This window comes from Agelaius phoeniceus, chromosome 3, assembly GCF_051311805.1.
Source record: "Agelaius phoeniceus isolate bAgePho1 chromosome 3, bAgePho1.hap1, whole genome shotgun sequence".
NCBI classification, from domain to species: domain Eukaryota; kingdom Metazoa; phylum Chordata; class Aves; order Passeriformes; family Icteridae; genus Agelaius; species Agelaius phoeniceus.
Window position 1 is genome coordinate 24695465 of NC_135267.1, and position 72089 is coordinate 24767553.

Consider the following 72089-nt stretch of genomic DNA (forward strand, 5'->3'; position numbering starts at 1 on the left):
GGCACCAGCAAATGTCAGCGTGCCTTGAGTGCAACAGCCAGCAGCCCTGCTGAAGCTAGCACATAGCTGTGATGGCAGCAGAAGCTGGCACATAGCTGTGGTGGCAGGAAGTCTGTGTCATAATCTTCTTCTGAACAGCTTCTATTTTATTATTATGTTTTTAGATGGTAAGTGGAAGAGTGAACTCCAAAGAGTTATGGAGGATTCAGCTACTGATAAATGCTGAAGTAAAAAGAGTTAGTGTCTGAAAATGCAAGGACCTCACATCAGAAAAGCTTTATGGCATTTCCTATTGCCCTCAGATATATTTGCTTTCAATGTTTTGCCTTTCAAGACAAGAATTTTCCAAAATATTCCCAATTTCCTTATCATCATGATATCTTTACAAAGATGCAAGGAGATAAGATATCTAAAAGAAATTGCAGGGGTTTATTCTAATCAGGTATTTAGAACCATATATAAATCGCTATTGTCCCCCATTTGGTCTTGCAATGCAAAATTTGTTATCATGGTAAATCTATTACATATTATTCTCTGATGCTGTTAGGTGGCAAAACAGAGACCTTCCGGGAGCCAAAGTAGGTTCTTAGGCTACTCACATTGGCATCTTGCTAAATGCATCCTTTCACACAAGACGTTGTCCTTTCTCTGCTAGATTAGGAACTGACTAAAAGCATCAACAGCTGGAATGTAAGGAAGAACCCAAGAACACGATGCTGCTGGAATAAGAAGAAGCCCTCAAGGAGAACAAGCTTAGATTTGTTACAAATCCCATCTCATCACCTTGATTCTCTTACAGAAATCCTGCCTTCTTCAGGAAGGAGGATCAGAGCTCCCATTTCCTATGACTTCAGGAAGTTCTTCATTTCAGCTTGATTAAGCTGATGTCTGGGTGTGCAGAGAAGGCTGCCTTTGTGGTGTCCGAGCAAGAGATCAGGTGCTATCAGGGTGAGCTGGTCTCCAAAATGGAAAAGAATTTCCACCAACCCGGAATTCCTTATTTGCAGTGAGAGTACTCGAACTGCCACCAAAGGCTTTTGAAAGTGTGGACTTCAGATTGCTGTTCACACAGCCTGAGACCCCTGAGCATGTGCTCAAAATGATCCCTCCCCAAAAAGCCCATGGAATAGCTGATTCTGCTAGACTGGCTGCCAATCCTCAGTCACAGGTGGGATGCACTTTAGTGGGGCCTACCTTTACCTATAAAGGGGACACATTGCTCTTGAGGCCCTCAGTAATACAGGACTTTCCTGATTGAACTCTTACTTGCAAGTCAAAAGCTGGCATTGAATCAGATGTGTTCTATATAAATACCCAGCCTTCAATTAAAATTTCCCGGAAGAAAACCTTTATCACCTCGGTTATTTCAATTGCCAATTAGGTTTCTGTCTTCCAGATTGGTTTTTTTTGAGTCATTGAAGGATATTGCATATTTATATCTCTTACCAGAGTTATATTCCCTATAAGTTGTAATTAGGGGCCCTGTAAATTCTTTCTGACAAGCTAGAGAGACAGAGTTGTAGGGAAGTCCGAGTTGGCACATTTTCTGGATCTTAAATAATTATTGTTAGAACTAAGGAGGAAGTAATTACGGGTGGTAAAGTCTTTATTTTCTTTCTCTCTGTCTCTCTTATAATGAAAAATACTGAAATCTTCAAATTACTTTCTCTACTTAGGACAGAAGGAAAAATCAAATTAACTTATTTTTCTCCAAGCAACAACTCAAAGAAAATGGCATTGGATTATTTTTTGCTACAACAAAAGACATTTGCATCTGAAAAACAAACAAAAAAAATACAAACGTCTCACATTGATTAAAGTGAAATTAATAAGTGGTCGAGAAAAGTTTCATAAACCATGATTTCCTAAAAACTTTTGAATTTTTCTGTGATTGACAGCACATTCAGAAATGTTGGACAGAGATTTTGCTGCAACAGGCAACTTTGACCAGGGCGAGTTCAAGTACAGGCGTCACAGTGGCACAAGGCTGTGCTGCTTTTTAAAATTTCCACTCCTGATGCTGATTTCTGCCACAAGTTCTGTCTTTCACTCCTGTTTTGCATCACACTCTTCCTTTGCAGGCACTTTGGCCAACAGGCATCCCCTGACTCAAAGAAGTTCTGCAGGGATGTGTTCTGTCTGCCTGCCAGCTGAGGACTCCTTATCATCGCAGCCTGTCAAAGATTCCCTTGTGTTTAGCAGCAGTTGCTCTTGCTGCTCCTCTTTCTGGTTGGTAGCATTGTTATCTCCTCTGCAAGAACAGTATTCATGTCTGTCATTTCAACAACTCTGAATTTCTTATTTTTGTTGGGATGGATGGCAGTGCTGCTATTCCTGTTTGTTGTACACCCTCCAGGACTGACATAATGACTCATTCTGGTGTGCTCTGTGATTGCCAGGTCAAGTTCTTTTCATGCAGGGGAGAGGCTTGTAGAAAGATTGGATAAGGAATATTGCCCAACTAATGCCCTAATAATTTAGCTTTCCATGATGTGACTGAACAATATATCTCAAAAGTTTGACATATAAGATGATTTTATTTGAGTAAAAAAATGAGCAAATGGAAAGAAACAGAAGTTTTTACAGTGGCTTATGGAAGTATTCCTGTGGCTTTTCCAACAGCAGCATTGGAAACACTGTGGTGATTTGATGCAGAAGAGAAATACGAAGGTGAGTTTGTTGAGCATGGAAGGAAGGATTCACACCAGTCACCCTCGGTTTTCCATGTAAAATTCAAATGGCCAAGGAAACATTTGTGACCATCAAACTATTTTCTGATAGGAAATCGTTATTCAGCTGAAGTTATACAAGAATTGACCAAAAAAACTTGGGGTTTTTTTGGCTTGGGGAGGCGGGGAACATTTTTATTTTTCCTAATTAAAGGTTCATTTTTCCACCAAAGTGTAAACAAGCTAACACAGATCTTGAGTCATAAATACAGGAATCTAAGTGTAGTTTGGGTAGTCCATACCAGAGATCCATCCAGATGAGTGTCCTGTCTCCAAGAGTGTCTGTAGCAGATGTCTAGGGAAGGCAGCAAGAACTGCACGTCTGCAATAATATTTCCTCAAAACACAACCTCAGTCTCACAGTAGTTGTAGCTTAGGGAGTGTTCTAGTCTGGAACTGCTTTTTTGTCTACTGTTTTCTGCTAACCACCAGTTAGCATCCAAATCATTTAGCCACAAGGTGTTCCACAGCTTACCACTGACTTATGGAAGAAATAGACCCGTTTTTTCTCTTACACCCATTAGTTCCATAGAAGGTCTCATTGTTCTGTTTTGACTGCTTTTGTGTTGCAAGAGACAGTGGATATCTATTTCCTATTTGTCTTCTACAGCAGAAGCATGATTTTAGAGAACAGTACTGTATCTCTTGTCAGATGCGTCTTATGCTCTCCTCAGTTACTCCTTACAAAAGCTGTGCCCTGCTTTGACAGCTCTTTGCCAGCTTTTTCCCAGCTCTGTTACACTCTTGTGAATGCAGAGGCCAGAACTGTATGCACTGCTCCAGACAGCACTACCACAGGCTCTTTGGCAGTGTAATCATAAGTGGCTGCCCTCTGTTTGCAGCCAGTGCCTAACAAATATTTATTTTTTCACGGTTTCTGCAAATTGAGATGGTGTCTCCATGGAAGTGTGTACTGTAACACAAAGATCTCGTTTGTGCAAGGCTGTGGCAACAGACCTTGAGACCCACCATGAACAGGTAAAACTAGAATTGCTTTTTCTTTAATGCATTATTTTACATTTACCTACATCAAAGATCTTCTGTTTACTCAGTTACTTTATCTTGTCAGGTCCTTCTTCAACCATGAAGAGGCCCTTGTCCTTACCACCCTAAATAACTGACTATCATCAGTGTACCTTGTCACCTCATTATTCACTCCTTTTTCCGTATCACTTATGAACATGTTGAACAGCACAGGCCAGTACACAGATCCTGCAGGATTTCACTCTTGACTTCTCTCCACCTTTCATTCCTAACCTTTTCTTTCCTGTCTTTTAATCAGATGAGACATGTCAGAGTTTTGGTTCTCATCCCATGGCAGCTTAGTGTTTGTAGCAGGCATTGGTGAGGAAACCTTGCTGAAAGCTTTCTGGATTTTCAGGAAGGAAAATACAGCTTCACCTTCCCTGATCTGTGTGCTTCAAAGAACTAATATGAAAGCTTGTAACTGTAAGCACTGAATAAGTGGAACAAAACCTTAGACATTTTTTTAAAATTGAGATCACTCTACACATACTTCTCCTTGCAGCAATCAGCTCTGCCATGTCTGCCATGTCTACTTAGCTGACAGAAGACAGTGATGCTTATTCAGCCTCAGCAATATCCTTTCTGCTAATCCATACAGCATTACAAGACTGAGTGTTGTTTTAAGCTGTGACATTTTTTGCTCCACAGTATAAGGCAATTGATTGTACAATTGACCAAAGGCCAAGAAGTGTGTGGTTTGGTTGTTTGAATGATACCTCCTGGAAAATAATCATCTTTTCTGCTCATTATTTTGGACCTAAAACACACCCTGGATAAAAATCCTCACTGAAGTCTGCTTTGAAAACACACATACCACATTACGAGCATGTACTAGGCAAAAATATTTTTGACATGTATATACACTCAGAAGGTTATTAAAAAATATTCAGCTTGATATTATTTGAAATGAGGGAAACACTGAGGCATGGATATCAGGAGTTTTAATCAAAATTCCATTGGGACTTCAATTTGGGATTGAAGCTATACAAAATATTTGCATCTGAAGCAAAATCCACCAATATTTGGATTTTCATCAGTTCTGCTTGGATGAAAAACTGTCAGGCTCTGCAGTTTTGGCAGTCAAAAATTGCTTTTCCTAAATGTTAACTGTGTTTCCCACCCACTGGAAAAATTGCAGAAGACCCAGGGGGGCTTCTAGCTTGTATAAAGCCAAGTGCCAAAGAAAAGAACTTCCTCAGGGGTTCCTTGTTTCTCCTCAGGGGTAGTCTGTCACCTCCAAACCTATGCTTCATTTCCATGGAGGAATAATCCCTTATGGCAATTTTCCATGATTCTGCCTTGGAACAGGGCAAGTCCCAGCAGCCACGGATGCTGCAGTTTTACAACTTTGTTTAAACATCTGCTTAGATTAAGAAAATATTAGCACAATACTGGGCACAATGGTCTTTCCATAAAAGGGCTGTAAAATGTCTCTGCTCACAACGTATTGTTTTCCCCAGTGTGCAAGGGAGGGAACCAATGGCAGGTGTAAAATTTCAGTGTGTGTGTGTATTTTCCCAAAATCCTTTGAGGAAAATGTCACAGCTTGTGTCATAACTTCAGAGATGCAAGAATCTAATTCCTGATGATTAGTGTTCTGAAACCTTATTGCATGACAGAAATACTGTCTCATTCTCCTTTCTCAGCTTAGAATTCTCACATATAAATCTACCAACAAAGTTGTCAACTTTTATGTTGTTTTATTAGCTCAAAATATTTTTTTTTTATAAAAATAAATTCTTTAGAGAAGAGTGTTAAGCAATTAACAGGGGAAAATCCAGCCACTTTTTCTCTTTCTGATTTTCATCTTTCTAAGACCAACTTTGTTAATACACACTTTATGTTTCTAGATATTTAGAGAGTACATCCCAATTATAAGTAAAGTTTAGAAATTAATTTTTAATTCATCACTGATCCCTTCACCAAATGTAAATGAACTATGTTGTGAAACTTGCTCATGCTGGCCATGTGCTGTGGCTACTATTGCAAGATCTGTTTTCATTGAAACCTTGGGGTCTGTGACTGACTAAAATAGGAAGCATTGCTGCCTCCTGCCTGAGGAGATGACTCCTGAAAGTGCAGAGCTGTTTCCAAGATAACTGTTCAGGAACTTGGGGCAGTTATGTGTGCATTAGCACCCCTCCTTCTCACGGACACACTCACATGGGAAAGGAGGGAGGGCACAGAAGGAAACCATGCCAACTTCTGTATCTAAAGAGAGGCTTCTGCTAGTGCATAGATGAGTTATTGCACACCAATCTCTGCCCTGCAATTTCAATAGAAGGATAAAGTAGTGGTGCTGTGCAGTGGATGAAAACACATAAAGAAAAAACCATATACATCCTTCCCATATACACAGATGAAGGCAAAACCAAAGTTGTTGCACTGAATTGAGCAAGATTTAATTTTTGCCAATATACAGACCTCATTCCTTTTTTTATTTTTTTTTTTTCTTTTAGGGACTACTCAGCCATGGGAAGTTTTTGTGTGGAAATTCAAACCTTATTCTCCCCTGTATTTTAACTATAAGACTGTCCTGCCTGCTAAAAATAAGTTGACTCCAGCCTGAGCAAAGTATTGGACTGAGCTTTGTGTTAGTAATGAAATCTTATAGCCCATAAAGTTTTAAGTTTCATTGTGAACCTTTCACTCTGTTCTAACTTCATAATTCCTTGAGAGCCTTATGCTGAAATATTTTTCCTTATCAGTTTATGTGTCTGTGTATGTACGTGTACATACTCATAAGTACTCATATAAAATAACAAGTTATATATGTAAACTTTATATATATAGAATTTGAAGGCAAGATTGTGTGGCTATTGTGTGGTATGAAATAGAAACAACAACATTACTCATGACTGATAAAACCATGAATGTTTTTCTCAAATGAGTGCAAGTACAAGGTTTCAGCCAAGCAAAGCTGGTACAAGATTAAGATTAAGATTAAGAACATTATATAAATGGAGCTGTAACTGGAAGTTTGACTTCAGTCTTAACTGTAACGGTCAAAACAGCAGCAATGTAATTATTTCAGCACAGATAAGTAAATATACAGGGCTACTTTACTGCTAATGAGTTACACTGAGTAAAGTAACAACTATCCACTCTATGGACACTACCATTATTTACAAAACTACAGAACTTTTTATTGATACAGTTCAATTTTTGCTAAAAAAGCAGGAAATAGAGGGACAATCACACCCAATTCTTAGTTATAGTAAGCCTCTTTGAGGTCTTTGACAAAGGAAAGGGATTTTAACTTTGTGAAATTACAGATCTCTGCTCTCAGGATTCTGTAAAAGGCACAGTGTAGAAGCTCTAGTCAAGCCTGGTTTAAGAAGAGGCAGCTGAGTTGTGTTGCCAATGCTCTTTTACAGTGCTGGAGGAATTAGGCCACACCTGATGTTCAAAACACTAAGGTTTTGGGTTTCTGAACAGACAGTTGTGCATGTCCAGCACCAAGTGCAAAATGTTCCCAAGTGCCACGTCAGGAGGAGAAATAGAAGTAGCTCATGTTCAGCCCAGCAAAGTTTAGAGGGTGTTGCTCCAGGCACAGGTATAAATGTCACTCTGTCTAATGGATAGCACCTTGCAAAGCATTGATAGAAAAGCACTTCCTTTTCCAAAGAAACCACAGGACTGGAACGAGCAAATCTTAGACAAATGACAAGCAGTTGCTGTGTGCAAGGCCTGGGCTGCTGTGTGTTATATATTATGCCTGTGTGTATGCAAGGAGATCCTTGCATAAAGAAAAGATAAAGTTCATCCCACCTGATTACAGACATCTTGTTACATCTGAGCTGGGTTTGTGTAACTGTCTTTTATAATTCTGTGAGAGTTAGCAGTGCTTGTAGAAAGTTTATCTGACCTGCTTTATATATCTTCTTTGGGGGAAAAGGAGGAATGGAAACCTAGAAGTTTCAACTTTCTGCTGTGGGCTATAAAGTAGTGACTAGACAACCATCCATGTGTTGTAGCTATGTATGAAAAACACATATAAAACCTGTATACATGAACAGACCCCCATCTTTTCAAATGGTGGCTGTTCAGTTTGTGTTTCCCCAGCTGCTGGTAAAGCTTCCATGATACAAAATTACATGACCCTGGCATGGCATATTCATGCACACATGATATATTCACATTTCACTCTATTTCAATATTGTTCTATTCTTATTCCAGCCTTGCCCCTCCCCACACCCCGAATTCTGCCCCTGGACATATCCTAAATGATGCAGGAAAGATAATGGCAGTGGTGAGCTGATCCTTAACCTTGCTTGTTCAGAGAATCACTTTCGTGTGTCACTTTGATCTGCAGCTTAGGCATCCTGTTAACTAAAAGGGGCAGGAGCAGCAGCAGCAAAGGTGGTTTCTGCTCAAGGATTTTACTTAAGAAAAATGTTCCCTTCCACTCTAACTACTTCTCCTTTCACACTTGCCTCTTTTTTGATTCTTAGTTAAACACAGATAAATGTTTCTGTATTTTAAATCTGAACTTTTGCAAGCATCATGATAGACAATCATATCCTTACGAAAAACACAGCATGGTTCTAATTAATTTTTTCAAACATCAGTATCTCAAGGCTTCAAAATATTTTTCTTTAGAAATGCTAATCATCAATATATAAAAAAAATCTCTGAGTTCACTGAAGTCTAATTGTTTGCAAAGATTGTAAATCACCACCAGTTAGAAATCTGTTTTTTTTAAATGTCCTTTGTTTCCTTTTTTCTACTTTTTATTTGTGGGGGAAGGTATATGGAAGTAATGAACAGTATGTTAGAGAAAAAAAAGCAACAAGGCTGACAGTTTTTTGGGCAAGTTTCAGCTCGATGTGATTTTAAGTCGTGAAGACTTAGAAACCCTCCCAAGTCATAGCTGACAGGGAGAGACAAAGCAGTATCTGCTGAAATGCATTCGCTTTCCCAAAACTTAGATGCTTCACATTTCAAAAGATTGCAGAGTGCAGTGTTATGCAAAAACTTGCCATTTTACCTTTTGGGATAAGACAGCAGTGCTGGCAGCTAATAATGTACCACATCAAATATACTTTTTTTAATAGGAAACCCTTATAACATAGCTTGGTCTTAACACCTGGTGTATAGAAATAGCCAACCCAAGAACAACAAGATCTTAAGAACATGTGGACAAAATCTGCTCATGTGCTGGCATTTTAATTATGCTTGCCCTGACCCTTTTCCCATGTTCTATAAAACAGACCAACAGAATGGGGGATGGAAGAACCCACCTCAGTAGCACCACCTCAGCTAAAACAGATGAGCACCATGTTTAGAATACTATTAGCAAATAGAGTTCAGAGTACTATTAGCAAATAGAAACAAAACAAAAAATATATTGGAAATTAACAAGGAGCTGATACTCAAAATAATTGTGTAAAGAGCTGTCACATAGTTCCTCTTAATAGCTTCAAGGACACCTTCCTCTGGCTTTTAAGCAGGGTAACAGGCAGTGTTTCATGATTTTATGGAGTCAGACTGTTTCTCTTCCCATCCTCCATGCAAAAGGCGAGCAGGGTGAAATGGATTACAGGGATTACAGATGCTTGTGATCGAACACACCGCTGAATCAGGGGAAGCGCCCTCCGAGGCGATGAATTCCAGCCCCCAGATTCAAACCCGAAAACAGCCTGGGTGGAATTATTCCATTTGGAGTGTGAATGGAAGAGCCAAAGTTCAACACAGCCAGGACCCTGCTGACTGCCAGGGCACCTCCCCAGGCATGAGCACTATGCGAGGAACCCCACTGGCGCAAGCCAAGGACAGCTTGGCGTCACTTTTCCAATGGGGAAATTGTACTGCATGCAAAATGCTATCACATTGCAAATTCTCCAGCTGAAGGTGCCAAAGTGAGTGTTTTTTCTTAGAGTTCAAGCACTCCAATAGTCAAAGCTTAATCTTACCACTAATAGCGCTGCTTTGTCTTGTTGGCAGTATTTTCCGAAAACTAATTAAAACAAACTGATAGCGAGTCCACCTGGGACATGTTTTTGCCTCAGCGTCTTGTCATTTAACAGCTGAATGAGGTTATACAGATTGCATCTAGGAGCATAAAAATAACCAAAGAAACAGCACAGGGCTTATTTCCTCCAATAGTAACACTTGAGCTAGTAGTGATGATGGACTGAGCAGAGCGTGGATTCCCTGCCCTGAGCCTCCAAACTGAAAGAAAAGAAGCAGGTTAGCCAGTGATCCAAGCCACAGCTGTCCATAAAACCTTGTGCAGAGCAGTAAAGAAGGGGTAAATGCCTGAGCAGTGCTGAGAGGTGGTTGGGGTACCCATAGGCTCCTCAGGGATGATCTGAGGCTCTTTCACAGGACAGGCTATTGCAATGACAATATACTTCAAGAGAAGTGCCACTGCAATACACATCCTGTCTCTGCCCCCACCTCGTGTCAGCAGGAGCAAGGCAGCACCTACAGCCCTGATCCTCAGGGAAAGCAGTTACCTGCCCTTACCACTCTGCTGCACCTCACTTGGAGTGTGAATTCCCAGCTGCTCCAGTATTAACATAAAGCCTCTAAGTCTGAGCAGAGGAAGGAAGCTGAAGTGGCAGGGACTATGACAGATGTTGCGAAATGTCGACTTATTCATAACAGAAAGTCAGGCAATCTTCTGAAAGCTTTTTTTCTTTTCCCTCCCCCCCCGATTTTTTTTAATGTGCAGACTTCAAAGCAATGAATTGTGGCATCTGTAACAGCTACCAAACCGTGCCAGTTGAAGCCAGTGGAGCACAGTCTACAGTGATAGAATGCAAGTCATGCAATTATTCGAGTTTGCAGTCCTGGTTTTTGAAAAAACATATGGTCTGCAGCAAGGAAGCCAGGATATTTTAAAAGAGCTCCTACAGGGTTTCAAACTTTGATTTTACAGAGGTGTGGGAAAAGAAGCAGACTCTGATATTTAAATACATGTGTTGTCGTTTTGCTTATTGAAGAGAGCTGTGCTGTGCTTTTACATATGCAGGGTGTATCCTGAATTTCTAAGACACAGGCAGCAACATATACGTATTTCACACATTTCCTCCTTTTTGTTGACATTCAGGGAAGCAGGGTGCAGTATTAGACCCTTAGTGGACAGCAAGTGACGTGAACAGCTTTTTAGAAAGTCTAATATCTCAATGTGAGAAAAATCTTCCTAGATATCCAAATGAAACTGTCCATCCAAGTATTCTTAGTCACCGACTATATTCTGAAGTACTGTTGTCAATGCAAAGTGAGGATCCATGAGATCCCATCAGGACTTACAGGCATAAAACCTGGTGACAAAATAGTGTCAAATGCTCTGGTTGAAATAACTGTCAGGTCAAAAGGGATGATGAGTATCTGTGCTGTGTCCTTGCCTGTTCACACTGAGGGCTGCCAGAGCTGAAAAGCGAGCCTAGCCAAGCTGCAATACCAGGAACTCCAGTCTGCATGTATTGATGATTTATATGTGCAAATGTCCCTTCAATCTCCTCATTCCCTCTCAACCATGAAGTCTTCTTAGTCTAAACTCCACCTTTTAAAAGACCTGAACCTCCAAACCAGGCTTCTGTGTCAGCATCTGTCTCTGTCTCCAAGACACTTTCTTTTAGGTTTGGTACCTATATTTGCTAAAACAGAAAGAAAGCTATTAGCTTCTCTATGGCTTTATCTTTTAGCTAGCTACCTACAGTCCTTCAAAAGCCCTTATCACTATTGGATGTTGAAAAGCTAATCCTGGACATAAAGCAAGCCTTATATAAAGCATAAAAAAATCAACACTAAGCACCACCACAACCATGGTATAGGATATTTCTGTTTATTACATGAGTTATAACTCTGTTTCCAATGCCACTTTTTTATTGTCTGCCTTTTAAATATATTTTAAGTATCTATTGCCCGAGGCTAAGCTCCCAGGAAGTGTGGGACACCTTCTCTAGCTTTCAACACCAGAAAGTATCCCTGTCACATCTGGTTTAAACCTACACCTGACACAAATCAGAGCCCTGACTAGTAACTCCTGCAACAGGTCCAGATTATTTGACTGAGCTGCAGCTGCAGCAAAGCCCTTTGACCTCAAATACAAGGAAAGATATTAAACCTGTTCTGAAAAGTTGACTGGGTTGGCTTCAGAGTGTGAGATCTTAAGTACATATTTTTCATGAGGAGGAAAGAAACAACAGTTAGCTCAGAAAACTGGATTTGTTTCTTATCAGCAACCAGGTGCTGGTGCTTTATGGGACTACCCAAACTCTTTACCATATGGTTGTTTAAGCTTTCACCAATACTCTCTATCTCCAGAGTCAGGATCTTCCTACACACATCATACTGGTCACTCAATTCTCTCTGGTTTTGCAGCAGTCATCCTCTATGAAGCTTCTGCAACCTTCTACTCCATGTCCATGGTCTGAGAAATTCAGAAAAGAGTCATGCAGGACAGGAGACCCAGCAAAGCAGTTTTCTTTTGAGAGGCTGAGGGCCCAACCACTCTGCTTTCTGTTACACCCTTGCTCAGAGATTCTGAGCAAACTGCCTCAAATTTTCTTCTGGTCTCCCTGGAATGTTTTCACAAAGGAATGTTGAAAGAGTTAAATGCATATTGCTTGGCTACAGGATCACTGAAGAAAGTTATGATAGATAATGCCTGCTAATATATGAAGTACATTAAAAATCTATGCAAGAGTAATGCTAGTTAGACTCACGCTGAGTGCGTAACTATCAACAATGGGATGGTGATTATTGAAGCACACAATGCAGGAGCATTTCCTAGCAGAAAGAGCTATGGCTCATGAAATCATCTCTAAAAGAAAGTTATCAGCAGCCAGGTCTCTGTCAACTGTAAAGCAAACAGAGTATGTTATTACTGACACAGAAATTACTTCTATCTGATTTTGCCTTGGCCCCCAGGAGCTTCCAGTATTCACATGGTTTGTACAGAACTGACAGATATTTGGAAAGTCACTCCCCTATTCATAGTGAATCACTAGTTTTAAATTGTGCTCCCACTCTAAACAACTTTCTTCCTATTTCTGAACCATCAGAGCCTTAACTCATACTCCCGTGCAAAGGGTCCTCTTGCCTAATGGAGTGTATTGGCATGTAGTTGGTAAGTCTCATCCTCTGCAAATTGCTGCAGAAAAGGAATGGAAAAGGATGCACTCAGAAGTGGTTAAAGTTTCAAACCATTGTCACAGGTTTGGATTCTTGAATCTGCTCTTAGAGATTGGTGCCTGCTTATAGAATAGAAGCTGAAGTTTTCCATTTTGCAGCCTTGGAAAAGACCTGCAAAAGGAATAATTTATATTTGATTTGGTTTATGCATCCTACAGTGGTAAGTTAGGAACCTTCTTCACCAGCCATTATGTGCTTAGAAGAGATTTTTGCCTCTCTGGAGAATGAAGCCACTCAGATGAGGTAGCTTAATGAATCCTTTTTGCATTACATGCATTTCGCATGTGTGTAGACAATCTGCATGTACCGGATCTTGTGATTATACAAACTCTCAAGCAGCAAAAGCCCAACAAGTACAGCAACAAAAACAACTAAAACACAGTCTTTCCAGCTGCAAATTTGGTGTGCAGAAGCACACATGTAGGAGTGCAAATCAACCCCTCATGGCTGCTTTCAACTTCCTTTGAAGTCAGTAGCAAAATTCCCATTGAGTTCAATAAGAACAAGAGGCAGCCCTTGAACTTGTAAAAAGTCCTCATGAGGTTTTATAAGCTCTTTCTACAAAACTTTATTCTAGCTGTATATGAAATACATTTTGACCCCATATCCACTCACAAGCTTGTGTGGCTGGTTGAGAATAAGGTGACACCTCCACTCTGCCCAGGCTGTGACTGTCACTCAAGCCCTGGCTGTGCAGATGTCTGAGGGATTTCAGGTTACCTAAGCAAGTTTTGCTTTTCAGAGAAGAGCCACTAAAGAGAGGATGACAGCTCAAATAGCTCATGTCCAGCTATTCAGGAGCAGGTTAGGTCAAGGCTACTTTGATGGTCAAGGCCAAAAGTGGCCACTGATCCAGCCTCCCTCATGACACCAGACACATGACAAATGTACCAGCTAATTCTGCTTAGTTTTGTGGTAGTCTTGGACACAAATCATCACAGAGTATTAATACCAAGACTAGAAAACCTGGCACAGGGAAAGAATTGCATTAGAGCTGTTCCCTTTCACTCTTTTCTGATCCTGTCCAGAGAGTGGTGATGGGCAGCTATTCCTCTGCTTGAGGGTGCTCAGCTGTGAATTCTCTAAGGGATCACTCATGTTGCTTCAGCTGTTCTACATTTATATGAAGTCTCTGCAAATTTGTGAGACAATTTGGGAAAATTATTATACTTGGTACTTTGTCTGGTCTCCAGCTGACTCAGAAAGCATGGTCACTGTGCTTAACCAGTACTGACAGAAGTAATGTTTTAGCCAAAAGCCAGCTGGCAGAAAGACTACCCCAAAAATATGGAAAAGATGGTGATGGGCAAATATAAACACTGTTGGCCCTGGCAGCAGTAGAAGCTTCAAGGCAGTGATTTATACCTCTGTCATCTCTCAGTCTGGTGGCACCCAGATTAGGAGATCCCTGTAGACCAATCAGGAGAAACTCTGGGGGTCCCAGGCAGCTCCATAAAACTGCTGCTCAGAGACTCCATAGTGGCTCTAGAGAAAAGAAACCACTTCTGCCCAAATGCTGGGATCATGAAGATGAAATGCACGAGCAAGTCAACTCAGTCCAGACTACGTAGCCCTGTACTTTGGCCCTAAAAAAAATAAATTATCAGACTGATTCACAATTCATATTCTCATCTTGAAAACTGCCTTATGGGAATTTCTCTACAAAATATGCAGCAGGACAGAGACCAGAAAGAAATGGCTGCTTTATGGTTGATTCATCTACAAAAAGAAGAATCTTCTGTTATTTAAAATATTTACACAAAAAGAAATTTTCTTGGATTTTTGAAATCTCCCTGATTAATTTGTACCCAAATACTGAAAGAACTACTTCAGGAAGACAGACACTATCATGTCCAGGTATTTAAGTCCTTTGATTATCTGGAACAAAGGCAAACGTTTTGTGGAAAAGTACACATTAGTAGGCTGAATTCATTAAATGCTAGTAATTTTAGCCCAGGTTAAAGCATCTGAGCCCTCAATGGGTTCAAGGGCACAGTATTAATCAACAAAGAAAGTTTCTAATCGAATTTGGCCTTGGGAAATTTTCTTATATATTCTTTCTGGGTGATGTTATTGTTTTTGGGGAGCTTATCTACTATCTTGCTGGGAACAACGATCCACTTTAATAAAGTGCCTAAAATAATGTAATAAACACACAGCTTATATCAATAGCATCATATTTCCCCACACAGTATTTGTGTGTGGTTTAATTAGATGGAAGGATTACAGGAAAAGTTTGTGTCATAATGATTCTTTAAAGCGAAACCATAGATCAAAGTTCATAGCTGCCAAATATACAACTTTCAAAACAAGCTCAAGTGCTGCTATTAATCATGGCTGCTGGGGGATTTGATGACAAAGATTAAACTGCTGTAAAGGATACTGCTGTGCATCAGATTCTTGCAACTGTCATCAAATAGTCTGCCAGCTATTAACAGGTCAGAAGAGTTGTCCAGCATTTACCATGGGTGGCTCTGTCACTGCAGTTGGTGAGGCTGTCTATGCCATGGTGACAACCAGTGACACCCTCCCAGGCAGACTTTTGTGGGTTGTTATTTTTTATAGTGTGGCTGAAGCCTTAAGGTCTGCCTGTAGAGCAAACAAGAGGGAAGCTGCACAACCTCAGCCTCAAAGCCCTGTATCCTCACAGGAGCATCCCTTGTGTGGAATATTTTCTCTCTTACTTTTCACATGGAGCACCTTCTCCTAACTGCATGTTAAGAGTGCCCACCTGTGGAGCTGAAGTGTTGTAAATTCACTCCTAGTTTATTTCTCAACAACCACTCTGCATAGTTAAGCCCTCAGAGAGGACCTCAAGAAGCAGCTTTTGTCCTATTTACAATTACACCTACCTTCTCTCCTTCCACACTGGATCATGTAGTACCCCTGTGGGAAGCTACAGCTCTCACTTACACCGAAACATAATATGAAGGAAGTACACAAAGCATTCTTTGCAGGGTGGGAGCCAGCAAGCTGTGGGCCACCAGCTAGAGCTCTGTGGTGGGTCATCGATGGCCATTAGATGGAACATAGAGAGCTGCTAACCTACAGACCTACAAAGTGCTGCTGTCCTGCCCATATGTAACAGTGAGCTTGAGAAGGGGCCTTTCTGAGCTTCAGCTCTGCCAAGGCTGAAACTGGTATCACTGTCTTGCACCGAGCTGGTGGTGGAACAGATGTGAATGACAGTCGCAACAGCAACTGGAGATTCAAATCCAAAACCACAGATCTGACTGCAGTCTTCAAAGTTGAGGGGAGCTACAGATCTGAATCCAAACTGCACAGCTGCGGCCAGCTATAAAACAAACTTCTCTATATAATGGGTTTAATTCTAATTACATCTAAATATCTGTCATCTCTGGGAAAGTTTGAAGACACATCTGGCTGGAAATTTATAAGCATCATCTCACCTTTGCTAATAGCATCTTTAAAAAAAACCCAAAAAACAAAAAACAAACCAAACAAGAATGCAAGAATGTTAAGACTTAAAATGGATGACATTCAAACTTAGAAGTAGTTCAGCTTACCAAAAGCTTTCACTCTACCTAACACTTCACAGATCACTCCTTAATCTAACTGTTCTGTTCTCTGCTGAATGCAAGGATGTGACACCAGACAGACCATTTTTAGATATTCATGATGGTATATTTTGATGGCTAAACAGTCCTTACTTATAAACCAGTCTTCATTTTCCTTTTTTTTTTTTCCCAAGGCTCCTCTCTTTCCACAAAAAATTTAGTGTGGGACTGGAACCTTCAGTGCTATAGCACATAGATATTTAGTCCACTTCTCACCTTCCCCAAAATGTTCAGGAAATTAATACACCCAATAATAGCAAAGTGAAATAAATGTCTGCTTAGATAATTGCTTTTATAGTCACTGTAAGATGCTCTTTAGTTACCACCACAAGGGTAACTGGATTGCATGGTCTTGGCCTGTAAAGAATTCTCCCCAAAACCTGGTCTCTTAACACAGATTTGAGGTCTGTTTAACACTTGTGAGACTCCACTTCTGCACAGGATTACTAGAACCACATAAATGGCATTTGCTTACACGTCCTTGTGTGATACTGACAACACCCTGCCTGAGTATGTTGCAGGGAATCCCTGGTGCTCACTACATCCATCAGTGAGGCCTTATCACACACCAACAGCAAACGTCTGGGGGATGTATCAAAGGCCTTTGCAGATGTCTCTGGAAGCATTAGTGTCCATATTGCACTTCAAAGAATACAAAGACTATCTGGGAACACTTCCCTGAATTGGGACCCATTTTTCTGCTTTTCTGGTTTCAGCCATCTTACATTTAAATATGGCATCTGGTTTTCTTCTTACTGAGAGCCATATACCAAGTATAGCAACCAGGAAAGGGTGGGGAGGTGTTTTCCTTTGGGTTACTGAAAAACATTGCCTGAGGAATGGAAACACTGCTTTGATTGTGATACAACCTCTATTTTTATTACTTTTCTCTGTAAAATACAATAAAAACATTGTGGGGAAGTATATAGTCAATTATCTGCAGTGGAAAGGATACACCATCCATTGGCAGGGCTTCTGGGGGATGGAGCAGCAAGTTGCAACCTTGTCTTGTCTTTCAGTCTATGCCTCAAAAACTACAGAATCACAAATTAAAAAACAAAATACGAGAATGTGAAATGCAAAAAGCCAGTTATCCATCTGAAAAACATCACAAACGGACAGAAAAATGGCCAAGACCATTATGACTACAGCTGCTGTGTGGGTAAAGCACTCTGGAACAGAAAGGGGGATGTCTTAGGGTCTGGAAATGTGGTATCCATAAAGCTCAAGTCAGTGGCAACATTACCACTGGCCACAGTGGGTCCAGGTTTCCTTCAATGTGCTCTAAATTTATTCTTGGCTCTCTATTATAGCATCTAAATAAAACCAGTGGTGTGCAAATGAATATAAGGGTGTGGATTAGTCAAAGTGGCAGCGGCATTGACAAAGGCCAAGTCTGTCTGGGTTATGCTTAACTTTCACTGCCATGGCCCAGCTTTCTGGTAGAGCAAGGATTTTCACATCACACTTCAGCCTTCCTGGCTAGCCTTTGATGTCAGTTCTCAGTTTAGGCTACAGCCTCCTGTGAGAGGTGCACTGACATGTGCTTGGATAGAACTGTACATTGTGGGTGCCACCACAGCACCTGTGACATTCCAAAAGTGTGTGGTGGCACTGCAGGCTCCATTTGTGTGATCTCCATGCCTCCTGCCACTCTCTGCTGCAAAAATGGAGCCCAGATGCTTGTCTTGAAACCTGGGTGCTACCTCCAACATTTAGAAAGGCCTCAAAGCAAAAAATTTGAATTTTATCCATCTCATGGAAGCTTCATGTTCATTCTGCAGTAGTGGAAGATATGAGATATTAACTATTTAAGTGCCAATAAACCTTTGAAGGTGACACACAAATGAAATTCAGGTGAGTGTTTCTATATGCCCACAGTATTTGAGCAGATTTACTGATGCTTCTTAAAAACATTTACTTTATGGACTTCAAATTCTAAAATTGAGGTAGAAGATTAAAATTCTCATTTTGTTGTAATTGCTCTCTTTGGGGACCAGATAACTTTTATGGTCAACTCAGCACTGCTTTTCAAGAGTAAGTGGTGAATACATAGGATTTCAAGAATAAGTGATGACTGCAAAGGACTTCTTTTTTTGGATAGCAAACATCTTTTCAGAGGTTGAACACAACAGCAGTGAGAAAAGGCATTTAAAGCAACTTGAATTTCCAGAAATGTTATTTCCTAATGATGCCAGTCATCACATATTAGAAGTGTGTGTCACCTTGTCAAGTCAATGTTTGGAATCAACCATGTAACTGAGGAATATGATGGAATATAAGGCAAAAATGAATTTTCCTGTAGTATTTGCATGTATCAAATTGGCATATCTACAACTTTGTGTTAGATACAAGGCAAAATATTGAATCTTGAGGATCAGAATAATGAAGAGCTCAACTGACAAATTAACAGGTTTTGTCATCTGAAGCCCAGAGTCAGCCCCAAAAAAGAACTAACTCATTATGATGAATTGCAACTTTTTTAAGCATATTTCTATACAGATTATTTAGATATATTATCTTTACAAGAAAAATATACCCATATAACTTGTGAGCTACTTCTGAGGATTATTTGTATTTTTTTCTGTTGAACTGCTTAAGGTACAGGCTTACTAGCAATAATGACAACAATGTCCATGACTTTCAAGTTGCTGCAGTTGTCTCTCTGCTGAAGCAGAAATGAGCCCTCTTAGAGTCTGATGGTGCTAGAGAAAAAAATAAAATAAAATCATAATAAAAAAAGGACTGTTGTCTTATTAAAAACAGAAGCTTTCATTCTCCCTGGAGGCCTGATATTTATGATCAAGCATTTCATGTCTACTTCTCTTGCCCTAATTCTGGTCATTTGCAACAATGCTGGTGTTAAGTGACTACGAAACCCTAGGCTCTGAAGTAATCAGATTTTCATGCCCTGTGCGCTACGTCACATGGAATCGTTTATTGCAGTACAATAGGAAATAAGGCCACTGTGCCTAACAGTATCCCTGGAGGGAGAAATGCTGCTCATTGCTGAGTAACAGTATACCCACATGATTATTGGTTGTAAATTCTGCCTTCAAAATCAATGGCTTTTTGCATTTAGAACTAGCAGAAGCAAAGGGCAATTACCAATGAAATACAGAGAGAGAAAAAGCTCAGAGTACCAAGCTCCTGCTCAAGAAACTGGTCATGTGGTAGTGCTAACTTCTCAGATCCAGTTGATACAGGGCAGCTGAACTGGTCTTGGCATCTGGGATAACATGGGCTGTGAGAAGTACCAAAGTTCCATCACTGGCTAAAGATCCTGGCAAGCAGCTCAGTCCCTTTTCCCCACAAAAAACCTCACAGCTCTGCTTTCAGCCCACTATCTCCTTATACACAGCATTTGTTGGGACGATTCTTTTGCATAGAAATAACAAGAGAGGTTCAACTGCAGGTGGTTAAAGAATTGTGGACTTGTTGGGCTTGCTGTATTAAGTCTCTGAAATTCAGAACTTACCTTTGAGTCACTGCCTTTGGTTTGAAGCTGTAGTGAAAAAAATAGGCCCAAGCCTCTCAGTTTTCCAAATGTAGTAAAAAGTGTTTGAATACACACTTTAATATATTTTCTGTGGCACTTTTGTAAAATACAGATATATAATTATAGATATAATGCATATATAGCATTTACTGTATTGATAAAAAGCTAGTCTTTTCACAATGACAAACCAGTATTTACAATATGATTCAAATTTTAAGGAACAAATAAAACAATATTGTGTGGTTATATGATAAGAATAATTTGAGGAAAAATAAGAGACCAGTTCTAAAAAATTCCCAGACAATAAAGTACATAGGCTTGACAGGAGCACCACTATGGAACATCCATGCACAACCCTTTTTTTTTCTCTCCTTATAGGAACATGCATGATTTAGCTCTTCCACATTTCTACCTAGTCACAGCTCTTAAGTTGATATGGCTATTTATTTTTTTTCAAGTATGGATTAGTTGTACCATCTTTCCATTCAAGTGCTTTTCCAACTGCAAAATTTGGAAGTTTTTCCTAGATCAGGAATAACTATACACAAGTCACTTCTTAATTTAAACCAATAGAGCTATGACAATTTGCATAGCTGAAAATTTTCTTATCATCTTCTACACATCTTAGAACCATTTCACAAACCTATAGCATGAGTTTGAACAGCATTTTTAGCATTGCAGGTCTTTTCTAGGAAGTTTGCATCAAAGGACACTGCACTGCCAAGACCAGCAACAGAGCTGAAGTACATGAATTTACTTTTTTATCCTCATATATGAACACCATCCAGCCATTCATCTGTAACATACTGTCCACAGCACAGCAAATGTAAAGATGATCTTCATCTTCAATGTACTGTCACCCCTTCCTCAGAGGAAGAGAAGTGCTATCATCACATTTTTCAGAAGAAAAAAATCTGATAGAGACTGAGTGAACTTAGGTTTACTCAGAAAGGTCACTTAGAAAGTTTAAGACAGCAAAGAAGCAGGCCCACATCACCTGAATTGCATCATCTTCTCTTTCTAACTTTGAAAAAGAACTTTATATGTATCTTTAACAGAAACAAATACATAACCAATAGAAATAAAGCATTCTTCAGGCACAGGCTTAAAGATTGCTGTTCTATTCCCAGATAAGAGGAGGTAGCAAGAGAGCTGTTTCTGCATATATTATTTCCATCCCACTGAAGAAATATTAGCTGAAATGAGTCTTTTTTGAAGTGAGAGTGGGTAAGCCCACTATTTGCCTGAAAAGATATAAGAACGCGTGAGACACATAAAAATTCACCTTCACCAAAAAATCCAACAAACATAAACCTGAACGACCTTAATCTCCTTTAATGCTGACTGGGGAAGCGTTTTCAAGCACATCTGTACCCACCTTAGAATGCCTTTACATCACCTGCACAGTATAAATTAGGATTGGCATACTGTTGGAGATGACCTGTTCTGTCAAGCACTAAAATTTGTTTTCCAACCCCTGTGGCTCAGCTCTGACAGATGGGCAGCTGAGAGGCAGCTGTTGCAGAAGGACTGATACACACCTGGGCTGTGCAGGTGCAGATGAGGGCAGAAATTTCACCATGATGTCTCCCTGTGTCCTTGGGACTTTGGAGAAGTCTGGTCAGGAGCAGATGGTGATCTACATTCTTACAAGTGCCATTTAGAAACCAGGGGTGGGAATGAAAGAAACTTCTCCTATTCCAAGACAAAAGCAGAGCAACAGGAAGGCAGCTATGACAACATTCTGCTTCCAGAAACACTTTTGGGCAAACTGGCTCATCTACCTACTTGATACAGGTGATGCATTTTTGAAATACTGAGGATGCAGGACCTATTGCCCTTATTAAAAAAAAAAAAAAAAAAAAACAAAAAACAAAAACAACCAAGCAAACACAAAAGAAAAAAACCAAACCCAAAACATGTCACACAAACAAAACAGGTAAAACCAATAACGGAATTTTTCATCCTGCTCACTTCTTTTTTTTTTTCCTAAATCAAACTGAATTTTCCTTTAAAAAAGTAAAAATACAAAAACAAAGATACATTAGAATATTCTACTGTCCAGTAAATGTCTTATAGGCAATATTTATGGAGGAAAAATATGCATCAAGCCCTACCTTTGACAAAAATTAAGCACCCCAACATTAATTTCATACAAAGGAATGCTGCTTCTAGTGCTGTTGACTTGAATTATTCCTATCACCACAATTTGAATATTCATTATTTGTCCTCAAATATATAACCATAAATCTAGACTAATGCTGAAAAAAACAAATTCTAGTGAGAATGATGTGCCATTGATAAGCTAAAACCAGCATATCATGAGAAGGCAAACTAATCTTTCCATTTACTTTGTAGGCTGGATACTTGATGCTTAGCACTAAGAAGTCCAAATAACCTTTGTATCCCTTATAACAGAAGAAACTTGTAAAATGCCTTTGGTGCATCAGCTTATTGTATGAATGTTTTAAAGAAACTCGCTAGTACTATAGAAAATATAAGTGGGCTTTTTTGTGTTGTTTAATACTCCAAGTGTCACTTCATTCTTTAAAGGGGTTAGAACAGAGGAGGGGGAAAGGGGAGGAAGTCTTACTTAATTTGTTGCATATGTCCCAACGTGTTATACAACTAAGTGTATTATACCAGAAAACTAAAGCAGTCTGCACCGTAGCAAACTCTGTGTAACTCAAAATAGAAGAATAATCTGGCCAGAAGCAAGTCAAAATTTCAGTGAAACTTCCTCTCATATTATATATACACACACTTTACAAGCTACATCGAGTGTCCTTTCATATTCCAAAAGAAATACATTGCAGACACCAAACATACTGTACTTTTACTTAAAGGCTTCATCAAACCATATGTGCAGACACTTGAGAAGACGAGAGTGTCAAGCTTCCTAGGGTCCTAGAGTCAAAGAAATTCTGCTGCCCCCCACTGCTAAGTAAGTGCACTCCTTCCACGGGGGGCAACATCTGCCGATCCGTCATGGTTCCACTTGGCGAGGACCCCAAGAAACTTCCTTGGGAAGAAACGATTTTCTCAGGACTGGCAGCCAGTTTAGGGGATGTGGAAAAGTTATATCCATAGAGCGCACAGGGACTGTGCAGTCTAAACGTGTTGTAGGAGCCTTGGTGGGTCTGGTTAGTGGTAAAGGCATTGCTGGATGGGGAAGGCATGATGTACTGGAGCTGTGGAGACATCCCTGAAATCTGCATGGATAAGCCAGTCTGCGGGCAGCTGAAGGCATCCCCGTCACTGCCACTCATGGACATATTCACAGTTGTGCTACTGGACACGCCGACGTAGGAGGGAGTCCTTGGGGCAGCGAAGGTCTCGCCGCCCTGGTTGGTGAGCCGGTTGTAGGTCTCAGCCAGGGAAGTGCTGTATCTGTTCAGCGCCAGGCCCGAGCGCGCACAAGCGGTGTAGTCAGCTGGAGCAAGGGTGCACAGCTGGCTAGTGTTGGGGCTGAGGTGGAAGGCTGGAGAGGAGCAAGGGGAGCCCGGTAAAAGGTGAGGGTGGGTAGATGGCACTCCACTGCCAGATCCCTGGAGTAAAGTAGAGGAACCTGCATTTCCTGGAAGAGAATATTACAGTGTGAGAAGCACATTGGGAAAGGTCCACTTCCTAGGTGAAAGATCAAGACCTTTGTCTTTTATAATAACCCTTGAGATGAAATCCAACTCATATTAATTAAAAACTTTTACAGACATGTGCAGGAAAATGTGTGAGTGAATCACATGCATGTTTCTAAAGAAACAACTTGACCAAGAAAGAGAATTTAAGTTATGTTTTTACAACCATCGCTCAGTAATTAGGGCTCCTGTCCAAAAGGTTAACTGCTTCTTATATGACATGGAAGAAAATTTCATGGCAGTTAAGACTTAGCCAAGTGAGTACCCTATCACAGGAAGCCTTCTTAAAAATTATGATTTTTGGGTTGTCTATGCTCTTGCTACAGTGCAGAATGTGTTTCAGTGCCTGTCACTGTCAGAGCACCAGCTGAGGAACAAGCTCCTTTGCTCGGAGACTCTCACAGATAACAGCTTTGGGAAAATTCCCAACTTCAGAACAAAAAAACTTCTGACTTCAAACCAAAAAAATTCTGAGAACAACCAAAAAATTCAGAACAACTTCAGGAAAAGTGTGAGCTGAACACTGCCCATAGCTGCTTCATCTCTTGAATGGGTAGGTTTGCAGCAAACTGTTTGCAAATTGTTCATTTACTGATATCAGAACTTTATATTATGAATACCAGCGCTGAATGCTCCTGAAAGCACACTGCTTGCCACAGGTGAAGTCTTTTCTCAGGACTAAAAGTTTCTCAGCTGCAAGGAAGATTTCCTTTTCTTAAAAGATTGCATCTTCCCGAAAACTGAGCATGGAAAAATTAACTGGGGCCTTTTACAGTCTCCCATGCAGAAGACACTAACAAGGAAGACCTCCTGTTTATGAATCACATTAACAATCTGACAGATTGTTGCTGCAAAGAGAGAAGTTCTGTCAGTAAGTTAACAGATTATCATAATAGGTGAGCTAGTAAAAAGAAATATACATTATTAAAGAACACTGCCTGCTGCTGCTTCTCTGTGAACAGGACACCACAATCACAAGGCATCATTAGGCACTACCACATTACAGAAATGATAAGACACATTTTTCTTTTAATCTCTTTTAATTCTTTTAAGTGCCCATCCCCTACCTGAAGACGGGCACTTTCAGTGTTAACAACCAGGACAAATTTCTAATGGGGTCTTTCACAAAGTCTCTATGTCCAAGGTATAGATGACTAAAGATTTTGCAAGTTTCCATTCCCAGAATATCAAGGACTTCAACAATCTTCTTAACCTCGGACACCAGCAGAAAAGGAAGCAAGAATCTCACGGTGGCAGCAGTTCCCCTGCTCCCAAACAATGCTCCTACACACAAACAGCCAATAAAGCTGCTCTGTCTCCTAAATGGATTAACTGCATCATCAGTTGCCTTTCAGTCTTACACAGTCTGACAAGGTATTTCAGGTCTCATTCTGTCTTCTCATTAAAGGCCTTTTTGATGAGACCATCCCTCACCCCCATGCTATGCCCAAAACTCTGACAACAACCATCCAATGTGTCTATGATTTGGCACAAACCTTCCTTTTAGTTCCCCACATCAAGGACTGATACACAAGATTTCTCAAAGGAGTGAACCAAAACGCTGACAAAAGTGATTTCTCTGAATTTCTCTAAGTTCTGGGTTTTTGCTCTGAAGATGTTTAACAACTTTTCAATCAATACATTATCAAGAAACCAGACTGGATGTTTGTCAATTTGGTAGCAGAAAATGCAAAGAATTGGGAGCAATACATCTGATTTAGCTGGGAAAAGGCCAAGAGGTTTTCTATGTGCATTGGAGTATACTCAGGAAATAAAAAAAGTCAGAAAAGAGTACAGAGATTCCGCTCTCTGTCCAAATGGGCCATTTAAATATTTTTCTCATTCAAGACACTACCTGCACAACAGGGAAAGTGGAAAGAAAGAGGTTTCCAACAAAGAGCGAGGAGCAGAAAAAAGCAAAACTGAGAGGCGATCCATTTCTTTAAGCTCTAGGATGCCGATAAAGTTTGTTGGCCCATTTACTAAACAATTTTCAGGTCTTTAAGAATCCAGAAGGGGTTCTAAGAAGAAAACAAATTAAGCTTCTTCCTATTTACTCATTATTTAAGAGAACATTTCTTCTCTTTTTTTTTCCTTGAAAGCACAAGTAATTCCTACACTGCAGTTTGCATGTGTACGACAGAAGTCATCTGTAAGTGATCTCTACGTTTTGTGTCCAGCCAGAGCATAACACTAAGGAGTAGGCTACTCAATCCTTTAATAACTAGCATTCTCCTCCACATGTGATCTGATTTTTCTTTGCAATCTAACATTTTTATTCCCATGGTGGTTGAGTTAGCATTAGTTTTTTAACTTAGAATAACTGATGAGAGGGGATGGCTGTACTGTGGTTAGTTGGTTGTTTTTGCCTTGTGAGTGACACACTTACCTAAACTTTCATAAGGTATGATGGGCAAAGTTTCATCTTTCATTTTTGTTTTGAAAGAACACAAAGACACTCGTTACCTTGTTTGGGTATCCCAGGTATGTCTTCAAATGTAAGTGTCCTCAGAGAAGGTCTCCAGAAGGCATAAGACTCTACCAAAGCTTCCAGTCCCATTCTATTCAGAACAAAAGAACCATGGTGTCATGAAAACAAGATGTATTTTGCCACACGTCTCTGAATACTCCACCTCAGAAACATATAAACATTTCAGGATTATTTTCAAGTTGAATTTACTTTTTAGAAAAGAGCCTTACAGCCCATCCATGAGACCACAGGGACCTGCAACCACTGGGCTGCACAAAGTGTTTTCCAATTCCACAGGCCTGGCTCTCTATTTCAATATTTTTGGCCTTTTGGGAGGGCTGTTCGAGTGAGAAGATTTAGCTAAAATTATTTTAAGTGTTTTGCTAGTATATTTCTTAAAGAGATCATCCCTCTGGCAGTTAAAGTTTTAAGTGCCAGAGGGATGATCTTCTATTTCTTCCTGGAATAAAGGTGATCCACTGGCAACTTCTATTAAAACAGGATTCCCAGTCACTACTGATGAGCTGGAAAAATCGCACTTAGAACTAAGCAAGGCAAGGATGTACAGCTATTTTGCTACCAAAATCATGTGTAAAAAAAATGTTGTTTTGCTAAGCAAAATACCTTTAGAAACTAAAAGTTTTCATTCATTTTCTTGCAACAGTGTCCTGAGAAATCAGAACTGTGTAGACAATGGTGTCAGACACTGTTCAGAAAACTCTCTGCTTCCTGAAGATAAAGGCCCATTTGTTTTCTGACAATTATTTATGAATAATACACCTCAGAGGTACACAAACTTAGAGGTACAATTTTGGTGTTATTTTTGGCTGCTGGGCCCCAGAGGCCTGTTGAGTGTCAGCATCAGACACACACCAAATACAAGTGCTTGCCTTTGAGCAGCAGTATTTGTAAACTTGAATTATGCAACCCAGTCTGAAGCAACCGACATGTTCTGATACTACTCCTTCCAGCAGGAACACAAATGCCTGTCAGGAAACACTTATAAAACGTTTATTAGCTGAACCTGGCCTAAAAAGATAGCCTTCATTTTCTGCAGTAATGGTGAATTTTCATTTCTAGTTAAAGTGGAGATAAAAGCCACCTCCTGGAGGAATGTAGCCAAGGCGATAATTTATACAAGATGCCTTTGAAAAATTTCCACATTTTATCAGCACCCTAATTTGTGCTATCAAATGCCCAAGTTTATTTAACAAAACAGTTATGTTTTTCCCCAAAGTATTTAAAGGGAGAAATTCTGGTCCTTTCCTGAGTAGAAGTTTTTATAGGGTCAAACTTAAGGCCCAACTGAAGAATGAAACTATTCTCAGCACCTGAATTCTGTCACACTTTGCAAATGCACTGAGAATGTTTTTAAAAGGTGAAGCTACTGATTTCTGTAAAATGACCTGTGGGACTGAACAGGAATGACCTAGAAGGGCATATTTTTAATTAAACTGAATTACTGCATGCAGCAGTGCAGAGTGAGACAGCTGCATAAAAACAATATTGAAAAGTTTGGTATAACTTAACCACAATATTTTTTTAAACTTGTTGCAGACTAAAATGCCTCAATGATAAACACACCAGCTAGAACAATGAGGATAACAGAACCTTAACATTTAATTTCAGTATTTAGTAGCAGAGCAAAATAATAATCCACTGAGTATACCAATAGAAATTTTCCCTGACAATTAAAATACTGAGCTGAATTGCCAAACATGCTTATCCAGAAATGCAGACTACAAAAGAAAACAGTGATAGCGACTTCAGTAAAACAATGTCAATTCGCAACAAACAAGAGTTTGCAGAGTCAATTCTGTAACGAGTGTGTTTGTAGATTAAAAGCACTCAGACCTCATCTAAAGGCTGCTCCAAAACATTTTAGAGATGCTGACTCTTCCTTCAGAACTTGCCTTCCTAATCCATTTCCATAAAAAATAACTTTCAATCAAAATACCTTGCTTTTTTTTCCAATGCCTGAACCAGACTATTCCTAGCAGCCAAACAAAAAACCCCTCTCTGGAGACACCCAGTCCCATAACTGTATTTGTGTGGTTGCAGATGCAGCACTATTACATCATCCTCAGGTAATTCCAGAGCTGTCCCACCACATTACAACCTGTTCAAAACTAATTTCTGAACAATTCTTTCCTTGCTGTCTAAAAGGATATCTTCTCTTGTTTCTTATGGAAGAAATTCTAAGTCCACCTAAATTTGCACTTTTCAGAGGATCAGGGTTTCGCACTTCTTAGGAGATTCCATTGTACTTATTTTATAGTTCTGCAAACAGCAAGCACAGCAGAGACACAGCCTAGGAGAGAGAGAGCTTTCAAACACAGCACGTATGGCAACCCTTCTTCTTCCTAAAGTACACACAGCATGTTTTGCTTCTCCAGTCACTGCATTTACCTGGAAGCTACTGTTCACTTCATTTCTAACCAGAAACCTAGAAAAGAGGGCAAAGCTCTATTTGTGTGAGTGGCCAGAACATGGATACTTATTTCTTGCTAGAAGACAAAATCTCAGACATACTAAAAAGAATAGAATTCATGTAAGTCTTTGCAACTACGTCATCCCTTCTATAAGTAGTCATTTTCCAAAAACTACTGTCATTTACTGTCCAGCTTCAGGTTTTATGTAACTTGGGTTTTATGTAAAACAGGCTTTAATGCTGTAACTTCTGCTAACAGAGAAGCTCAATAAAACAACTATCAAAAAGAAACTCTCTGATCATTCCTACCAGCACAGTTTGCTCCCTTCTCTGCAAGGCCTGGTCATAAATATAGCAGCTGCAGACACCAAACACAATGTGGTAGCTGGAACTGATGTATACTATACACCACAATGAAATACTGCTTGGTTTTTTTTTAGCTGAAATGGTTTAACATACAATTCAAAACAGGCTTAAGTAGCTTGCAATAAACAGTCATTGGATAAAATACCTCATTGGCACTGGCAGCCTGGACCAGACCTAAGTCTCCACTTTGCACTACACAGATTTCCCACTGCTATTTTGAAAGATTCATGGATCAAGAGAGAATAAGCAATTAATCAGTCCATCCACCACAGAAGAGGTGGAAACCAGGCTCAGTTCAAGGTCTTCTATAGCCTGCTAGAAAAGGTATTCACCTAGGAAGAAGATTTAAAACTCCTTAGACTAAACAGACACTTGAATACAGGTCTCCCACCTCCTAGGCAAGTGTACTAAACATAAGGTTACTGCACAAACCAGTTTCTCTCCCTTAATGAGGAAACAAGCCATTAACCCATCCTATGAGCCCCTTACTTGCAAGAGAACCTGAGCATGTAGTTTGACAATGGTATCTGCAACTTGTCTCCAGCCAGGAGAAAGAGGAGATTTCAAGCATAGCCTGAAATCACGGACCTGAATATGCATTAAGTCCATTTGCAGCCTCCATGATGTGTCACTGCTTCCACTGAAAGGAAACTTGAGCACATGAGTCAAGCCAAGTGCCAGTCTGTTCCTGACCTAGATGGTCAGAGGTGTAGCAATGGCAATTCACCACAGAGAACATTGCTGGGAAGTCTCAGTGGTCCCTCAAGGAGTCTGAGTTCTCAAATTAGTTTTTCTGTAAGTGCAGGTGTTGGCTTTGAACAGCCTTCACAAGCTGATTCTGTCAGCAGGAAGAAGCCCAGCTCCTCCCCAACACCTACCTGTTACGGCCCGAATCTCTAAAGCCTTTGGCGAATGGGTTCCTATCAATCTTCAGACGAGTGATCTGTGAATATTAATAAGAAAAATTATTGCCTGTAAACTCAGATAAGTAGCACAGAAAACAGCTCTCCTGACAGAAAAAAAGCTGACAGAGGAAATATCTTCATATTTGAATGGTTTAAGATTGCTGTCCTGAAACATAGCAAAATAAGGACCAATCTTCTGATCATTATTTTTGCACATCCCTGGAGATGCTAATAGGTATTTAAAGCTGTCAAATGGCATTAGGAATTACTGAGAAAAAACTTCAGGCAAATGTCATTCTTCATTTAAGAGAGTTCACTGTCTAACTGCAATAAAATTTAAATTAAATTTTATTTCTGTACTGGTCAAGAGGGGAATGTGAAAAGAGAGATTATCTCTAGGTTATTATCCTCCATGGAAAAAAAAACCCAAACCAAACCAATCTACCAAAAACCCAGCAAAACACACCACATCCCAAATAACTGTAAATTATTTTAATAAATGGGAAAATCACCAAAAACTTATATTTCAGTATTTACATAGCTCTCCTGTTCCTCTCTCTGTGAAGTTATCAATGAGTATTTCAAAATTTAAAAAAACACAGCTGCAATAATTTATATGGAAGTAATAAAATGTCACAATAATAACTATGTATGCTGAAACTTAAACGAGAGGTAGAAAGAGCTGAGTGATACAACCTGCAGTTCACTTTTGACTTTGAATCCATGTGGACCCAGATAAATTGTCCTTAATAATATAGGCTGAATGCAGTTAATAAAAACAACTACAACTTTCTTCAGAACTCAGCTTCTCTGTTAAGGTCCTGGGAGTATTAAAAGCACTGGAGTCAGGAACAGAAGTGCTTTAAAAAGTCTAAAAAGTCTTTAAAAAGTCTAACATATCCACATTTAAAGGTACAGAAACACCTTTAAAAACTAGACTGCTCTTTGCCTTGTTCTTCAATACTGTGTTTATAATCAAGACACCATTAAGCATGCTAATTGGACTGTGTGATCTTCATAATAATAAGAAAGATTTTTTTTTACATGCAGCGTCTCTGAAGGCTCAGCTATGGCCTCCAGGCACTACAGCAATACTAACAGTGAAAACTACTTGTAGTAAAAAATTGATAGCTCTATTTTCACAAGTGATATAATGACAGTCTACTTTTCTCCTATCTCTTACATCTCTGGTCTGCTCTGAAAAGCCCGAAAAGTGCTAACCAGAAAGCCTGAATTACCTGTTGATTTTGGTATGCTGTGACAGTAGTGAAGACTGTCTCAGGGAAGGAGAAGGCTTTCACCCCCTCTCCCGAGGGGATGGGCTTGACAGGGGACAGATCATCGCCGCAGTCTTTTCGGATGACGTGGACACGAGGCTGATATTTATGCATAGAGTGAAGGATAATCTATGCAGTCATGCAAGGAAAAAGATAACATTTGTTAGAAAGGACACCCTGCTGTTTCAGGACTAATAGCTTTTTGGAACAGGTTATGGTATGTGTTTACCATGCCACTTACTGGAAATCAAATGTTTTCCTTAACCTCTGAAGGTTCTTGTTACAGTAGTCTAATCCCTGTGCATTTATGTTATTACCAACCCTAAGCTTTTAAAAATTATGACTCAGGAGCTCCAAATTCAGAGATTGGCTTATTGGAAACTGGCTCAAAAAAAGGAAAAAAAAAAGAAACCCAAAAAACAAAAAGAGAATTCAGGAATGAAGTCTAGGTCCCACAAGAATTATGAAAGTTTTGTCACTTTTTTCCACTGAAGTCTGGATTTGACCTAACAGGATTAACAGCAGCAGAATTTTGCCTTTTGTTTTTGGAATCTTCAGGATGTACTACTAGAGCAATTTTTTTTCCTTATAGCCCAAAGGCTGGAAACAAATCTTGGTTGGAACACAAGCTGAGACTCTCACACTCTGAAGAAGCATAAAATTAAGAGTAAAATGATAACAAAATCCAAAACTCTAAAGTGTTAATAGCAATCGATCCATAAAACAGACAGTGAATTTCAATTAAAAAACCCTCCCAGCATACAAAAAAACTGAATCAAAAATAAATCATAAAAGAGGAGTGGATGCATACTGCATAAATTAAACACACAGACACCTCTTGGTACTTTACCTCTATTTTAAAGGAGATTTAAAATACAGAATTTTTCCTCTATTTTACTCCACTTCAGCTAACACTGATTACACTATTAAAATAAAAAATTTCAAGAAAAAAAAATTGAAGTTCAGCTATTATTGTTGGAAGACCTAAGAAATTAGTACCTTGATAAATAAATAGTCCTATGGCTATTGGCCTGTGGAACCACTAATCAACATTCTGGGGAAGCTTTTTAATTTCCTGCTCTGTGAGTAGGCTCAGAATGTGCGTGTGCTCAAGCACTCAACAGAGCCCCTATGTCAGACACCATGGAAGCTCATTCACCCAAATTATATAGGGGACGTTACATTTGTTTGGATAAACTAGAGTTTGGCTAGTTTAATACACTTGGTCCTGGCCAGATTACATGACCCTGTTTTGGTAAGGCCAGTTTCTGGATAATCAGGGGTTTTATTAGCCCTTAAGTAAGGTTTTGACAATGACATCACAGGCTCCAATTAATTTGCTCAGGGAGTGCCCTATGGATGTTCTCATAGGAAGTCTTTTTCAAGTTTCTGAACAGACCAAGATTTTTTATTGTGCAGAAGTGTTTTCTCTTTTACAACACTCCTTTCAGTTCTCCAATGGCAAAGATCTACAAAATGAAAATGCAGAGAGGACAGCACATTCCTCACCCTGTTTCCCTCTGAACACCCAGTGGTACCAGGGGAGATGCTGGTGCAACAGAAAAAGAAATTATCAAGAAAAGATATTGCACAGTTCAAATCCACTGCAATTCTGTGCCTTGCCATTTGTCTGGGTGCCACTGAGCATGCCATGTTCTCTCCCACATGGATTACTTCACCCCAGCAGCTCTGTGGTGCAAACCACTGCTGGCCCACACATCAGTGATAACCCTGGCAGCTACAGAGAGATCTGCTCACACATCAGAACAAATGATATCAAAGCAGCACATGGATGAACACCTCCCACTGCTTATCTGGGTGGCTATTACAGCTAAACTGATCCATGTCATCTCCTCGGAACAACCTGTCTGGCCTCTGTCCTGTACTGAAATTTCCTGTGCTGACATGCTGTTTTGGCAGTTAGCAACTCCATAGCAATATCTTTTTTTTCTTGATTTTGTACCATGTCTTCTAACAATGGGATCTTTGTTCATGATCTGAGGGACTCCAAACTCTAAATAATGCATAACTGCAAAGCTCTTGTGAATTAAAATGCAACATATGAAGAAAGGACATAAAAGGAGAGAGAGAGATGCAACATCTCCACTCCAAAAACAATCTAGCTCTATTATTCAAAGCATCACCTAAAGCTACTGTGAAGAAAAAGCTAAGGGAAAGGAGATTTTGGCATTTCGTTTCACGGGGCTTTCACATTTAAAAGCACCAATGGGATGTAACAGTTTATCTGCAGTAACAGCAACTTTCCCTTCATGCCCTTAAAATCCAACACCAAAAAACCCCAATCGGAAATCTTGCTGTGTTCCCAAATATGAACTGGCATTACATTCAACTCACAGCTGAAGAGCCTGCCTCTCTTCACAAAGTCCTCACAGAACAAGATGAAAACACTTCATGCGGGAATAAACCTCTCACAAAAAGTAAAATTAAACTTTGGCCACAGCAGCTGTCAAGAAATCATGATCAGACAGACGAAACTGCAGCAGGGAGCCCACAGGTAGAAGGCAGAGCAAAGGCCACGAGAACACCTGCAGCCACACAAAGCTGGGATTACCTTTGCAATGGCTTTTGAGAGCTGCTGCCACGATGAGGCCTCAGAGCTGACCCTGAGCACGAGCACCACCATGGCACAACCATCTCAGCCAGAACAAACCAGAGCCAGAAACTCCTTCACAGGGGAGACACCACCAATCCTCCAGCCACTTGGCTGTGCCAAGACTACACGGTCACCTCCCCACTACCAACACAGTCTTTGCTGCTGTTTTTGCCAAAAATCCTTTATCCTCCCTCCAAAGCACAGGCACTCAGGCTGTGTGCAGTTAGGGAAGTGTGTGGGGCTGAGGAGTACAGATTCCCTCTGTACTAAGACGAAAACTGCAAGTGCAAATACTAATGTTTCACAGCTTTTCATTGTGACAAGAACATATAAGTGCCCATTGACTGTAAGCAGAGCTCGCTACTTGGAGCCAAGTCTGGGCAGAGTTACAGTCCGCCTCTGCTTCCAGCCTCGCCCCACTTTCAAATGGGGAAAAAAACCCACCCCAACCACCAAGGAACAATTAACACACTAACAGCCTCATTTTCACTAAAAGTTAAAAGATGTTCCGCTGCATCAAAAAATACTCAGTTGAAAAGCATGGAAAATAGCATAAAAAATGTTGAGTTTTCCCCTCCACTGAAATTCAGTTTAAAAACTGCATTGAAATAGAAAAATTAGCCAGCTCTAACCAGCCGGAGGGAGAGACTGCTTTTACAATGAAGCACTCATTCCACAGATGAGAGAGGGATGAGAGGCATTAACAAACAGCATCCAGACCATGCACTTTTCAGTGACAACTGCAGAATCCAGGTTTACTTTTCCTTAGTATCACAACTTAGATGAAACACATAAAAACCATAGTGTGTGTCTTAATGACTCTATGGTATTTCCAAGGCAGGAAATTCACTCTGGAACTTCTTTTGAGATCAGAAACACACAAGGAAAACATGTCTGTACAAATTTTGCTTCATCTCCACAGACTACAAGTGGAACCCATGTATCAGAGAGTGTCCTGTGTGCAGATACGTATTTCAAAAACCTCTGAGCTCAGCAGCACTATAAAACTGCACAGTCACAAAGTCCCACTTGAAATGCTGATGAAAACAGCAGCAGGCAGCATGGAATCTGGAAAGTGCTTGAGCAGTGAGTCTCTTAGAGATGGCTGATCTCCTTTCACAGAATGTTAATCTCAGGGCAACACGAGGCAAGGGGAATGAACTGCTGCCACCAGCTACTGCCACAACATAAAGACTGCATACAAATTCTACCTTAGTGCCTGTTTGCAAATACTCTCTCTATTCCCACTGACATGAACACTTCCCTCAGAGATCCTGAGAGTTAATACTCTAGAATAGGTAAAAAGGCTCTAGACTGACATAATGCAAGCTCCCTACCTCGAAGCCTTCAAGATCAAAACCGACCCCCAGGACTTGAACACAGTAACTCTGCAAAAGCCTACACCTCCAACAAGCACAGGAAGCATAAAGGAACAGGTTCAACAAGGATTAAATTGCCAGAAGCAGAAAGCAGGGAAAGCGTTCCCAAAGAACAGCAGCTAAAGGCCAATGCTGCTTGGTGGAAACCCCACTGAGGTTTCTCTGAACCCCTCTGCCTATGCATGAGAGGAAAAAACTACTTTCTAATAATATAAAATATACCCCATGTCCCATACAGGGGTGGGAGAGTCAGAACTTCTGATATAAGAGTAAATATTGGAGAGACTTTACAGCCTTGACTCCTAGCTCTTCTAATTCGCCATCCGTCCCCTGGTACCCTCCTGAGAAAAACGGTTTCTTCCTGCTTATGAGAAACAATTGTTTTTTTTATATTCATCACAAAATATGATTATTCGTTTTCCATTATTGCTAGAGGCATTCAGAGGCTACATAGCTTTTTCAATACAGCATTCCACACTACCATAACTTTAAAAGAAAAAATGTACCCATTGGAAGAGACACTTTTCTGCTTTCTGCTTTTGCCTTTTCTGGTAATTATGAATGACATGTTTGCAATTTTCCAGATTTGAGAAATATGAAATTATTTTACAGTCATCCTTCTTTTGTCCTTTTATTTTAATACTTAAATTTCCATTTTGGGGAGGAGGGGCACTGCCATAGCTCTGAATCAGTTCAATGTGTCTCAAATCACTGTACTTGAGGTTTGCTTCACTCGTTTCCAAGCCAAAATACTTAACTAAAGACCAGAAAATTTATATCCCCCCGTATTACAAATAATGGTGTGCTGTGTATACTACACAGGTTTCAGTTCAGAATAAACACAAAGCTAAAATCTGGGATGGAAAAATAGAATAACATAATTCTCTGCATAGCTGAGATTTTATCACAGGGCAGTTTGCAACTGCAAGTGCACGGATGGACCACACAGTACCCGCAGATCGTCCCTCTGCACCCACTGAGTACAAAAGCCAGCTCACTGCTGGAAAAGCAACATTTTATCCATCTGCATCTGCTTCACTTTCAAATCCCTTACAACAGACTCAGGATTCAGGGAAAACAAGTCCCACTTGAGAGGAATCACAAATACACAAATGCTGGGGAAACTAAGAGAACTTCATGTGCTAACCTTAACTCAAATGGACACGGCCAAATAAGACTCCATAACCGTAATTCTAGAAAGAAGCAATATAAAACCTCTTTTGTACTATCCTAAGAAAAGCACTGCTAGCTTAAGGAAGAACAAAATAAAATAATAAAAATTATTGCACAAATGGAAGTCTTTTTATCCTTGTTATCACATTTGTTAGGTCAGCCATGCGCCTGTATTCCTGCCTCTGATCATTGCATTTCCAAACACAAATTAGGGGGAAAAATCTCAGACTATGTATTAGCAAAATACCTGGCTCAATGTCACAGAGCTACAACCATACTGAAAGATGAGTGTGGTATCTTTGTGCTCTGTGCCAGGTATATTTTCTTTCACTCCTTTCCTTGAAGGAGAAAGTATCCTGGTCAATAAATTGGGTTATGCTAAGGACAATGGAATCCACATCCTGTCTCAAAACTTTCCTCTAACATCTTAAAACTCTACAACTTGGAACTCGATGCTTCTTCTGAAAGGATGCCAACATTTGTCATTTATTACAGGGGTTTGTAAAATCAAAGACTTCACCCCGACTAAAAACAATCCTCATTTTTTAATTATTTCTTAAGGTGTCAAGTAAAACTATTTCAGGGATTGCTGGAATGATACTGGCTTACATCTGTCATGTTTCAACAGTTTTCAAGAGAAAAGGAAATATTAACATAACACATTTTGTCACATTAGATAATGTCATAACTAAACAATTTAGAACTTGCAAACAGAACACTCATACTGCACACGTCTTCGCCAGCTTTTCCAGAAGTAATGAGCCTCAGCTGTGAAAGGGTCTTGCTTCATAAGGTATGCAATAAATCATCATCGGAGCAAACCCAGCTCCCATGTTATTCGTTTTGGACTGCAATTATTAACACCTCACGGGATTTCACACAAACATTTAGGTTAAGAAAATACTTAAGTGTATTTTTATTCACGTGAAGGTATTACACACTATTAATGTTTCTCCTAGCCACTTGTGAATTTAAGAGTCCTTTTCGATCGGAGGAGAAATTGCAAGTAACACGCTCGGTGGGAAATACTGAGAGCAATTCTGCCCCTCTGTATTAGGCAATTTAGCCTTGTAAAGTCTTACTTTGCAGAAGGAGTTCTCTATTTGAGGGGGGAGTAAAACAGCAGGCTCTAATAAGCAGTTAATTATCGGAGCAGAAAGTTAGAAGCTTTTAGATGTGGACAGTGAAGTTCCAAAACAACTCTGAAAAGTCAAGCCTATTTCTGGCACCCCACAGCTGTACGTCAGAGCCTCTCAGGGCTGAGCAACGTGCCTACACATAATGCCACCGAAGAAAGAGCAAGTACTCACATGCCCTTGATCATCCAGCTCATTATTAGTAAGCTTCAGTTTGTCAAAGCTGATCACTTGTCTCATCCACGTCTCCCCCGAGGCAGGTGAATCAGGGTGAATATAAACACGAGGCGGCACCGGGGAGTCAGCATTGCCAGCCACCATCCACTTGGAGCTATGATAAACATACCTGTAAAAAGAAAACAAATACCTCTAACCACTAGCACCATAACAATCTATTAGACCCATTCAGCATGAATAAATTAGGGCCCATGCTTATAGCAAAAACCCATCAATTAACAAAACATGAAAAAGCACAATTTCGCATAAATAAAAAGAAATTTTGTTTGTTTGTTTGTTTCAAAACATAGTCCTAGCACCTGCAAAAATAAGGTTAAAATCCATGCTCTGACCTGACCTTGCTCTTCCTAAAATCAGTCACAGTCTCAACACTAGGTTTAAAAATGAGCTTTAAGCTGGTGTCGGTTCATTGACTCTTACAGCTCTGCTCTGAAAAGGCAACAGCAAATAGGGAAGAATCTGGTCCTTCTTTTATCAAATTGAGTAGTAATTCCATATCTGGAAGATTTATCATGTTGAGTCTAATATAAGACTCTATAAATAAAGCTATTGAAGGGAAAGAACATTATGATAGAGAAAAGCAATGAAATTATGAGAAACTATGCTCTTGATATTTCGGTAGACCATATTAATAGGCTTAGATGGTATTGCAAAAAGGTTAAAAAAATGAAAACATGGAGTCTGTATTTCATTTGATAGGCCAGTGCTGACAAGATGATTTTATAACGAAAATTGTGTCTGCTTTGGTTAAAAACCTATTTCGAAGGCAGGCACTTCACAAAGCAGTTTAAAAAGCATTAATTGAAAGTTATCTTTTTCAAGTACAGTAAAAACCCAGTAATTCAGCTGTATTTTTAAATGAAAACAAGAAAGACTTCATCAAATCATATATTTGCACAATTCAGTTCCTTATTAGAAAAAGACAAGCAACACAGTCAGAACAGAAAACAAAATGATCCAATGCAGGTATCGCTCCATACAATTCAGATCAAGCTGCATAGCTAAGATCTAGAATGGTGGAGAAATTCTCTCCTGCAGACAAATTCTCCACCCCAGATCACTCTTGTAACATTTTTCATTTATTTTATATTTCTTGATTTATACTAAATATATGCTTTTCCTAGAAAAGTAAATAAACTTATAAATGCACATACATAAAAATTCAGTGATAAATACACATTTTGAGCTACAGCATAAGCTTCCAAATATTTATAAGGTCAAATTCTGCTGGAAGTCCAGACCTATATGTAATTTTCTTCATTTCCATTAGTTTTGCTATTTGCTCTGTCAGCAGTCTAAAGACTAGGCTCCATGTGACTGCTGTCATTTCTATGAAATTTACAGATCTGCAAGACAGTGTGTGAAGCTGCACAAACAGCCAGAGTTGAAATAACAGGCAGCAAAAAAAATCACAGAATAGAATGAGAAGAGGCACCAAGTAAAATATGTAAAACATTAACATTTAGTGGAAAGCTTAAAGGCATGAATACATGATAAAAACTAATACATACTAATACATGAATAAAAAAAAATTCTAATTTGCCAACTGAGAAAATACCGCCCTTCCTACTACTCTCATTAAGTTACTTCAGTTATCTGGGCACCATGTAGCACACTGTGAAGACAGTGTAGGTCAGTATGACTGTAATTATTTTAAATGAAATGAGGTTTAAACAATTCATACTCAGTATAACCGCTTGTAATTTTTAGTAGTAATATTTTAATAAATTTGGAATTATTACCTTGGTTTTTCTATGGATTTATGAATTGTTCAGACCTTCTAGGAATTATACATTTAGATAATTGTTAAGCAAATGCGCACATGCAACACAAAGGAAAGAAAAAAAAGCTTCCATTTGAACTGCACTGCACTGGTACAAGGAAAAAGAAGCTTTTTTTCCTTCTATGGCAGACACAGGAAATACTCCCCTGACTGTATATGTTGAGCATCGTCAGCCCTGGTATCTGGTGCCCCTTGTTGAAAAACTCAAAATCAAAAATGGTCCTAAGAAAGGTCTTATACGCCACACAAGAAAATGACAAAATAGCAGTCAATGAGGTAAGTACAGGAAAAACACAGGAAGGCATTTGCTTAGGAAACAAGGCAGCATTCCTGCAGAACCAACCTTTTAATCTTGGTCTGAAATATTCCTAGTTCTAGAATTAAATCTGCAGCGGTTTTCCCTACATTACGCTAAGTATAGGTTAAAGCAATCAAACCTGCAATTGGTAAAGACCTGATCCTGTCTCCTCTGAGCTATTCTGGCCAGGCTTCCCCCCGGCTACTCAGGAGCACGGGATTGCATCTGGAAAGCAAGACCTTGGAAACGGCTTCAACTCACAACAGGAGCTGCTGCGGGCCCACTTTTGCAAACGTTTCCACAGAACAAGTGGCTTCTGCAGAGCCCAACCAGCTCCCTCGAAACACAACTACCCTCGAAACAGTGAGAGCTTCAGCACAAAATTACTACTCCTAAATGTTCAAAGAACAACCTCTTTTGTTCCTCACATCATTCTCCAGACAATAATGCCATTAATTCTTTAAATAACAGTAATTAGAAACATTACCTTTTTTAGTTTAAGCAACCAAATATCTCACTTTTTAAATTAAATTCTATAAGCTATTTGAAGCATGACTTACTTATTAAGTCACATCACATAGCTTGTAAGTTATTTAAATCAGATATCCATGCTAATAATGTTATCAGTTAATGGTAATACCATTTGGCACTAAAAAAATGTACATTTTCATATTTATTGGTTAATAGGAAATAATCCCTACTGTCAGGAGGAGGAATAAAATATTATAACATTTCCTGACTGCACTAGAACTGCACTCTGAAAGCCAAACTCGAGCATCTGCCTGCAGTACATACACAGTGTGAGGCAAATGCATCATAAAGAGCTTCAACACAAATTTTAGTTGCCTTTGGTACAATATGGTCTTCTAAAATACACTGGGATGAAAATAAGAACCTTCAAGGAGAGTTAAACATGATCTTCTGCTAATTTATGTTGTGTTAATACTTTCTTCCAACAGCCAAGCACCCTATGGCTTACATCATATGTTTTTTGCCTTAAAGTCACCATACCTGTATCTTTTGTTATCCACTGGCACAATATCCATAGCAATGTAATACTGCTGATGTGGGTCTAAACCTGAGATCTTCACTCTCATTGCAGGAAACATCCGCCTGAACATTGGAAAGAGAGAGGTCATTTTTAATATGAAACAGACTCGGGAATGGTTGTTTAGGAAAAGTAACCGCTTCGTGGGATTTTTCTCGTTCTTCTTTTTAGCCTACAGAGTCCTTTTGGACGATTATAGTTACATAGCCATGAAATGGCCCATTCGATATGTCAAAACAGATTTCTAAAGTGCATTTACTCGAACAATGCTTTGTATGTTTGGGGATACGCTTTGGGAGTACAGCTATTACCACATCATTTCAACTTTATTGTTAGACAGTAAATCATTTGGGTTTGAGACTTTACTTTAGCAGTACACACATTTAAAACCCATTTGAGATATTAGTAAGAAATATATTCCTGGAGATGTGCAAACACCACCTCCACCCAGGAAGCCCAAGGCTTACAGAAAGGCAAATTGCCATTAAGGTTCAAGTGACGCCAGAAAAATGGTGTATCATTGCTGTAGCAGCGAATTAGAAAGCTAAATCTACGGTGATACAATTGTAACACCGCAAGGATGCAGTTATAAAAGCCAATGTGCCATGCTCTAACCCAACAATATGGTCTTTATTGACACGGGACTTCCTGTCTGCAACTTACTAAAGGTGAAGTGCGAGAGCTACTCTGTCTTTGAAAGGTATAGTAAAACGTCTTTATTGAAAGCAGGTTCTTTATTTGAACCTACGAGCAAATTTCTGAAAAAAAAAAAAATAAAACAAAAACGACGAAGAACCAAACGTTCAAGATTTAGATCCTTCTGTGGAGAAACGGATTAATTAACCAATGAGGTGGTTTGAACATAAAACTGCCCTTAGCTCTTAGCTCGGCATGCTTTTTATCAGAAAATTTCATTCTTGAAGCACTGAAAAAAAAAAGTCCTAACTGCACGCTAGTAAGATACTCTTCTGCATTTTATAAACCTGAAAGTTATTCCAGTTTACTCAGTATTTGCTGTTGTGATAAAAAATATTAAAAAACAATCCATTAAAAGTAGTTATTGGAAACAAAAATCGTATTCCGCCATTTCTGAATAAGCAGGAGGGTAAAAACCTGACTATGGCTAACTAGTTTTTGCTGTTATTTCAGTGCACCTGTAAGATAAAACAGAAATTCCCCGACTGGACTCTCTTAAGACAAATGCAGCTTTGTGCTGTTTAAGACTGCGTTTCAATCATTAATAAAGCCTCTCTGAAAATGCAGACGGTAGCATATGGATTCAATAAAATATGTTTTTGTAATTTCTAATAAGTTCAAATACTTTTATACTTCCCAGGTTTTTACCATGTGTATCCCCTGGAAAGGGGAAAAGCTTCCCCCCAGAAGGGCACGGCGCTCCCAGACCTCGCCCTAATGAACAGGAAACCCGAAACGCCACATGCTCCCGTGCCCATCTAACATTATCGCCATCTACCTGCCTCGTAAATCTGGAGGGTTCCCCCGCTTTGGGCCCGCTTTGATGTGCCCGCCCGCCCGGGGAGCGCGCGGGTGGCGGCCCCGCCGTGCCCGTTACCTTCCCGCCTTGGTGATGATCATCTCGGTGCCGATCTCGTGGAAGCGCTTCCAGAGCTCGGCGCCCTGCAGATCCACGCGCGGCGCCTGCGGCGTGGGCAGCGGCGAGCCGGGCCGGGAGCCCTTGGGGGAGCCGCCGGGGGAGGCGGGCGGGGAGCCCGCCAGGAATCCCTCCTCGCAGCCGCCTGCGGAGAGAGCGGAGGAGCGATAGCGGCCGCGGCAGCGCCGACTTCGCCATCGGGGTGTCCCTCAGCCCCGGCCGAGCGGCCAGACCGGCGGCAGCGACGGCCTGCCCGGGCCGGCCCGGGCCGCAGCCTCGGCTCCGGGGAAGGGGGAACCCGGGCGCCGGGACCGCGGCAGCACGGCCGGGCTGCCAGGGAGCAGCTGCCCCCATCGCCACCACGCCGTGCCTGGGCCAGGGCGGGCGCAGCCCGTCCGGGGTGCGAGGACGGCGACGCATTTCGTTTGGCTACGGGCTTCTGCTCCGCAGCGTGAAACTGCATACAGAAAATTACACACACACATATATGTAGGTGCTGTGTGTGTGTCTATGTGTATACATACAATTACAAATATATATATATATATATATATATATATATGTGTGTGCGTGTGTGTGTATATATGCACACATAATTATATTCATCGTTGCATACGCACTTTCAGCAGCACACATACACATATGTGTCATATAAGCTTTTGCCTTTCCTCGGAAACAGGGCTCGGGACAGCCCCCCGCCGTCGCTCCACCGCGCCGCGGCACCGACAGCCCCGCCGGCAGCCGCCCTGCCCGTGCCGGCGGCCGAGGGGCGCCGCGGATCTCACCGCCAGGCCAGCGAGAAGGGTGGTGGGTGCCCACGCAGCGTGGAAAGACAGAAGGGATAGCGGGGAATGAAAGCGCCGGTCGCGGCGGGGAACGGGGATGCCGAGCCCAGCCGAGGAGCGGGGCCGGGGCAGCGGCGGGAGCGGGGCGGCACTCACCGGCGGCGGCGCGGGGGGCGCAGCCCAGGTCCATGTTGCCGCAGGTCCTGCCGGCAGCGGCGGCGGCGGGAGAGCTCTTGGCGCAGCAGCCGCTGCCGCCTTCCTCCTCCGCCGCCTCGTCCTCGCCGCCCAGCTTCCTCCGCTTGGGCTGCCGCGGCGGTGGCTGCTGCTGCTGCTGCTGCTGCTTCTCGGCCCCGATGAGAGCCTCCACGGAGAAGGCGTGAGCCTTGAGGCTCATGGTGGTGCCTGGCGAGGACCGCCGCTTGTCGGCCATGCCCGCCACCCTAGAGCCCGAGCATCCAGGCGCCCCGCGGCCGCCGGCACCGGCACCCGCGCCCGGCCCGCCGCGCCGGCCGCCCTCCCGTCCTCCCGACCGCGCAGGCAAGGGGCTGGGGCTTTTCCTCGCCTTTCTTTTTAAATCCGAGTTATCAGCCAAGTTTTTTTTTTTTTTTTTTTTTTTTTGGGAGGGGGGGATTGTTTTGGGGTTTTTTTAAGTGGAAAAAAAATTCTATTCCTTTCTGCAGATGCGTTCCTTCTCTTCCCCTCCTCCTCCTCCTCCTCCTCCTCCTCCACGTTCTGCCCCGTCTGATGGGCCAGGCAGGGCTGACATGGGTAACAAACGCTCTGCGGACACAAATTAGGGCTTGTAATTGAAATTTGTTGCCTTGATCTGTCAGCACTTCCAGGCAGGAGACCTGTGGGAAGAACTCGCTCATTAGTGTCACTGCGGCGGCGGGGGCCGGGCGGAGCCGCGGGGCGGGGGCGGCGCGGCTCGGCCGCCCGCAGCCCAATCAGCGCCGCCCCGGCCCCGCCGCCCTTCCAGGGGGCCCCGCCGCCGCGGCCGGGGGAGCGCCCCGCCGACCCGCGCCCGCCCCCGCCCCGGCCCGGAGAGCCCCGCGCCCCCGGCCCGCGGCAGATGCACCCGCAATGAGCGCCAAAGGGACACCCCCGCCCCCAGCCCTACCTCCCCCCGAAACGCAGAGGGAAGGGGGGGCTCCCCGGGAGCGCGGCGTTTCGGCCGGGAAAACCGTTCGGACGTTAAAAAATGACGTTGTGCCCTGTTTTGCTGTAAGGAATTAGGAATTATTGCTGTTTCTGTGGCGCTTGGAGATTCATCTCGTTGTTATTCAAGCTCTGGCTGCAGTGAGGTTCCAGCGTAGCATCCACAACCTCCGCTAAACCCAACCCATTAGCGCTGAGGCTGCAATAAAACGAGATTTAAACCGAACCTTGTATGAACATCGAGGCATCTAGCCACAGAATCTTTAGTAATAATCATATTCAGGTGCATAAAATAGTCACAGGGAAAATCCTCTTTCGTATCTTTCCAGTGAGTAAAAACTACTGAAGTTTTGGAACCAGATATTCTTTTCTTTGCATATCCAGGGACATTAAAAAGCTAGTGAGATTTTTGTTGTGTTTTCTTTTTTTTATATATATATATTTTTTTTTTTCCTTCTCTTGTTGGGACATTTTTCCCTTTTTTTCTTTTATCCTCAGAACTAAATGGAGTGACTTGCTCCCTTGAAAGAAACAGAATAGAAACCCTCCAGCTGTAAAAAGAAAATCAATGAGGAATATTTCACTGTTTAGAGGACTAGGATCTCAAACTCATTCTGCTTTGGGCAACGGAGAGAAGGAAATTCGTGATGTGGTTCGCCTGTGTCACAGTCTTGGAGGTCCTGTTCGGGCCGTCGAGTGGCACAGCTGAGATTTCTGATCGTAATCTGAAACGGAAATAGCTGCCATTTAGGAGACGTAACCGTTTCCACTATCGCGTTTTACCTACCCGTAAAATGCAAATTTATCGCTAATTTCAATAGCTGTTTCATCAGAGACTGTGAGGAATGGGCTGATTAATAAATATACCCTAGAGATAAATTATCCCTTCGAATAAGGTTATCAGCGTTAAAATTGTAAAAGTACTTTCCAGACGTGAAAAATTAGGTATGTGACAAAAATATAATTAATTAAAGAAAAAAAATAAAACAGAAACGAAACCGCCGTAGGAGCACTAACTCTTTCCACATTGGAAGAGATGGCAACTTGTCTGAGAAAAATTCGTCACTACGAAAAAAATTGCCCTGCAGTTGCTGCCGCTCTGAATTGATAGGAGAGCAGAAAATGCTTAATGCCTGTCACCGACGAACAGTGCTGTGGAGTTAGTTTATCTTTACATTAAATCTGGGACATATTAACTGCTCCGTGGTCTAAAGTCAGTCTGCTCTGCCTTTCCAGCCGTGATTGAATCTGAAGGAAATCAGATGTGGGGGAGTGATCGAAACGTGCTAAGATAGAGGATCTTGCAGGAGTTTAAACGCCGTCGCGGTGGAGATGAGATCGATAGAGGAGAGGAAGGAAGGAAATGGATGCTATCTGTCCGAGGGCGCTCCCGCAGCCTCCTCTCCCGCCCGCCCATCTCCGACGGTACCTTCCGCCGCCCCGCTCCGCGCTCTCGCCGCCCGCGGCCGCCGGGCCACACACGCCACCGCCACCGGTGCCACGGCCCCGGCGAGGCCCGGGGAGCAGGTACCGACCTCCGCCGCCGCGGCCCGGGAGGGGCGCGGAGGAGCGCGAGAGGAGGAGGAGGAGGAGGAGGAGGGCGAGCTCCGCGGCGGCGCGGCCCGGGTGCGAGCGACGGGGGGCGCGGGGGCTTTAGGGCGAGGCTGAGCTACTGGAGAGACTGGGCCGGGCGCGGAGCGCGGGGCCGGCCCCGAGCGGCCGCCGGGACCTGCCGGCGTAGGGGCGACCCGCTCCGCTCCTCCGCCGGGCTCTCCGCGGCGCAGCTCCGGCGAGGGCGGCTGCGGCGCGCAGGCAGGGACGGGGACGGAGCCGCGGTGGTGCCGCGGAGGTCCCGCAGAAGCCTCTGGGCACGGGGTTGTCGATCCTGCCCGTTTTTTATTCTTTTCCCTCCCTCTAGAGCCAGCCGCCGCGCGTTCCCGCCGAGGAGACCCTGACCCCTTGCTCCGCACCGCTCCGCACCCCTCCGCGCCGCACAGCGGGGTGCGCGCAGCCTGCCCGCTCTACGGCGGATGGACAGATCGCTCGGATTGTTTTTATTTTTAGAGGAATGCCCCTTGTTGTTGATTTTTTTTTTTACTCCTTCCTAGATTTCTGTAGGTTGCTATGTGGCATGTTGTTTTCATTTCTTGACTTTTTGAAATAACTACTTGGATTTAAATTTATCGAACAACCTGTTATCCATATGTCTGTCCGATTAATTTTTTATGGGATGATGAAAGAGAGAAGAATCTATATATATAGTGATCTGCTAATGGAATAATATATATATCCAAAACACCTTTCTGGGGTTACTTTTTATTTCCGGACTTTAAAATGCAGTCTGGGTTTTTAGGCAATTGGTGAGGCAATGCTTATTTGATGTAGGAGAGTAACATATTTAGACTTCAGGGGAAAAAAATGTATTGTTTTCCACCAGAAAGATATTCTCCTGTCCTTCCTTCGAAAATCTTGAGGGGCATTTACAGGAAGGTTATGGCCATGTTCTGCCATTCACAGTGGGATTTTTGGAAATCTTTGCAAACATTGAAGCCGGACGCCACCAGAGAGTAAAATACCCACAGGGTCCTTTTCCCTTCAAAGACATGATTTTCTGTAACTACCCAGCAGGGATCCATAGAAGCGGTCACTAAGGAAAACATATTTATATCATTAGCCTCTTCTTCCCTCCACCCCCCCAAGTGAGCCTAATCGCTTCACCCTAAGGAGATGTGGCGTGTAAAACTGACAGCAAGGAGCTGACGGGGGCTAGTCAGTCAAACATTATCAACCCCAGAAAAAATTATAGTCGCAGATTAGAAAATAGTCTGTAAACCCTTTTTCTGTACATCCCAAGCGCACCTTCACCCTCGTCTCTCTCCCTTGCCCTGGCTTGCTGCTGAGCGTGTGTCGAGGGCCAATTAGCACTTTCAGCTCTTTTATAACGGGGTGAACAGCAAGCCTAGAGCGACTGTCCCAGCGATACAGATGACCCTCAATAGGGTTGAGAGAAGGTTAAGCATGGCTTAAATTTAAAAGAGGCAGGAAAGTTCCGTGGAGCCCTCACGTCCCTCTCCACCGGGGATCCTCCGGCCGGGCTGCTTTCCCCGCTGCCAGGTGGGCTGCAGCCCGAAGGAAGAGGTGGCACTAGGGAGCCGGCAGGAACGGTCGTCCGGAGCGGCGGCGGGGCTCTTTATTGGTTTCCGATGAGAGCGGCCCGGCCCCTGCTCCCACTTGTGTGTGTCACCTTCCTCGGGTGCAAAACGAGCGCGGCTCACAGCGCGGGGCGCAGGCGATCCCGACTGATCCCACGCCGGGCCCAGGCTCGCGGTGCCCCGGCGGCCGTGGGCAACCCGCTGATATTCGTCCCGGGGTCTGTCCCGAACACACCGCTTCCTGCACCCACTCGGGCTTTAGCTTTGCGGCCGAGCTGGAACGAGAGGGAGCCGGGTCGGTTTCCCAACGCTTGCGACTCCCCGGGTTCAAAGTACATGACTCGACTGCCGGGTCCCACAACGAGCGGATGCCGAGGCCGCCCTGTACCCAGCCTCCAGGACCGCAGAGCATGCAGCATCCCGTTCGGTGCTCCTAGCTCAGGAGCCAAGAAAAGGGAACAGTGCTGGGGAAGGGAGGGGGAGCCCCCCGCGCTTTCGTCGCGCTCAGAGCCCTTTGTCGCCTGGAGTGACCCAGCTTTAGCCTGAACCGCGGGAAGCCTCGTTGCGGTTGTCGCCGGTCGCGCCGAAGCCAAGCCCAATCTGCCAGGAGTGTGGCCACGGCGGCCCTCAAACAGCCTCCGCGAGTGGGGTTGGGGAAGGGGGGGCTTATCGATACGGCGTGGCAAGATTTGCTCCCGCTGCAGCATCGCGGGACGGCCGCGCACCGAAGGAAGCGAACGGGTCCGAGCCAGCCCCTCGCAGCCGCCGACGGGGCGCGCGGTCCGGCGGGCGGCGCGGGGCATCCCCCGCGCGGTGGGCACCGGCCTTTCCCCCTGCGCCCGCCGAGCCCCTCGGCCCGCCCGTCCTCACCGGGCGCTACCCCCGCAGCCTCAGGTCTCGTTTTAAAACTTAGGGGGAAAAATAGTCTCTCCCCTGCTGCGGTGTATAAATAAGATCAGCGTACGGAAATAAACGCTCAGCTAACCGACCGGCTTTCCGGACGGATGAAAATGCTGAGGAACGACATTAAAACATTGAAAATACAGTTTCAAGGCATCCGTGTTAAAATTATAAACATTCTGGTGACTGCGTTTTATAGCGCTTCTATTACTATCTTAATTCCTAATTACACAGCCACGAGTATGAATAGTTTTTTAGGAAATCTCCAGCCTTTAATACGCCGCTCCCACTTATATTTATTGTTCGTTTCAGACAAACGATTTTTAAAAATAGCCTTTTCATTACTTCAGTCACAAAACAAGCATTTACAAACGCTAAATGAGGGTTGAAGAAACTTCTGGCTTTACTTTTTTATTGCTTTCTTATAAATTTAACTCATATTTTCATTATTGTCTCAGGAAAAAAAATGAAAACGTGCATGGAATAAAATTAAATCAGGTAGCTTTAAATCACTGTAGTTTGGGGTAGAGTCCCTAATTGGAAATATTTATGTTTGCGAAGCTGGGACTACAGCAGTAAAAAGATATGGTGTATCCCATTTTTATCATAACGTGGGTCTATGAGAACATTTATATCATACCATTGCAAGAAATGATGTGTAGTTAAACAACATTTTTTAAGCAGGGTTTGTGTCTTTTTATGGCAACCCTCAGTCTTTAGTCAGGGCTAGTTCTCATATTACATGAAATGTACTTTAAGAAGTACTACCTGCTCCAGCTGTCCAGGAAAAACTGAATTATGGAACTAGGAAACATATGGCAGTTGCATATTGCACGAGTAAGGTACATATGAAAGTTATAAATTTCTTTTTTAAGTAACCATTGTAAACGCATTTTTATAGGTTTCACAGTATGTATTACATCTGTAATTTTAATTTTTGCAATATACCTTTTTAAAGATATCTATGTTTTCTGTACTCTGGGGGAGGAAATGCAAAGCGACGTTTACACGTTTTAAAAAAATGCTGCATGCACAACAAACAAGGCAGGTAAATAAACGGGGAAGCGGAGCTTCCTCACAATGGAAAGGACACTATGCCATCTATTGGCAAAGCAGTTATTTACAAAGCCAAGGGTACCCTAGCGAGTATTTTCTGTTCTTTCAATGTTGTAGAGTGTCCCAGTTGTAGCTTTCGTGTATTTTAACAAATAAATAAAGACAGGTCCACGGAGGTCCAGGGAATTAAAAAAAAAAATTAAAAAGAAGAAGAAGAAAAAAAAAAAAAAGGAAGAAAGCAAGACAGTCCGTGAATTTTTACTTCACAAATTAGGTCATTAACTCACAGGGGATTTTGCAGCTAATTGCGAACTCCCTTCTCGGAGCGCCCGAGTAGGAGAGATTTAACTTTTCCGATTATTTTATTACTGAACCGTATCAAAGAAGGCTTTTTTTTTTTCTTCCTGTTTTGTTTTTCCCCCTGTGTTTTCAATGCAAGGTTACCTAAGGACTTTATGGCCAGGAATCGGCCCAGCAGGCTGCTTCGGAAGCTGACCTTACGGTCTCCGCTCAGTCCGAACGCTATGCGGGGGTGACTGCAGGATCGGGGGCTCCCCCAAACGCGAGCCTGCCCTGCCAGGCGCTCCAGGGCTCTGTGGGACACGGGCAGGGGCAGCGGCGGGGCAGGAGGGGCGCGGAGCAGCCCCCGCCCTGCGCATCCCGCGGGCAGCGCCTGTTCCCGGCGGCAGAAAAGCTCATCCCGTAGGAGAGAGCTCCCAGTGCTTTTCCTGTTTCCAGGAAGGCGAGGGAGAAGAGATTTTCTCCATCAGATATAAATAAACCGAAATAATCGGGCAGATGTGAAGGGAAGAGTCAATTTTTCCTGTTCCAAGCGTAGACCAATTTGTAAACGAAAGTCCCTGTCTCTCCGTCCTGAACTGGCTTTCTTCCTTCTTCCCTTCACTTGCTAAGAACTCGGCTTTTTCCCTGCCATGACTAGCCCACTACTGCTCGGTGGGAAACACGAGAGCCCTTTGTTTTAACTTTTAACGTTGTAATCTCTCTTTCCTGTGCCGCAGAACCCAGTTTGGCCCTTCTGTCCTAGATGTGTGAGTCGGGGGGCGGGCGGGCAGAGAGAAATTCCTGGAAGCACCTGTATTTCTCAGCTCGAAAGGTTAATCTTTCTCCACACAGAAAAAGAAAAAAAAATCCCTAAAATAAAAAAAGACACAATCCCCTCCGTCTAAAACCAGACCCCAGAGGACAGGAAAATATAAAATCCAGACCCTGCACTCATATCCTTTTACTGCTCTTCTCGGTGTGAACGTGTGAGTAGATGGTGTTTTACAAAGTTGTCTGAATTTCATGAAAGGCCGTTCCTGTGTTTATATGCGAGGGGAATTGCACTGTCTCGCTGACTGAAGCGCACCTTCGCCGATTGCTCTTTACCCGAGCAGTGGGACTCGGCGCTGGGAGCCCGAAGGCTTCGCCTCGCAGCCTCACGCCCGGATTTTCGGATCAGCCCCGCGCGTCTCTGGCTGCCGAGGGAGAGCAAACACTCTCATTCTGGGGCAGCACTCGCTTTCTGCTTTTTTCCCTCCCCTGCAAACGTCCCCGAAGCCCGGGACGGTGATGGGATGGGGGCACCACGCACTCCGGGACCGTCCAGGACGCGCCGTGGGTCCCCGCAGTCCCGTGTCCGTACTGGAGCATCAGCACGGCCCGGAGCCGCGCTCCCTCGGTTCCGCCTGCTCGCTTTTTGGGGGCAGTCGGCCTGGGAACGGCGCCCGGCCGGGACGGGGACACCAAAGAAGCGGCGGGCGAACGCGTTTTCGGGGAGAAAGATGCAGGCGGGTAGGCTGTAGGGTTAGAAAGGCATCGATGAAGGAAAAAACTGAGCTCCATATGGACAGCGATTTTTGAAGAAGGCATCAAACACGCTTCTCTGCCGTGCAGCCCACGCACGGCGGCTCTCCGCGCCGCCCCGTCTGCAGGGCCGAGCCCCTGAGCATGGCCCGATGCAGCCTGTCACCCGAATGAAGGGATTTGGCTCGACAAAATTAAATTCCTCCGCAATCAGGCAGACCAAAACGCTTTCAGAGTAACATCCAGGAGATCATTTCCCCCGAGTTACCTATCAAGAGTTGCATACAAGATGTATCTTTTAAATATAATGTTTTTCTCGATGATGAGCTGAAAAGGAGACAGTTATTAAAACTGTGCAAGCACTCTGCTCGTAATTACCCGGGGCGCGGGGCGAGAACGCGGCGCTAGTGGGGGACTCAAGAAAAGCGGGGCTTTAAAATCGCTATTCTTTAAAGTTTGCGTGGGTAAAGCCTCTTGGTGCCTTTTAGTAACAAACAAATGCCTATGAGTATATTCAGTCACATATACATAGTAACAGAAATCTATATGTATGTCCAAACACATATATACACATTCGTGTATATCGATTGCACTATTCTGTATTAAATATAGACGTGCCTTGCGGTTCAGATTCATTCAGTCATTCATGTCTGTAGATAAATTAAATTATTTCCTTTAGTGTTTTCTTCTTTCACTCTATTCTTTTTTTCTTCTTTTTTCTCCTTTTTTTTCCTTCCTTTCTCCTTCTTTCTCTTTTCTCAGTGGAAAGTGCACAGTAAGTGTGAAATATACATCATCGCCAGAGGAATTTGTCTTGAAAAGTCCTCTCAGCCCCCTGGTGTTCAAAGACTACAGGATGATTATTGATTATTGCACTAGATCAGAGCCCGCATGAAACGCCAGGGGAGCGGAACGGACCGGCGGTGAGGGCCCGGCTCCCGCCCGCGGTACCCGCGGCTCGCCGGGCCCGGGGCTCCGCGGGGCCGCCGCGCTCCGCACCCGCGGAGGACGGGACGAGCCGCGGCGCCGCCAAACGGCTCCGAGCCCCTTGGGCACGGCCCGTGCGCGCCCGCGGAGCCCCGCGCAGCTGCTCCGCTCTCCCCAGCCCCGCGCTCGCCGTTTGCTCCGGTCCAGGTCGGGCAGCAAAGCGCCCGTGGTGTCCGTCGGTCCGGCTGTACCGCCGGTGCTCAGGCTGGGAGTACGGGACCGTAGAGACAGGCCTGAGGTGTGTAAGTGTGTGTGTGTGTGTGCACAAATAGGCACACACGCACAGAGAGGGCTTCCTCTGCCTGCAAGAGGCCGTATATTTAGAACGATGAGCTCTTGGACATGCTTAGCTGTTCTTACCACACTCATGTACCCTGAGATCCATTACCTGTTCCATCACTGAAGGGGCTGAAGGGAATGCTGAGCTGTGGGGCGGAGGCTGAGAAGCTCACTGGCCGGAGAGCACAGCGGGAGCCTCAGTGCCAGGGTGAGGTGCAGGACGGAGTGAACGCCTCAAGCACCCCGCTCCAGGGGATGTGGGGCTACGCCACATCCCTCCCCCCGCCTGACCACAGCTGCCTGGGTGACTGGGGTTCTCCCAGTAGGGGCTGTAGGTACCCCTGGCCTTTACTGCCCGAGATGGGTGCAAACTTCCCCCCGTGCCTTGGAAAGGGTGAAGGATTGACTGGCGACTGCAAGCGCTCCAGAACTGCTGCTTCTTTGCCCAATGAAAAACAGAGAGAGCGTCTTTTGTCCGTACAAATTGACCAGCAGTGAGAAAAGATAATGCTGAACGTGCTCCATTCATCTGGAGAGCGATGGTGCTGTTTAGGGAAGGGGATTGTGGACGGCAAATAAAAGAGGAACTTTGGAAAGCGCCGTGACCTTGGGCTTTAATTTACAGCAAATTTTGTCTTGTATATAAACAGAAGATTAAGTATATTGTGGAAAACTTCAAATCGCATTTTAAATTTTATTATTTTTCTCTTCCTTTGGGCTGCAGACACTTGAATTCATGACAATCGAGAGGATTTTCTGTATGAATAAGAACATCAACAACCCCATTGTGTCCTGTCACTGTATCCTGGTATTTCTACATCCTCTCTGAGGTTCACTTTGAAATTTGGAGGAATGTGATCTGGGAATTAGGTTTTAGACCATTTTGTTTCCATTTTGCAAATGCAAAGATGCTACAGTGAAACACACAGTGGTTTCTATTTCTTCCTCTCTGTAGGCATGTTTAACTCTCATTGATACTGATGTGAGTTATGCACATGTCTAAAGAGGAGAAGGGAGTCTTAGATCTTTTTCTCATCGTTTACATGAGATCAAAAGAAATCAAATAGAGTTAATGAAGGGCCAGATGGTGCTTTATTTGTGCTCTGGAAGAACACAGTAGAAAAGAATGGGAAGGAATATCTGTAGTTTAACCTGGCGAGGAGGAGGAAAACTTACTATCTCATTTAACGGGCACTGAAGCAAAAATGCCGTATCTTCAGAAGTGGGAAAGGTTTGCTTGTTTTCTCTCCCTCAGTAGATTTTGGATGCAGGGCTAGGGTTGTTTTTGGAAGGCACTGATTGAAGGGATTCCAGACTCTGAAATCATTCGCATTTTGTCTTTTTTGGAAACACAAATTTCTTTGGACTGGGCAATTCTTCAGGTTTTGCTTTTAAGCTGTAGGATATGGGTGCTCCTCTAGTCCATGGAAAATGTGTAATCTAAGCTGCTATGAGGAGGCAGGGCTGCAGAAGTAGAAGAGCCTTTGATTTGGATCCTCACTGTGAGCAAGAGTTTGGCAGGAGAGGCACAGGATGCAGTAAACTTTACCAACTGTGCACAGAGAGCAGCTCATATCCCAGAGGATGCAGACAGGGCCAGGGCCATCCTGTGCTGTGCCTCTGTGCCATCTCACAGCCCTTGCACCTCACTGGTGGGTTCGCAGCTCAGGTTGCCCCCAGGATCTTGTGGGAGGAGATTGTAGCGTTGGGCATAGCTGATGACCAATTACTTTTGCCTTCACTTATGGTAGGGTTATCTGAAAAGAGAAGAAAAGCTTGTTTCCTCTGTAGACCTTACACTGATCCTGGCAGGCTCTTTCTGATATAGAATACCCCAAAGGGTCCTAATTGGTAAACACGAGGGAAAACAGAAGTTTTACAGAGGATTACCCCTGCCTGTGATGATCTTGTAGGGATGAGTCTGTGGGGGCAGTAGAGGCCATCTTATTATTTGTTCTCTGTACATCCCATCATTGTTTTAATGCATGACACACCTATTCAAGGATAACTTAGCACCAGACCACAGATTTCCCAATAGCTTGATGTCACATGTTGGCCTTGCATGATAGTGTAATGCCAGTTGACCAAAAAAAATGTCACTTTTGTATTGTTCCCCAAGGCTTCTTTTGTTGACAAAGTATCTCTCAGGACTTGGATGTCTTTGCAGTTGAACTGAAGGCCTGGAGGCTTTCCTGTTTTAAAAGCAATGGGAAGAGATGCAACCAACATCTGTACATTTGTTTGAGGATGCCAGAAGTTTTTTTTGTTTATGCTTTATTCTCAGAAAATTGTATCAAGAGTACTTTAATAGCAGTAGAGCCACATCTACTCTTTGCCCCCTGGTACAAACCTAACATCACAGCTGCAGCTGACATTATTTCCACCTGCTTTAAATGTGTTCATGTGCCTCTAATCCTGTGTGCAGCTTCACATTTGTACCCATTTCCTGTATTTTATAGGCACATGTGGTATGTCGAGGTTTGGAAATGTAAGCCCTCATTTTGTGCTGCTAGTATTCTAACATTCATTTTCCCTGGCTGTACTCCTTGCTTTAAAAAAAAAAAAATTCAAAAAATCCAAACCAAACCAACCAACCAACCAAACAAACAAACAAACAAAAAAAAAACCAACAAAACAAAAAACACCAAACCAAAACCAATTTTTTTCCCTGTTGAAGTTTAAACAAAACTTTGAGAATTTTCTTGATAGTTTATGTATCTAGCACTTTTATTGAGTGAGTGTGCAGTAATTTGGTGGGTTTACTAAGTAACTTGACAGTTAATGGGATACATCTGCAACAGATTCCAAAATAACTGGCTGCTTAGAAATATGGAAAAGACTAGAATTTTCACTCCTTTCTGTCCTTGTAAGAAATTCCTATCTGCTCCAGCTCCACAGAAGTCAAGATTCCATTAAAGATCCATGTATGCCAAGAGCTGCTACCAACAACAATAAAACTAATTAGAGCTGACTCTTCCAAACTTTCTATTATAATAGAAAAATATTATGGATTTTAATCTAGAGCATTTAAGAAGCCAAATTAAAAACACACAAAACCATGCATACACCTGGAGCTACACGGTGGCTTTTTGAGGCTTGAGAGCATAAAAAACCCCTCAACCATGAAAAAAAAAAGAGCCCAGACTTCATTTTCCACAGACAAATCAGCTTCTTCTCGTCAGTGACCCATACTTGTGTGTGTACCTGCTCCTGTGCAAAGCAGTATAGCAGCAGCAGTAATCCTTCAGCTGCTGCACCATGGCCCAGAAGGGCTGGGAACCCTTTGGTCTTGGGGAGTGTAGACTCAGTCAACTGGGGATGGAAGTCTCTAAGAGGAAAACCCTAACAAGCAATCCCATATCCCTGGGAAAATTTCTGCATTTCCTAAACTGACTTCTTCACGACACAACAGCCAAAAGCTAGTCCACTCTTTACAGTAAGGCTGATTTTTAGGGATGGCCTGCACTTCAGGGAAGCCCATGGTAGTGTGAATCCATAGGAATGAACAGGATGGGGGAGGAAAACCAGACATTTATGCTGGAGATACTGTTTGAGTGGATGTATCTAGTGTCCTGTGGTTCCAGAGGGAATAAAGAAAAGGAAAAAGATGAAGGAAGCTGAGCAGAGCTCTCCTGTGAGTGGCTTAATTGATCTAATATCTTCACTGCAGCTTCATTAACTTTAATCTACAAAATTTTAGATGGCTTCAGATAGGTATGTCATGGTAACAAAGCATATTGGTAAACAGCTGAAATGTCCCAATGCCTTTCATGACACTGATGTGTCTGGACTTGCAATGCATGCATCACTTTTCACTTCTTGGGGTTAAAAAGTTGATAAAAGGAAGAGCCACCTCAGATTCCTTCTGCAATTTGTGAACAAATTCTCTATAGTGCTTTGCCAAATGTTGTATAAAGCCCCGACATGTGTCTGTTTATTCATTAGAATTCAACAGAAGGGTAGGAACATAGTGCTAATGTTTATGTTTCAGTTAAGGAATTCATTTATGTTGCCTCACTTAAAAATATTCTCCTCACAGAAAATATAAGTCCAAAGTTGATTTATCAGGTTTAAATTTAAGAAAACTATATTGTCAGAACAACCACACATTCCTTTTTGCACCACTTTTGAAATCTGTTTCCTATTACCATCTCTGCATCAGACAAATACAACCAAGTTATTTACAGGCTGTGAAAGATACTAAATCTTTTCTGAGTAATATTACACTGGATCACAAATTCTCACTTTTAATAATAATTGACAACAAGCTAAAGTGAAGGATATTCACAATTAGTAACAACAGCACATAATGCTCTCCCAGTGCCTTGTATCTCCAAGACCCAATGCAGACCTAAGCTGCTGAAGTCTCATTAACATTTACTTTGGAAGGATGTTAAGTATTGTTATCTCCTGTTTACAGATGGTGAAAGAGGCTCAGTAGGATTGTGACTTGCCTAAAAAAACTTAGAACAGTTTAATTGCAGAAGCCAGACCAGAACTCTCAAGCTCTTGGCTCCTACTTGTGTGAGAGAGCGAAACACAATTTTAAGAGCATCCTGTGACTTAAGGAATCCCAGTTCCAGCACACACCAGGGCTTGAGCGGCGCTGGGGCAGTGCAGCTCCTCAGGGGCACTTTGGGCTCCCGGCTCCCATTAACTTGGAGTGATTTTGGAGCTCTTGAAAACTCCTTTCAGTCCGTGGAGGGAAATGCACAACACCTGTGATTCATAGAAGGGCGCACGGAGAGGCAGGGAGAGGGCTGGAGCGGCAGCCAGCTCCACGTGCGGCTCAGCCGCGATTCAGAAGCTGCGGGGCCGAGTGCTGAGCCTGTGCTCCAGGGCTGCGGGGCCGGGGGAGCCGGCAGCAGCGCTGCCAGCTCTGCTCACTGACATGATTTTCTCGGGAGCACAGCCAGGAAAGATCTAAAGACAAAACTCCAGCCCTCTAATAAATTTCAGCTTCGCCTTTGGGAGGAAGCCCTCCTTGCCTGGCCCCTTGTGCCGTGCCCCTACACCTTCAGGAGAAGGGAGCAGCTCAGGTGGATGCACATCCCCAGGCTTTCTTCCTGGTCAGCCCCTGCTGCCATGCTCTGAATGGGAAAACTGGGAGCAGGAGGATGGGCAGAGAGCAGTGGAAATCCCTGCAGGAGCAGATGTACCAGTAGTGTATTTGTGTATGTGTGATGGGAATACAAGAGTGGGGAAGCACAGTGCGGCTAGGGAAGCATCCCCTCGGGGCTGGAAATGCAAAGTCAGATAGAGCTGGGCAGCAGGGGCAGGCAGGGAGCACACCTGGGGCAGGTGGAAAGGGGCAGGAAGCAGCATCTCTTGTTGTTAGATGGAGAAGTGCACTGCTGCAAGGCATGCAGGTTCTCAAACAAAGCAAAGGCCAAGAGAATCCATCAACATCTAATGCCCAAAGACCTGTGACAAATATTTGTGTTGGGATTGGGATTGGGATTGGAACTGGCTGTGAAGCTCTCACCCACCTGCATGCAGCCTTGCACCCCCATGTACACCACAGCCTTTGGAGATGAGGAAGTGAAAGGAATTCAGGCTCAAAGGAGGGATCAAAGCCATCCCAAATGCATGTAGGTATCTGGCAGTGTCTGTATCTTGCTGTTATCCAATTTGTTAACTTTTTCCTCTGGCAATACTGGTGTACAACTGACTGAAAGCCTGGAATAAGAGTGGTTAGAGCTGAGGAGGAAAATTTCTTCTTCATCAGGAAAGAGAGTGGATGTTGCATGAAGTTGATATTGCTTCCCCAAAACACTGCTGAGAAGGGAAAGAAAACCTTGGATGAGGGAGGGGATGCTGAGGCACGTGCAGGGAGCTGGGGAAATGCCAGCTCTGGGGAAGGAAGAACATCCCTGCAGCCTCAGAGGAGGTGCAGCCCTCCTTCGACAGCCAGATACTGAGCCTTGATTTTCATGGCAAAGTTTTAGACTTGCTGCCTTGGCTATGAGTTTTGGCCTCAGACAATGCTCAAAGGGATGCAGAAACCATTTACAGTACAGTCTCAAATTTGCATCTATGTTTGGAAATGCTCAACAGCTTCATCACATTAAAGCATTTTAGGAAGGTGTATAGCTAAGCAAATACTCACTGCTAAGAAGATCTTGAGGTAATTCTGAGTAAGGAAGAGAGGCGTCCCTTATGTGGGAAAGACTACCAGGCCAGAGGATCAACTTTCTAGGCCAAACCCCATTAAATTCAAGGGAAAAACAACTTTTAGATGGCCTTGTGCCTACACTTAGAAATTTAATTGAATCTGGAATAAGCTTTATAGACTGAGGGACTCACAGCATGAGATAAATTGTTCACTGCAGTTATGGCAAATGCAAGCAGTGAGCTGGCCAGCTGGTTCTATCAGGAGTATAAAGAAAATCTAGTCAGGATAAGTCAGGTAAAATATCTAGATGGTGGAATGTCACTCCAGGGGCCAGGATGGGGAAAGGTTAAGGGTCTCTGAGAAAAAAGTTGCTTTTTAATGTCCTTTTTGCTTGAACATGTTAATGTCCCAGAGGCCTATTCTTTACATAATTCTGTTTGCACAAGATGAAGGGGGTACCAGAACTTTGCCAGCTCATTGCAAAATCCTTGAAAATACTGTTTGAAAATATTTATGCAGAAAAAAAAAGCTATTTCACACATTTTGAATCAGCAGCCAGGTTTTAAAATAAACCAATCTGTCCTCAGAAATTAAAAGAAGAAATAAAGATCAAAATTCACAGTTGGTGTAAATTGCCAGACTTTTCAGTGAAGTCAGTGCAGGGCTGCCAATTTAAACTAACAGAGAAACCAGTCCAAAAACCATGAACGTGATTTTAAAAGTCTTCAAAACAGAGTTTCCAAAACATTACGTGGCCACAGAGTACCTTGCAGAATGATAAAGCGTGGGGTCAGTCTCCAGGTGCCCTAGAACAGAGAATAAATGGCAGCACTAGGACTGAGGGATGTTAAATCTGTTTAAAGAGTACCAATAAATAGCATGTGTCAATCAATAATTGCTTCTCCATTAAAAAACTGACACAATAACTAGAGTTTTCTCATGCTAAAATAGTTAAATATTTAACCAAGTCCATGAAAGCTAATTGAATACTTTTTTTTTTCATTCTTGATATAAATTAATGAACAAAAGAGCTGTGGGCTTCCATGTCTCTCCAGCAGATCACCTGTCTGAACCATGGAAAACTTCTTTCAGACAGGCTCTGTTTGGCATTATCTCCTCTGTAATACTTCTTCAGGGCACTGTACAATTTTTAAAGGTGTGTCTGAGAGCCAGAAGTTGGGAGCATGTACATATTCTCTCCCTTTTGGATGTGAAAGGGTAATCTTGGAATCCTGGAAGGGAACACAAGCCAGTTGTTGGTTACCCTAAGCCATTAAAAGTCTCTCTCTGAGAAAAATTATGACTGTCTTATTCCTGTTGAAAAACAGACTGATGCTGATGCACAGATCAGATATTCTCTTCTTCTGAGAGGGGCACTATGACCTCTCTATCTTACCCTCTGCTTTATATTACATTTTCTTTCCACCAGGCTTCTTGAGGATGTGGAAAGGAGTGTGAAAACCTGCCCTCAGCACAGAAGATTGGGTATTTGAAGACAGGCATGGCTGGTGTGCACCTCGTTCCAGGCCCCTGGGTGCCACGATAATATTAGCATTACTGTCCCACAATAATAACAGGAGTACGTTTTATGAGAATTTCCAGAGGGTGGGAAAAAGTAGTCAGTGTTGGAAAGGGAACACAAAGCTTTTTGGCTGAAAGTTGCCCAGGGAACTTCAAGGCAGGCTCCTCAGACCAGGGGCCAGGTCCCTCAGGTGACAGAACCTGGCACAGCCTTGATGGGTTGATCAGGCCAGTCCTGATGCAGGAGGATTAGACAAGAACTGACTGCGCTGAATTTTCGTTTTGTTTACTGTGGTTGCCACCAGGCAGCCCAGAGAGGCTTTCAGGGCTCTCTGAGGGCATGGGAAAATCAGTGTGTTTAGCTTTCCTGGGCTGAGCACTGGGCTCAGCTGGAAGTGTGGACCTTGAGGTTAGCCTTACATCACCGGAGGTGGGTGCCTAAGCCTACCCTCTGACTTCTGCCAGAGCTAAATTTAAATCCTTGATGGCTTAAATGAGTTCTGTGGCAACACAGTGATGGATTTGAAAGGGAATGAGAGGGGAAAAAAAAAGGAAAATGCTCCCCAACGACAAGGAAAAAAAAAAACAACAAAAAAGCCCCTCAAACAAGGAGAAAGAGAACACAGCTATGACATGTCAAAAATGGAGAGAACAAGATTTTTGCAGTCAGCAGTTCAGAACATAGCCTGGAGGGGAACCAAAGGCTTTGTACCCTTGCTCTCAGCTGGGGAATGTCCACTTGCCTTTGGTGAGGAGCTTTTACAAGCCACAGCTGCCTGGCTGAGGAGCAAATTACTTTTTCAAGCCTCTGAACTCTTCAGGGAAGCAAAAATTTTGCTCTTACGTGTATGTGAGGTGCCCAGAAGAGGCAGGTCCCGATCACTAACAGAGACCTCTAAGCATCAGCAAGACAGCTAATACTGAAGACCTGCTTTCTAAGTCCAGGTCTAACATGGCCACATTGTCCTGGTTAACAGTGAGTGCTATCCTATTTCTGCATGAGAGGGCTGAGCCACATAAGTTTTACAGGAAAACTTCCAGGGGGAAAGATTTATGTATTTGCCATGAAAAAACACCGATTCTTGTATTAGATGAACTTGGACTGCATTATGTTACAGAAATAAATGCATCCCCATGGAAAAAGAATGCAAATATTTGCATTATTTGTAATGTCCTTCAACTATCTGGCTACATGTGCCCCATATATTAAATGCATGCTTTGCAGTAATGTTTGTTGCATACAGCTGGATAAAGTAATTAATAGAGATTTAATAGCTGCACAGTAAAAAACTCATCCTTCTAATTTGCCTTTATAATTCTATCTTTAGCTATAACTAATAATTGTAAGAAATATCTCTGTCCCAAATAGTCTCAAAGAAGTTTATTAAGCAGATCTTCACAATTTAAAAAGCTGTCCTGATAACATCCTTGTTTCACCAGAGTGAGGGAAAAGAAAAGGGAAAAATAGAGAAAAAAAGAAAAAAGAGAAAGAGGAAAGGGCAACTCTTCTGCCAAAATAAACCAATTAGCTCATGGATTAAATGTTTCTTCAGAAACACGTAAAGACGGGAAGTAATGTTCTCCTTTTTCTTGGAGGAAGCGTTAGGACACGAATTCTGTTTCTTGTAGTGTAGATATTATTTGTTCTTTGGCAGCAGTCCTCTCAAAAATGTTGGTGGTGTTGCAAAACTATAACTACAGGTCCAACACTGGATGCACAAATGGTTTATAAACTACAGGCTGGGTCACTTGCAAAAGAGCCAGTTGGACTCATGAATAGCATGAGCTACAGTCCAATGCTGGATTCACAAATAGTCTGGGAACTATAGGTCTGGTGGACAGGTAGATTCAGCATTTAACAATACCTAGAAACTATAATGTATCATTTCTCATTTTTAACAAAAGAAGACTACCTATAATGTCATAGAAAATGACAATAAAGCTAGATAATTTCTCTATAATTTCCTTTGACTGACCCATTATTTTTCCTTTACTGTCATTTCTTATCTCCCAGGAACAAATAACAGAAGAGACACTATAAATGGGAAGCTAACTATGAAAATCATTCCCAGGAATCTTGCCCTAAATACTGAAAATCAAAGATGGAAGTTATGAAACTGGAAAAAAATTGGAATATTAATATTATGGTGGTATATTTAACATTTTCTTATTACTTTTAGCTTAGACATACTTTAAGTTATAAAATGCCTGGATAGCAAGCTTTCAATTGAAAGTTCATTTTCTGATTTGATTTAATTTCTCATTTTCTTACCATTGTTATTACCTGATAGATGCAACACTTATTCTTCAGATTTGTCTGTTACTATTATTGTTATTTATAATCCTGTGTTTTATTGTTGTGACTGAAATGTTCTAAGACTCATTAAAATCATTGTGATATTGAAGACAATTTTATCACATTACGTTTGTTTCAGGATTCAAATGCTATTCATTTGGAAGGGATTTCTGTACAGTCATCCCACCCACCTCATGAAATCAGTATTTCTGAGCAGTTTCAGATTTCTTTCCTGATAATTCTTTACAGTCACTGGTCTGAGTAACAAAAAGACTTTGATAATGTACTATGAGACAAATCTTGCAAAGCAAAAGGAATGAGTTTAACCGATTTTGGTGGAGATATTACAAACGTCATCATGATTGAATGAATCTTCTAACAGGAACCAGCTGATTTTAGAGACAAAAGTCCTGATCCTCACTTTGATAAATCTCTTCTTATTTGAATGAATATTGCAGTATTGGACCCACATGGAACTTGGTCAGAGGCCAATAAAGTGCTGTGAATGGAAACATTAGTTTGTGATTAGAAATCTGATTCTATTGTTGTGCAGATTTACTCAAGCTATTGTCCTATGAGAGTGAAAAAGGGCAAGTGAGGTAAAAACCCTTTTCCCCCAGTAAGAATTGCTTTTTATCCATGGTCACAAGACCCCAGTGTGCTTGTTTACTGCAATGGCCTGTTGTATGTGAATGGCTGTCTGCCTCATTTGCACCAAGATGGGAGCAATCTGAAAGTGCACATGTTACTCCTAGAAACTCCCCAGGAAGGCTGGGAATCTGGCTCAGATGCTGTCATCAAAATGTGCTTGCGCATGGCAGTGCGTGGTAGGTGCTCCAAAAGTATTCCCATGATCTCTGCAAGGAGGGGAACACTCAGCTGGAAGATGGTAGGACTTCCACAGTTGTACCTCAAAAGGTTCTTCTCAGTCACAGGATGACTTAACAGAAGCTTGGGTCAAGCTTGGAGAAGACAAAATGTAATTAAATACTCTCCTGAATGTTATAGGTCAAGTATTAAACATTGTGCAAGACTATCAGCCCAAAATCATTCTCTGCCATATGAAGATCTTGGAGAAATAGCTCAACTCAGGACATTTATGAGGAAATGTGAGTTTTTCAGTTATTTGTCTCCCATGGAACCAAAACTAGGAACAGATTCAGCCCTGCATCTATTCCCAAAGCTTAGCTGCCCGTGCTACACGAGCTCTTGCTCTGTGCTTCAGCAACTTCCACCGACAAGGCGTGGTCGGATCCATCTCCACTGTCACTTCACAGACACTGCACTCATTGCTCACAATGCATCACACAACACACGAGACTCTGGCAGATGTGGAAATACCACCAGGTAGCTTTATTCATTATATTATCCAATGATGACCATAAACAGGCATTTTAGAAGTTTGTCCAACCCTATCAGGATGGTGGGTTTATTGCTGAGTTCTGTCCAAATTGCTAGATTTGGATTTAGAAAGCATGCTGTCCTCATTAACATGGACTTAATTAGTAGCAGTGGTGAGTCTCTGGAAAAGCTACTGATGCTTAATAAGTCTTTTGTGTCTGGCTTCTAGAAAGTTTTGTATTTGCAGAAATGTGATAGATCAGATTCAGACACCAGTGCATTACACATATTTCTTATGAAACAGCTACTGTTGAAATGGAATCTTTATCAAGCAAGAACATAGCTGTGCTCCAAAATCCATCACAGGATTAGTGTTTACCACTCTGCTTTCAGATGTGTGCTGGAAAAAAAAAAGTGTATTTTGGTACATGTGAGGACCTTAAGGGGAAAATAAGCTATGCTGTGCACAGCAGCTTGAGAAGGCTGCATTTAGTGGCATCCAAAATAGAAGCTGTCAGGTCAAACTAATTTCTGGTTTATTCTCAGGCAGATGAGTAACCCCTTGTCACTTTTTTCCTGTCACTTCAAAACTATTAAGAGCATTTCACTTCCCCTCTTTAAAAGAACCTGGATGCACCTGCAAGAGGGTGCCTTCTGTGGGTATTAAATATGAATTCTGAGCTGTCCTCAAGGAAGGACAAGTGTACAAATGCCCAAATGAAACACCCTGGGAAGCAGAAAGGAAAGTTTTATGTCCTTACCTCCTTACTACTTGGACTCATGAAGTTGAAAAGAATTTATCTCTCGGGATTTTGAGTGTTTATTTCTGCCACTTATGTACATCTTACAGTTTTGGATTTTCCTTTGACCATATTTACTTCCTAAAGAAGCTTTTGGAAGTGATATTATTCTTATATTGTGACTGTTTTGCAGAATGAATAAAGTTTTAATATGCAACAAAACTTCAATTTTTTTTAATAAACAAAATTTTGATTATTAAACCAGCAACCTTATTGAATTATAGAGTTGCTGGCTTGTTAAACTATGATATTTTTCAAACTTCCTATACTTCCTTTATGCTGCACACATTTATATATGTCTTCATACAAGACAACAATGACTTCTTGCTTTCTGTAGATCAACATAAGATTATTTTGCCGTCCCTGTGTGTGCTGTTCTCAGTTCCTCTTCAGTTTTGGCTCTGCCTAATACTACAAGAGCTAACATTTTTCTGATATCACTGTTTAAGCTGAAGAATAACTGTACTGCTAACAAAATTATTATGGATAGAAAAAAAAGAGGGAAGGTGGCAGTTGTCAAGAGCAATAAAAACACACTACAGAATCTTTGCACCAAAAGGTGATTTACATTATCAAAGTCCCTGAGAACTCTGCTTTACAGTTTAATATATTTAACAAAATTTATATATATATACATGTAAATATTTACATTCCAGGCTTTTGCTAGTCTCTATGCAACCTTAACAGTAATAGCGTTTTAATTTCCTTAAAGGAAAGTCTTCTTTGGAACCCATGAATGCTTCAATGTTTTGGAAAGATCTAAATATATGTCAAATATCTGTTGAGACTTATGATTTTTTTCATTCACTCAGCAATCATTTCATGTATTATTTTGAGAAACAGCACTATATGTACTGTAAAAAAAATGGAAAAATAAAAAAAGTATTATCTGATAAGCTGAAATAGCTCTCTCTGTTGGTTAATTACCCAAATACTAAAGAAAAGTTAGGCTAATGATTTCCAGACATTTGTCATGCCATATCATGTTAAAGCAGCTGTTAACCATATGCACTACTGTAGTTCTGCTTATATTAACCATTATGAAATTTTCCTTGGGGAAAAGTGCTCACGTGCTTGCAGGGAACTTCTGTGCCCTCTTTTTAAATGAAATAAGTTGGTTATTCTTAGAGCATGGCAAATAATTTGTAACAAATCACTTGGTGATTTTCTCCTGCTTGTGAATGGAGATTGTATTTTCCAAAGCCACCATGCAACCAAGGAGCTGAAGTCTGGGAGCTGCACTAGAGCAGAGGGAGCACTAGGAGAGCCTCCAAACCCAGCCTGGTGTCACTGCGCCAGTGCAGCACAGATCTGGTGGTCTCATGGCTTTGGGACACGAGGTCACATTTCTTCATGGCCCTGCACCCTGTTGCATCAACCCATGAGCTCACCTGAGGCTGACACAGGAACCCCTGACACTGCTGTTTTGCACAGGAGTATGGACCTGCAGCAGGATAGGGTTTCATCTGACCTTTTCCTTTCTGTCTTTTTGAGAGGGAGGGAGACAGTGATCCATAAATTCCTAGGGGCCTGTGGTGGCAAATATCACAGTGATAACCACTAGAGAAACAAGATCTATGGAGAGATGCCATCTCTTTTATTAGGCTGACTAATATAATTGGAAAAAAAGAGACGAGCTTTCAGGTCAAAATCCCATTGTCAGGTCCAAGACAGAGGCCTGTTTTGAGGACAGCTTGTGAATGATAGCTCATTGTTGGGTTCTTTCGGTGTATTTTCCCTTCTTGTTTATAGCATAAGAAGACCATGTATTTTTTATAAGCATTGCCTCATTTTTCTTAAAACATTAAAACTACAACATGATGTACATCTACTACCAGTTTGATAAATATAGGCAATTTTTTCTTCTCAAACTTGCAGAATAATTTATAATCTTGCATCATCCTAAAGAAGGGTACCTATATTAACTCAGGATGAGATGACATTTACACTTATTTTAGGGATATCTGTCTGAATTTGTTACAGCTGCCTTTGTGTCCTCAGTTGCATACACCTTCTGTGTGTATTCAGGCAAATGTTCAGGAAAATAAATGGAGTTCAAGATGAAAATGGTTTTATTGGATAAAGATCACAGAAATGTTTTGTCTTACAATACCTACCCTGGTCACAGTGTGAATGATTCACATCTCTTCTCTCTGCCTCCTAATCCCAGATGTTAGAAGAAGCCAGCTGACAGGGATATCACGTAAGACATAAGTCATATTCCTTTTATTCAGTGTGTGTAAACCCTGGGCGTTGCATTCCAAAAAGACATGGTGGGTGCCAGAGGAGGACATCAAGAGTGGGTAAAGGTCTAAAATCACATCTTACAAATAACAACTGAAGGAATTTTGATTGTTTAATCAGCAGAAGAATCAAAAGGAATTGTGAAGATAGCCTTCAGATACATGAGGGTAGCAGCAAGAAGAATGAAAAAAAATTTCCTTTGCCCTTTGTACAAAAAAAGGAGGCAATTTAAACAAGGAATAATTCTCTTAGGTAGCAGTAGAATAAGAATATTGTTTCTATTATAATAAACAACCAACCATTGAAATAGACTGTCTAGGGAAACTGTGAAACCAAATTATCAAAGGGATGAAAGAACAGGTTAGAAAAGCAAAATGGTAGGAATTATGTACATGTAGTTATATGCCCTACCATGTTGGAGGTGGATCAGCTAGATAACAGCTTAGTGTCCCTTATAGGTGCCTTTTCTCTGACCTTATGAGTGATAAGTGCATGATGATGGCAAAAAAAATTGCACAAAATATATATCCTCCAAAATAAGTTTTCTCTCTTTAGTTTGAGTGCTTGACAGTGATTAAACAAAGGATTTTTTCCCTTTTAAAAACTTCCATGTTTTTAATCTCAAACCTGACTGTTAGTGGTGTTATACTAGCACAATTCATTCACCCTCACAATGATCAGTAACTTAATTTCACAACTGTATTATTAGATTATAGTATAAGTAGATTATTGAACAGAAGGAGCCCACTGATTCAGTGCAGAGAAATATCCAGATGACAGGAGCTTGCACTGTGTCCTAGTGGGTATTTCTGAGGCCAAACATTTTCTCTCAACAATCCAACCACTTGCTCAGATGTCTGTTCTTGCTTGTGACAGAGCTGAAAAATTATGCTTTGCAAAGAGACCAAACCTGCACAGACAATGACAAACAATTTGAAAATAACTGGTCTGACCGGGTGTCCAAATTGCTGACAGAAAGGAAATTTTCATATGTGCAACGAGCATGAAAGATGAAAGCCCTTCCCTGGTGCTGTTCTTCCACTGAAGCCCTTACTCCGACCTGTGGCCTCACTAGTTGACCTGTGAGCAGAGAGCAGGGAGAGTGTAAGAAAACAGCTCCTACTAAAGCTTATTTTCTGAAGGGAAGTCTGCCCAGATGTTTCAGTCATATTTTTACATATTGCCTGCTAAAATAATCTGTAAAAGGTTAGTAAAGTAATCTGGAAAAACAGTAAATTTTGCCTTTTGGATAGAGAAAAACTGTATTAATATTTATAGTGCATATTTATGCATTTTTTCTTTATATATTTGGGTCCACCCAGGACAAAAACTGCAGGGGTGGGAGAGCTGTGCATGCCTCATTCATACCCCTCCTTTCTTCAGGGTCCTATGGAGTCCAATGGCTCTAAGACCAAGAATTTTGCTTCTGACTTCTCAACTTTTCTTGCTAGGTGGGAACCCTATACAGCCTGACTTTTGCTTCTGACTTCTCAACTTTTCTTGCTAGGTGGGAACCCTATACAGCCTGACTCTTGCCTTCAGCACCCCCTGGCACAGATATCACCTTGCATGTGAAGTATTTCATACCTAGGAAGAACTGAAAGTGTACTGGGACTGTGACAGCTTCACTCCATGAGCAGCTAGAGTGCTAAACACAATGATACTCTTGGCTGGACTAAGAGCTCTATCCTAGTAAAAATAATTCCCAGAACTCTATCCACATGTCTGTTGGTCCATTAGTCTTGTTTATCTCAGAAACTAGGCAGAGAGTTTTTTCAGATATTTCCCATGGGCAAAGAGCTTCATACGATCAGATTATGCAGAGACACTGCTTTAAATTACCTTGATCCTGCAAAATTATGTGGGTTTTAATCCCTTATCATGCCTTTTTCACAGTTTAATCTAAATAAAAGTTTGTTCCAATCCTTTTCATCCTGTCCTCCAAACTCTTTACCAATGCAATGGCCTGCTATGGCTGCAGCACAATCCTGGCTGGAATAAGTCTTAATTAGCTGCCAATGATGTCATGTCCATGTCTGTGTTAAAGGCACAGGACTAAGTATTTGTCCTTATTTAATGTACTGTAGAAATTCCATTTAAGGATAGCATTAAGACGCTTCAGAGCCAATCTTGTATTTCTCCTGTAGTTGAGACGCTTGGCCTTCAGCCTTCTGACACTACCCCAGTTGTGCTATAATGCTCCAGAAATACACTGCCTGTTGTGTTTTATTGCTCATGTGAAAACTGTCCAATTCCTTGTCAGTTGACAAGGGAGGAGCGTTGCAGTGAAGGATTGCACAGCAGTGTGTCTGGGAGCGATGTTATTTCACACCAGCAGCAACCTTTCAGTGTTTGCTCGGCAGCCCAGTAGAGCCTTGGTGCTCTTGCCATAGAGCAGAGAGCAAACCCCATTGTAGTCACTCTCTCTGCCAGAGAGACCAATTCATGCTGCCAAATATCTCCCCTCAACACATTTATTGAACATTAAACCAGCAGAATAGCATTGAATGAAGTCCAGTAATTTTATAGGATATATTTTAGTCACTAGACTTTGAAGACTAGTCCAATGTTAATTATAAAGTTTCTGTGTCTGGATAACATATTGTTAACAGTTATTTTGTAAGTGCTAATGGCAAGATGGAAGATTTCCAATAGTTTTATTGAGGAAGTGGCAATTAAAATGTTGAGCACTGCAACATACATACAAAATAAAAATAATCCTGCATACACAGCACTTTGTGTCTAAAAAAACCCCAAACCAGAAAAAACAGGGACGAATATTTTCTTTTGAAATAAATGCAACCATTTTATTTCTAAAAAGTTTTGCTTTTGGGAAAAAACCCAAATGTTGATTTACTTGCCAACTTCAAATGTCACAAGCCTTGAACAAGTTTGACATTGTTTAAAAGCACATCGTGAAACTATTAGAAAGCAAGACAAGTTGCTATGTTATGTTTTTCCACACTCAAAGAGCAACAATATGTTTTCAGTTTGAGTAATTTCTTTTACATTAAGGGAAACAAAACAAGAAAGAACAAAAGCAAAGTGTTCACAAGCGTGTGTGGAAGTGTGTACACAGGACAATTTTTAACACATGAGTGGAAAAAGGTGCTGTGCAAGCGCTGCCCCACAAGGTCAGCTGGGCACACTGATGCTCCCATGCCTACGTGCAATAACATAAAAAAAGGACTACCTACAGCTCTGTATCAGCCATCAGTTAGCAGGTTCAACACAGATTTTGCATGCAGAGCAAATGCCTACCACCTGCTGAAAAAAGGAGTCCTAGAGTGGGATCTAGAGTTAAGATGGGGGCTGGCTGCTAGTGTGAAGTTGGTCAGTGCGAGGCACTTAATCCCTGAAAGCTGAGCAGGAGCTGGGTCTCCTGCCATTTGAGTGGGTTTAGGTTTGCTTGCAACATACCTGTTTTAATCTAAACCTGCTGCAGTGGGCAGGTTTTAAGGCCCTTCCTTAACGCTTTTCCAGACAGCTCTGTTTCCAGACAGCCTGGTGAGGCTGGATTTCACATCCTCTTCTGGGAGCCAAAAGCCTCTCTGGGCTCCCAGGGCATGTCCTCAGTTCCCTTGGCAGACCCAGAATTGGATGTTGGGGCTCCTTGCAGTCCCTGGGCAAGTTGCAGCAGAAGTCATTCAGCTTCCTTTAAAGTTCAAAGCTGTGATGCATCAGTGATGTCTGGCTGGACACAGAGGAAATATGCTAATGTAGATCTAAAGTAGCTCAATCCTGCTGACCTCCTGTGAGAGCCAAATTCCCTTTCAATAAGCTTTTTAAAAAATACTACCTCTCCTCTGCAGTGCAAAGCTGTCTGAGTGCATCTTACAGAACACTGTTTGAGGGCTCAACACCTCTGAGCACGGGGAAGTTTGACTTCACACCTTGCATGATGTACCTCAGCTGTACCTCTCATCCAGCAGCAGTCTTTTTTAGCCCACAGCCCCCTTTCTAATTTTTTCAGGGAATACGCTCATCACTACAAATACAAGGAGGAGGTTGTCTGTTTCAGTTGCAATTTCCAGGCCCTTTCAGAGTAGTGTACAACTTCCAGCTGACCTATGGGCTGAGACCCATCCCACAACTGAATGGCACCTCAAATCTTTTCCTTGAAATTACAAATCTGTCTGATTTTAGACACTGAATTTAGCCCCAGAGGAGATCCCTGGGATTGCTTTCAGCAGGGGGTGGGCTAGTCCATACCATGTGGTCTGGAGCCTCCTGCCTGCTCTCATGACCACCTCCTGCATAGAAAGGTGGACAGATTTTGCTCCTAAGGGCCCTCGGCCCAAACTGAGCCACATGGCCATGAAAATCTCACCTCTGCTTCTGCTGATGTGGGGATCTGCAGGCACATCACCTGTTAAGCACATGCTTCCTGAAGAATAGCTTTTAGAACCAGTTTTAGCAGCAGGTTTTGTGAGCACTGTTCAAGTTGATGAGTCCTGAATGGGGCAAGGAGTGGCTGTCCTGGGAGAAGCAGTCAGAGGACACACTGCAGCTAGTCCCTGGGCTGCACAAAAGGACCAACTAGTATTAGGATTATATGGAAAACCCAGTAGTGATAAAAGAGCATTTTGGAGATCTTCAGCTGTAAAACCTGCCACAGACACTTTTCTAAATCAATCCAAGCTTTATGTATAACTTGATAAAAGATTTATTAGGTGAAGGATAATAAATATGTTCAAATGAAAGGTATGGAAATAAAAGTAATGTACCTGTAAATGGTCTGCTATGCTATACTGAGCTGAACTAAATAAGAGCCTGTCTGGGATAAGTTGCTCTATACAAGGTATTCACCAAAGGAAAAAAAAAAAAGAGCAGGGTATCATGACTGTGGTAAAGAGCAGAATTGTCTGACCACTGATGCTCCATTTCTCCAGCTGTTTCTCCAGGGTCTCTGTTAGCTTAAGAGTGGACTTTGAGGTGTTAGGTGTCAGTGTTAGTGCTGTTATTCACAAGAAGTCACAGTCAAACTGCAGCCCAAGATCAAAAGGCAACAGACTCTGATCGGGAAACACAGACCAGTGGGGCAGATGCTGGATACCTTCTGTGAGGGGTTAAATGATCCATCTGGTAACTAATGGGACCCTGACACTGTGAATTACTGTTATTAAGAAAGTTAGGAACACCTGGAGAGAGCACTGAAACTTTCCAGGAAATGGTTATACTGGTACTTTTGGTGTGGCCTAAGTAGTGATTTAAAGGCAATGTGCTCAAAAGCATCCTCACACTACACTCTGAAAACTGTGCCAGGACTGAACTGCTGAATGAAGAGAGAAGACTCCTAGAGAAAA

At 42.2% G+C, this 72089-nt stretch overlaps 1 protein-coding gene across 1 annotated transcript; it reads right to left on the reverse strand.

The window, feature by feature from the left end:
- Window positions 1-20018: 20018 nt before the first annotated feature.
- TBX18 (T-box transcription factor 18) lies at window positions 20019-44096 on the reverse strand. Its single transcript, XM_054630257.2, has 8 exons — window positions 43285-44096; window positions 42305-42488; window positions 40695-40796; window positions 37540-37711; window positions 31025-31192; window positions 29760-29824; window positions 26081-26175; window positions 20019-23556 (listed from the first exon to the last, which is right to left on the reverse strand). Exons 1-8 carry the CDS (start codon window positions 43556-43558, stop codon window positions 22832-22834), a joined length of 1785 nt encoding a protein of 594 aa, XP_054486232.2. The 5' UTR covers window positions 43559-44096; the 3' UTR covers window positions 20019-22831.
- Between the last annotated feature and the right edge of the window lie 27993 nt (window positions 44097-72089).

Coding starts and splice junctions, on each gene's coding strand:
- TBX18 (XM_054630257.2), bottom strand. CDS start 43,558: ATGGCCGACAAGCGGCGGTCCTCGCCAGGCACCACCATGAGCCTCAAG. Junction 42,489..43,284: donor CGCCCCCCGCGCCGCCGCCG/GTGAGTGCCGCC, acceptor CTCTCTCCGCAG/GCGGCTGCGAGGAGGGATTC. Junction 37,712..40,694: donor GTGGATAACAAAAGATACAG/GTATGGTGACTT, acceptor TTCTTTTTACAG/GTATGTTTATCATAGCTCCA.